This window comes from Penicillium antarcticum (assembly GCF_028974205.1).
Source record: "Penicillium antarcticum strain IBT 31339 chromosome Unknown utg000007l_segment0_segment0, whole genome shotgun sequence".
Lineage (NCBI taxonomy): Eukaryota > Fungi > Ascomycota > Eurotiomycetes > Eurotiales > Aspergillaceae > Penicillium > Penicillium antarcticum.
Window position 1 is genome coordinate 122331 of NW_026695305.1, and position 68784 is coordinate 191114.

General features: G+C 47.7%; 17 protein-coding genes across 17 annotated transcripts; 4 read left to right on the plus strand and 13 right to left on the minus strand.

Annotated features, from left to right (window-relative positions):
- Positions 1-413: 413 nt before the first annotated feature.
- On the minus strand, positions 414-1727 carry N7508_007319 (uncharacterized protein). The gene is made up of 3 exons (XM_058465383.1): positions 1412-1727; positions 714-1355; positions 414-661 (listed from the first exon to the last, which is right to left on the minus strand). The coding sequence occupies exons 1-3, from the start codon at positions 1642-1644 to the stop codon at positions 496-498; spliced, it is 1041 nt and encodes a 346-aa protein (XP_058317785.1). The 5' UTR covers positions 1645-1727; the 3' UTR covers positions 414-495.
- Positions 1728-2752: 1025 nt separating this feature from the next.
- On the minus strand, positions 2753-3581 carry N7508_007320 (uncharacterized protein; the record flags this gene model as incomplete). Its single annotated transcript, XM_058465384.1, is given in 3 exon segments — positions 2753-3118; positions 3211-3501; positions 3513-3581. 3 exon segments carry the CDS (start codon positions 3579-3581, stop codon positions 2753-2755), a joined length of 726 nt encoding a protein of 241 aa, XP_058317786.1.
- Positions 3582-14849: 11268 nt separating this feature from the next.
- N7508_007321 (uncharacterized protein) lies at positions 14850-15460 on the minus strand (the record flags this gene model as incomplete). The annotated part of the gene is given in 3 exon segments (XM_058465385.1): positions 14850-15071; positions 15109-15298; positions 15318-15460. The coding sequence occupies 3 exon segments, from the start codon at positions 15458-15460 to the stop codon at positions 14850-14852; spliced, it is 555 nt and encodes a 184-aa protein (XP_058317787.1).
- Positions 15461-16169: 709 nt separating this feature from the next.
- N7508_007322 (uncharacterized protein) lies at positions 16170-16785 on the minus strand (the record flags this gene model as incomplete). Its single annotated transcript, XM_058465386.1, has 2 exons — positions 16170-16625; positions 16672-16785. The coding sequence occupies 2 exons, from the start codon at positions 16783-16785 to the stop codon at positions 16170-16172; spliced, it is 570 nt and encodes a 189-aa protein (XP_058317788.1).
- Positions 16786-17502: 717 nt separating this feature from the next.
- Positions 17503-19903, minus strand: N7508_007323 (uncharacterized protein; the record flags this gene model as incomplete). The annotated part of the gene is made up of 5 exons (XM_058465387.1): positions 17503-18089; positions 18142-18907; positions 18966-19682; positions 19743-19787; positions 19850-19903. The coding sequence occupies 5 exons, from the start codon at positions 19901-19903 to the stop codon at positions 17503-17505; spliced, it is 2169 nt and encodes a 722-aa protein (XP_058317789.1).
- Positions 19904-21476: 1573 nt separating this feature from the next.
- On the plus strand, positions 21477-23323 carry N7508_007324 (uncharacterized protein; the record flags this gene model as incomplete). The annotated part of the gene is made up of 2 exons (XM_058465388.1): positions 21477-22371; positions 22833-23323. The coding sequence occupies 2 exons, from the start codon at positions 21477-21479 to the stop codon at positions 23321-23323; spliced, it is 1386 nt and encodes a 461-aa protein (XP_058317790.1).
- A 3426-nt stretch (positions 23324-26749) lies between these two features.
- Positions 26750-29338, minus strand: N7508_007325 (uncharacterized protein; the record flags this gene model as incomplete). Its single annotated transcript, XM_058465389.1, has 4 exons — positions 26750-27366; positions 27421-28198; positions 28249-28968; positions 29177-29338. The coding sequence occupies 4 exons, from the start codon at positions 29336-29338 to the stop codon at positions 26750-26752; spliced, it is 2277 nt and encodes a 758-aa protein (XP_058317791.1).
- A 1205-nt stretch (positions 29339-30543) lies between these two features.
- Positions 30544-30921, minus strand: N7508_007326 (uncharacterized protein; the record flags this gene model as incomplete). Its single annotated transcript, XM_058465390.1, has 1 exon — positions 30544-30921. The coding sequence occupies one exon, from the start codon at positions 30919-30921 to the stop codon at positions 30544-30546; it is 378 nt and encodes a 125-aa protein (XP_058317792.1).
- Positions 30922-32222: 1301 nt separating this feature from the next.
- On the plus strand, positions 32223-32498 carry N7508_007327 (uncharacterized protein; the record flags this gene model as incomplete). Its single annotated transcript, XM_058465391.1, has 1 exon — positions 32223-32498. One exon carries the CDS (start codon positions 32223-32225, stop codon positions 32496-32498), a length of 276 nt encoding a protein of 91 aa, XP_058317793.1.
- A 4279-nt stretch (positions 32499-36777) lies between these two features.
- Positions 36778-37485, minus strand: N7508_007328 (cyclin family protein; the record flags this gene model as incomplete). The annotated part of the gene is made up of 1 exon (XM_058465392.1): positions 36778-37485. One exon carries the CDS (start codon positions 37483-37485, stop codon positions 36778-36780), a length of 708 nt encoding a protein of 235 aa, XP_058317794.1.
- Positions 37486-41972: 4487 nt separating this feature from the next.
- On the minus strand, positions 41973-48656 carry N7508_007329 (uncharacterized protein; the record flags this gene model as incomplete). Its single annotated transcript, XM_058465393.1, has 3 exons — positions 41973-42909; positions 42971-43158; positions 44166-48656. The coding sequence occupies 3 exons, from the start codon at positions 48654-48656 to the stop codon at positions 41973-41975; spliced, it is 5616 nt and encodes a 1871-aa protein (XP_058317795.1).
- Positions 48657-49691: 1035 nt separating this feature from the next.
- On the minus strand, positions 49692-50491 carry N7508_007330 (Ankyrin repeat protein; the record flags this gene model as incomplete). Its single annotated transcript, XM_058465394.1, has 2 exons — positions 49692-49909; positions 50065-50491. 2 exons carry the CDS (start codon positions 50489-50491, stop codon positions 49692-49694), a joined length of 645 nt encoding a protein of 214 aa, XP_058317796.1.
- A 2498-nt stretch (positions 50492-52989) lies between these two features.
- On the minus strand, positions 52990-55043 carry N7508_007331 (glycoside hydrolase family 71 protein; the record flags this gene model as incomplete). Its single annotated transcript, XM_058465395.1, has 4 exons — positions 52990-53551; positions 53606-53831; positions 53880-54322; positions 54637-55043. 4 exons carry the CDS (start codon positions 55041-55043, stop codon positions 52990-52992), a joined length of 1638 nt encoding a protein of 545 aa, XP_058317797.1.
- An 871-nt stretch (positions 55044-55914) lies between these two features.
- On the plus strand, positions 55915-57131 carry N7508_007332 (uncharacterized protein; the record flags this gene model as incomplete). Its single annotated transcript, XM_058465396.1, has 3 exons — positions 55915-56391; positions 56449-56992; positions 57043-57131. 3 exons carry the CDS (start codon positions 55915-55917, stop codon positions 57129-57131), a joined length of 1110 nt encoding a protein of 369 aa, XP_058317798.1.
- A 6434-nt stretch (positions 57132-63565) lies between these two features.
- On the minus strand, positions 63566-63862 carry N7508_007333 (uncharacterized protein; the record flags this gene model as incomplete). The annotated part of the gene is made up of 2 exons (XM_058465397.1): positions 63566-63810; positions 63850-63862. 2 exons carry the CDS (start codon positions 63860-63862, stop codon positions 63566-63568), a joined length of 258 nt encoding a protein of 85 aa, XP_058317799.1.
- Positions 63863-64236: 374 nt separating this feature from the next.
- Positions 64237-64662, plus strand: N7508_007334 (response regulator; the record flags this gene model as incomplete). The annotated part of the gene is made up of 1 exon (XM_058465398.1): positions 64237-64662. The coding sequence occupies one exon, from the start codon at positions 64237-64239 to the stop codon at positions 64660-64662; it is 426 nt and encodes a 141-aa protein (XP_058317800.1).
- Positions 64663-65689: 1027 nt separating this feature from the next.
- Positions 65690-67085, minus strand: N7508_007335 (heat shock factor family protein; the record flags this gene model as incomplete). The annotated part of the gene is made up of 3 exons (XM_058465399.1): positions 65690-66047; positions 66102-66501; positions 66563-67085. The coding sequence occupies 3 exons, from the start codon at positions 67083-67085 to the stop codon at positions 65690-65692; spliced, it is 1281 nt and encodes a 426-aa protein (XP_058317801.1).
- Between the last annotated feature and the right edge of the window lie 1699 nt (positions 67086-68784).

Here is a 68784-nt window from a genome sequence, read left to right on the forward strand (position 1 = left end):
ACCTAATTGCCAGAGTCCTTACAAGTACAGTACACGTGCCCTCTATTGCAGATCGGTGGTCTCCCAACTAATACATGTATAGTCCCCGCCTCCATCATGACTTCCGAATCCGACATAACCCATCCCGTGGACGCGATCAAATGTTGCACCTGCGGACAGGAGAAGGGCATGGTCCATGGAGATTGTGGGGCTTGTCCTTCTTGCTGCAATTGCTCCAAGAAAAAGGACTGAATGGTCGGAGGCGGGAGGGTGAATAGCTGCAATTTTTGAACTGTCACTGAAGCTGCTTGACCGACAACCAGTCGTAAAAATTCTCCTGAATAATGACTCCGCGGGCTCTCCTGAAACGGTTTACGAAATCTACCGCAGCGCATAAGAGATGGGAGAGACCAAGTAGCAGGAATTATACATATACATAAGATTGCCGTTCTGAAATTCATCTCATATTTGCGATCGTTTGTGATCCACCGTCACTAGATATAAAATTACGTGAACTTAGGCTCCTTGCGAATCCAGAGGTTGCTGGCGTCTACAATACAAATGTAGTCCTTTCAGTGCAGAGCATATTTCAACGTCATCAGAATGGCTTGGAAGGCTATAGGCATCATAATCCAGCCACATTTGCCTTGTTCTCGGAGATTCAGCATCTGCCAATGGTTTTCTGTGAAGTGCAATGGTTAGACAAATCCGAGGATCGATAAAAGCGAACTTACTCATTGCCATTGAAGACTTCAAAGCCGGTGGAAACAATGAGCACAGGCCGAGCAAGGTCGGCGATAATCTGCTTCACTGGGGCGGCAGCAAAGGGTGATATTATGATCGATTCCTCGTCAATTTCCGCGAATCCTCCTGCACCGTGAGTTCCAACAATTTTGAATTCCTTCTTGGTCAGGATCTCTTCCGCGACCTCTGTATAATCTGGGTCCTGAGCAAGTAATGGCAATGTTTTATTGCCACGACAAAGTTGAGCGATAGTGAGAGCCATCGAATGCTGGATCATGCAACCCATAACATTTTTCACCTCAGAGTTCTCATCCCAAGAGCCGTGCTGCCTTTTTAGCCATTCAGGCGCGGAGCGGCAAAAATCACCGAGCCCGAAGCAGAGAACTTTCTTCACAGTGTTTTTACCGAGTATATCTTGGACCAAGGCTGCCAAGTGCTTGCAGGTCTTGCTATTCTGCCACAACAAGTGTTTCTCGTCAAAGACTTGCATAGGCTGTGCTATAAGCTCTCGGAAGTTTCGTGCAGTCTGATTGCTCCAATCCACAATGTAAGAGCACAGGTAAGTTTCATGTGGGCCGTTGGGTTGTGCTTTCACAAGTTGCCAATATTCTTGGTACTTGACATGGGGTTTCCTAAGGAAAACTTAGATTTCAGGCTCAAATTGGGTCAGAAGACCATACCCACGTACCAGATAGGATTCTGTACTTGGAACATGGGATTGGAAATTTGGATTATGCTTCCATCGATTCGACGGACTGAAAATCGCTCCATTGCATAGGATTGGCGCAATTGTTGTTCTATGTCTTCGAGATCTTCTTTCGTCCAAAGCCTGGTACCAGAACTGTACAGATCTGCGACTCTTTGGCTACTGATCCGCCAATCCGTGCACCCGTAGTCGAGCGGTCTTAGAGTTTGTGGCATGGTCTCGTAGCTGCTGATCGAGCAAAGGTGAGGAACAAACAATACGATGAGTTGCCGGGAGGAAAAAACCCAAGATTGTTTGGAAAGGGGAGAAATTTATTCGTGTACAAGGATCAGAAAAGAAAAGGCTAGGACTGAGCTGTGATACTCAATGATTGTCTGCTTTTGTGTATGGGTACCAGTGTCGATACGGTGACAACGTTTGCTTTGAGGGATCAAGAAAAATTCGACCACTCTTCTGCTGACTACTTACCTAACTACTTAAGTACTAGTTAGTTAGGTAGGTAAGGGGGTCAAGAAAAATTCCCAGGCAAGAGGAAGCGGTGATCGGTCTGGGGCCACATCCAATGTCATGCCACCAAATTCTATACCGCCTTATACTCTACTGCCAATCGGAACGAGCCCCTCATCCCGATTCCCGACATCTTGAATTGCTGATGGGGGCGTGCCCCCGTATTTCGTCGTGCAACGCTCTGCAGCACGGTTTGACCTATCATATTTCCGAGCAACCCAGGAAGAATGGATGAACGAATAATGTTTTGTCTTCTCGGGAGAACGGGCTCAGAACATAAGTTCTATGCGCGTTGCCTGTATAGCCTGACGAAGGTTTACAACTATGTTCGCGTAGTAACATCTAGTAAAGTATTTCACATACGGCCCGGCCACTCGAAACACATATTGAATGCGATAAATTACAACTTGGTATCTCAACAGCGGTAGCCTATAGTTATAGAGTTGTCGTTATATCGGGCGAGTTACTACCGATTTGCTAAAGCTAGTTCCCTTTCGCTCACTAGATTGACTAAGTATCAATATGTATGTCCAGAGTTTACTGTCAATACATATAGAAATACCTACATCTGCACACGACAACTTACCTCTCTCTGCCTGGTTTGTAACGCATCATAAGCAGGCTTACAAAAGAGGAGTCTACTTACCGGCAGTACAGAAAGCATCGAGATATGCGAGCGAACCATCCGGCTGGCCCATCCGCACACGTCGCACCACGCCTTTCGCGTCAAATATTAGTTCCATTATGGCAGAAAAATCCAGCCATCCTCGCAGCGCGGATCACATACAAATCAGCGTCAGAGAAATTATGAGCCTCCTATCGAAAGGTTTGCCAGAATAGGCTCTCGAGTGCGCAGTAGCGATCGTAGTAGTGCCACACTTCTGAATCCGTCCGGCCCAAAAGATTCTCGAGCCCATATAGCGCGAATCCGAATGGCAGAATCCTTGATTCAGCCCAGTCGATAATCCCTGTGATATTTCCGGTTTTCGGATTGACGTCACCGTGGCTAAGGACAAAAGGGAAGGCTTTTGAGATGAGTGACGGGAGCTCCTTGCGGACCCTTTCCAGGTTTGGTGCAAAGCGATACGGCAGCTTTCGAGCAAGAAGGTCATAATTTGATTGGAACTCCATAAGCAAGGTCGCGGTTTCATCTGAGCATGGCCGTAGATCGTTGTTCCATGACTGTGAAGAACAAGTTCTAAAATGTTAGTTCTTTTAAAATGAAGCAAAAACTTTGCTAGGCGTACCTTGCGAAGCCCTTGATAGTGTTACACCGTCGGGACAGATCGAGGAACTCGTGCCATTATGCGCGCAGTCCCAGGAAGATGCTCCATCTTGTAGATATAGAATGGCCGCGAATCGCCCATGGTGCAGCTAGCCACAAATTCGGGATGAATTCCTTTGGCAAGGGTAATGTTACCCATATCAATGATAGAGTTCTCACCTCGGAACTGGAAGAGCTTGGACTCGTTGGGCCCCGCTGTCACAGTATAACTGCACACTCCTTGCATCTGCAAAGCAGTGGACACACCACCAGCGCGAGAAATGGCCAATTCATCGCATTGCTGTCTGTTACAGTAGTGTTCGAGTTGAAGAATCCATCAATTGCGCCGTCAGGATTGCAAAGAACATAAGTCGTCAACATAAGTCGTCATTGTAGTGAAGGGAAGTAGGACGGGGAGGGAACTGGGAGATAATGTAAAGAGAAGTGAGAACGGAGTGGACTGCTACAATCAGCCTTAAGACTCACCGCCATTTAATACTGTCCGCGAGCCTACCACGAAAAACCCCCCGTTGCTGTACCAAACGTCCCAACCATATTAGGTATAACTCATTGATATGGAATCCCAATGGATCCCGCCTGTTGAGTATCCCATACTCGACGAACTGGAACTGTTGCGAGACTAGAGGCAGCGAGAACAACTGCACCGGGCAACCACGAAGGTGACTAGAATAGCGGTTGAACGTTCCAGCTAGCTGAGGAATGGAAATCAAATGATTGGCTTGCCCATAGATAACGACAATCTTTCTGCACTCCAGCGCCGCTCGCACGATTCTCGTGTCTCCAGAGATGATATACGGGAAAGCATCCACTAGTCATAATCGTTCGGGAATGGGGGAATTGCGGGATGGATCATTTCATTGCCTGGAAGGTTTCCAGTCTGGATGTGATTTCCAGAATCGGCACCTTGAGGACGCTGGCCAGCCATAACAGTAGACGGTGACGGAGGCGCGGGAGGTGGAATTATTCTTCTATTAAGCGTAGACAATCTCAACCAGAACCTGCAATCCAACCCATTGCAACCAAGGACGCCAGTGTGGGGCAGAGGCTGAAAACAAGACAGGTCCATACCGAGAAGTAAGATCTGAGGTGCAATGCATCTTCCAGGCAACAATTCCCGCTACGCTCGCTGATGGCCCTCGCAGCGCATGCCCATGATAGTCATCTGCCCGTTCTTAGCTGTTTCTCCGTTCGGAAGGTGACCATGATATGGTTTCCGCAGTTGCAGTCTGGCATTGACCATAAGATGCAGCATCGATCAAGGCCCAGGGCGTGTGCGGCATTTTCGCTATTGGCCCACATGACCGAGCTGTCATTTCGAGTTTTCACCGACAGGGTGGAGAGGAACCGGAGAGACTGACAACTGGGTGCTTGGCCAGGCAACCGGGAGCCATTCTGCGAAGCCGGGCTGTGCAATGCAACCTCAGGTGGGGCTACCGGAGAGGGATATTCAGCTTCGAGGGTATACCGGCACTTTGCAGATGTGAAGGAGGTCCGCGGTCATCAGAGACGGAAAGGCGCACTGGCAGAGGGAGACCTAGATATCTTCGTAGCATGGTGCTCAATCACTACCCTAGGGAAGGAGTAGGATTACCGATACGAAAGAACAGGATGCCGTATCATCCCAGGGGTTACGGTCCCGGGTGACAGGCATTGCAAGCTGGGTGTCGGGTCGAGCGGCTTCTCCGGTAAAAAAGAAAGGGGCAGTGCGTCGGGCTGAAAGCAAATGCGCAGTAGTCGGTGGGGGCAGAGTAAAAGAAAGGGGGCGGCGATGAGTGCAAGATAGAGGGCTTGGAGGGAGGGGAAGAAGGGAAGCAGAGGGCGAAAGTGCGCGATCGCGTCTTTATGTCAAGGCGGCACAGGGAGAAGGTTACAAAACAGCGTATTGGGGTGCTAAGCCGGAAACGGCAAAACTAACCGGATCTAGTAATTCACAGGTCCCCATATTACTGGAAGACGCGCGCGTGGCACGCATCGGCCCTGAAACGAAAAGGCAGGGGAGTGGTAAGAGATAGAATTGAAAAGCGACGTTAAAATGTATCATATAAAGTTCGAAATCAAATGCAAGACTGGCATAAAATCCACAGGAGCCAATGAAGAAGCTCCCGGATGATTAATATCCGCAACACGAACTGACATAAACCTCGTTTCCTCGGCCGTATTCTCATTTAGACTGTGCAAGTATATCGGCGTATGAAGTCTTTCTTGGTCTCTGTGAACGCCTTTCAGGAGTTGGTGTACTTGTCTGTCGAGCACTTTCGGTTCCATCCAGCGTGTCAGCCCACGTAATCTGAGTACTTTCCTTATCCTCGTCAACCGGCGTATTCGCTCTGATAGATTCTGCAAACTGACGATCATGAGATTGGGAAGCGGATTTGGACGGGGTTGTTGGCTCAGCTCTTTGGGACCATCGGTCAACGCGCTTCCTTTTCCCGGTTGCAAAAGAAGGGGTTGGCGGAAGACTATTCGTTGACGTTGGCAGGAAATGGATGTCATCTGTTACAACAGCCAACTGTCGATTTTCTTTTGTGAGGCCAAAGATACGACCGGTAAAGAACACATGGGAATTCACACTGAGCGGCGGAAAATTTGCCCAACGCTGCCCATTCTTGAAAAAAGCCGTGACGGGAAAAGTATGAGAGGTGCGGGTTGATGGGTTGTAAACTGTTGTTTGAAGACGATAGTGAAGTAAATTCCGTCCGTCGTTCAACTGTCCTCTCCGTTCAAGGACAACCCCGAGAAAGGTGACTATAGGCTGTGCAGCACCGGGACAGTGCATAAAATAGACATCTGTATCTTCTTGATTACCCGGGTGGCTGTATGGAATCAGTGAACTACTCGGATTAGTATGTTACACAGGTACCGACCGGTCCAAATTATGAGCATGGAGTATAATGTGGAAATCATCATCTTCGGACGATGTAGTCAAAAAGGCTCCAGATGAATAAACAAAAGTATTGGGTTGGTAAATGTCGGATCGATTACCCTCGTTGAAAAATCTAATCAAAGTAGGGATTTCACTCGATTCAACCTCATCTGATTCGATATCTTTGAATGGGATGTTTAGGGAGACACGTAGTTGCATCGAGAGTGCTTTACCCGGGCGCGTTGGATCCGGCTCAACGTGTTCGACGAAATCACGCACATGAAGAATAGCGGGCGAGGGTTTATTCGACGACATATCAAAAGAAGACAATCAAGCGCGACGGAATAGAAAGGGGACTATGCAATAAACGAGAAAGTCATACAGAAGGAAGAGCGGGGTAGCAACAAAAAAATCCGTGACGGTCGAGACAGTTAAAGCAAGCCTGCAGATACGAGCGAAAATGTGATGAGTCCTAAAGGCGAGCCAATCGTGCGAAGCGGCGGTGTATGATGATGATGATGATGATGTATTCATTTGCCCGATGTAGCTCGCTCTATATATATGCTGCTATGCGGGAGTGCTGTCAGGCCTGCCGACAGCTGGAAGGTGGTCACCAGCCCACTGGGCGACCGTCAGGGAACTCGCCTTGCGAATTTCTGATCAATCGTCCTCGAATCGAAAGATGTAAACCAAACAAAAGAAATGCACAGATGCAAACATGATAAACACAAAGCCGACTTGTACGTCATTTACCCCTGGTCGCGGGTAGGACCAGGGCCCCGCTTCAACACACCATTCCCACGCCCTCTTCTCTTCACCTGTCCAGTCTTGTTGGCTGCCGCTTGCGCGCTCGCTTGGATCAAGGGAGTACAGTGGACCTGGCACTGTACTCCTAATGGGCGCCATCCTTCTTCTTCCGTCACACTGTCTAAGGGATCATTATCTCCGCTCCTTGGTCGTCCCCTTCCTCGCCCAGAGCCGTAGGGTCGACTGTCTGAAATTGGCCTAGGAGGCCAGTCTTGACCATGAATTCGGCCACAGCCGTGCGAGCCTCCGGTCGTGTCAGGAGTTCGTCTCGACTAAGAGTAATTCCCTTGTCGGAAAGAGCGCTTCTCATCCAGTCTCGCTCGTCCTGGTGCGAGGGGCATTCCAGCAGGACGTGTGTTACTGTTTGGCTGCCAAGATCGCAGTCACACCGCGCTGTTTCGCGTCGGTTGATACGATTCAGGTAAGCCCCTAGGCCAATTCGCCCAGTTCTAAGCTGCATCAGAATCGAGCCCGTTGCTTTTCGCAGGCCCGACCAGTATTCTAGCGTCTTCTTGGTTGGTGCTTCAATCAAGCGTTTTGTCGGTCGACTGGTCGTTTCCTTGGCCCACGTCCTGCCCCACTCCAGCTTCGCTTCTCTGCGGATTCGCCGTTTCGCTGCGGCTGCGAGGCATATACCTCGGTTGCGAGGGTTCTGTGGGCCGTCCGGTTTTTGGGCTGCTTCTTTTGCGTGTTGGTCCACAATCTCATTGCCAATGACCCCTTGGTGCGCAGGAATCCATCTGAGCTCAACTCGGACGCATCTGCCAGCAAGCCGCTGGATCAGGCCGAGGCATCCTGCTAGATAGATCTGTCCTGACGGCATCCCCGGTCGCCTCAGCGCCTTCAGCGCTGCTTGGCTGTCTACAAAGATGACTATCCCGTTCTTCGCCTGCTTAGCCCATGGCTCTGTGCTTTCCAGAACCATTTCAAGAGCCATCTCAATGGCTCGAAGTTCTGCCGCATATACGGTGGACGTATTATCGTCTCCCATCTGGCTGTGAACATGTTGATCCTCAAGGCCCACGACCGCTGCCGCTCCGATCTTTCCATCAATTCCGCTCCCATCAGTGTACAGAATCAAGGGTCTTGCTCCTGGGTCTTTCGTCAGGATTTGGTTGTGATTGTTAACCGCAGCTTCTCTGTCCTCGATGATCACCTCTGGTGGCGCTTGCCATGGTGCCAGGACGAATGCCTTTCGACTCTCCCATCCTCTTGTCAAAGTATTCGGGGGAGCCGTAAGACATCCGCCCGCCTTCCAAGCTTGCGCCTCCATTGGTGTCCATCCAGCCCAGTCTCTCTCATCTGCCGGTCGGCGACGTAACATCGTTGGTGGGACAGCGGACTCTGGTCCTGTTCGTAGTCGAAGGGCCGTTTCTTTCACCAGTCGGTTCATGTGAACAGAGATAGGCGGTAGGTGAAGCTCGGTATTCAGTGCTTCGGCTGCCGTACTTTTGAAAGCCCCACTGATCAGGCATGCTGCCTGTTTTTGTATTGCCGCGAAAGGCTGACTGATTGTGCGTGCTTTGTAATTACTGATGAGCGTAGGTTGATACCACGCGGAAACCCCAAAGAGCATCTGCGGGATGATCACCGCTTGGTAGATCTTCCGCATTGCATAGAGTGAGGCTCCCCACGTTGAACCCGCCAAGCTTCGTAGTGCGTGGAGAGAGACGCCGGCCTTGGTCACCGCTTTCTCGCGGTGATGGTGGAATTCTAGACCCGGATCCAGCCAATAGCCTAGGTACCGCTCAGCTGTCCTCGTCGCTGTCACGGTGTGCCCTCGTAGAGACAGCGATGTGTATTGTGGGTCGACTTCCCTGGTGTTTACAAAATGCACGAGTGCATACTTCTTCGGGTCAAAAACTGATGCATGCTTCTCGGCCCATTGGTCGGCTTTGCGGCATGCCGCTCTGAGTTTCTTGATGGTTTCGCGTTCGCTGTCTCCCTTTGTCATGAAGCAAACATCGTCGACCCACCCGTTGCTATTCACACCGTTAGCGCAGTTCTCAACGAGGTCTGCGTTGTAGATGAGATATAGAATGGGTGAGATCGGTGATCCTTGAGGGATGCCTGTTGGCGTCGGGATTCGGCCGGATGTGCCCTCGGGCATACGGATTCTTGTGCTTCTATTGGTCAAGAAGGCCCTCACCCAGGGAACGAAATGTCCCAAGCGACGTTTTTTGAGGTTGTGTAGTAGACGTTCATGGGAGACGTTGTCGTACGCTCCGGACACGTCCAGCATCAGCAGAGATACCACTGGCTTGCCCTTTCCCCATGCGGTTTTGATTCGGTCGATGATGATGTGGATAGCATGATCGGTGGATATGCCCTTTCGTCCGCCTAGATGGCTACGTGGGAGCAAGCCATTGGTTTCTGCTGCGTAGCTGATCCGTCGCGCGACAACTGCCTCCAAAAACTTCCCGAGCGTGTTCAGCAACGCGACGGGTCTGAAAGATTTTGCGAGCTGGTAGTCGCTTTTGCCTTGCTTCCGGAGCACCACCGTGATTGAGCGCTGGAAATGTGACGGGTTGTAGCCCGTTTTTATGCATGCGTTGAATAACTGGACCACTGTTTCTAGAACCACCGGTATCTCGATAAGCTTGTGCCAGAGAGAGTTTGGTATACCGTCTTCTCCGGGTGCTTTCCCTGCTTTCGCTCCTCGCACCGCCTCCTGTATCTCCTGAGCGGTGACTGCTGGAAATTCGATCTGCTGTGGGTACTGGAATGAGTCTGTGTCGGATAGATCGGCTGGCGGCGGTTCGGGGAAGAAGGCAACCCGGAATGCCTCTGCTTTTCGTTCCACTGTTTCCGCGAGAGTTCCAGGTATTTGGGGATCTTGCATTTTCAGCGAAGGGGTGATACCCTTCTCGTAGGCCCCGTCTCGGTTCCTTGCCCATTTAGCCAATCGCCACATACCCTGTGGGCCATCTTCAACGACCTGCTGGACTCGGTGCCGGTGCGCTCTTGACAAGGTTTTCTTGACGAGTCGCGTTTTCTTGTTGCGTGCTTCCGAGTAGCACATCCAGTCGTAGGGGTCTTTGGTTTTCGTATGTCTGCGACGGAGGCGACGAACTTCTTTGACCGCAACTTTACACTCGTCGCCAAAGTCGGGGTTCGACCATGCGGATGGTTTTGCCCATGGGGTTGAATCCTCGATTGCTGACTGTATCACTCCCATCAGCTCCTGGCATGTGGCTTCTATCTTTTGCGGATCTGCCTGGTATAAGCCTCCTGTCTGTAGACCTCCTTCGATCTTCTGGATAAGTTTCTGATCATCAGTTGCGCTCCAGTTTCTTCTCTTCTGCTGTACGGCGACTGGTGTAATAATATCCAGCACAGTTCTGATCGGGAAATGGTCGGATGCATGTTCGATGTCATCCGCTCTCTCGCAATTGATAAGCCTGCTGACAAGGTTGGATGTGATGAAGGTGAGGTCAATCACTGACGACTGATCGTTTCGAGACCAGGTTGGTCTGCCTTGTTGGGTCGTCAACTCGAGTCCCCATTCATTGGCGATCTCTAGGAGTTGCTTGGCCTCTTGATCGGCCCTGGTCCCTGATCCTCCCCATCTCGGGTGATGCGCGTTCATATCCCCAAGGATGATGTGTTCTCCATGAGGACGCTTTGACAGCTCCTTTTTTAGGTGTCTAAGGGTATTGCTGCCCGGCCTGTTGTAGATGTTGTGTATGAAGAGATCTGTCCAGTCTCTGCCCTGGTGAGCCTTTCTGAGTTTCAGTAACTGGTAGTCCTGAGAGACGAGTTGACACGACCAAGTGCTCGGGTCAAGCCTTTTAGACACAAACAGGCATACTCCCGGTTGGGGGAGATCCGAGGCTTGGGCCTGATCGTCCTGGCCTTGGGTTGTTCCGTCGGCAGCTGCTTTTGGTGGGTAAATTAGCTGGAATGTTGCCGTCGCTGGTTGGTGCGTTGTATGTTGTAGTTCGTTCTTCCATGGCTCCTGCACCGCGACGACGTCCGCCGCGAGGATATTTATGTCTCTGAGAAACGTTGCCATCACTGACCACGATTTGTGTACGTTATATTGAAGAATCTCAAACGGCTTCATTGGTGAGTTTGTTCGTCATCGCTTCGTTCGCTGGCCTCGTGCCATACTTCATCATTTGGGTCTTCGATTGTCGGTGCATCCGTCGTAAAAACCGGCGGAGACGATCCGATTGTTATCGCTTGCCGCTGCTTGTATTTCAGAATCACCAATTTGTGATATTCGGGGCTCTCCGGGTCCAGCTCCTCCTCGTCATCGGGCTCGGACGTGTTACCGGCCTCGTTGACAGTGGTGAACTCGTTGATGAATTGGGTAAGCTGGTGTTCTAGGCTAACCTGCTGAGTGTCAGGCTGAGGGAGATCGGCCGGAGTGGGTTGAATGCTGAGCCATTCATTGTCGTCTGGTTGCTCGTCCATGGTGTCGTCTGGCTCGCCTGTGCGGCGCCTTTTCGAGGCCGCTTGGAGCCTTGTTGACCCTTGGCATGCCAGCGGTACCACTGTTGGTTTGGAATTCTTTGGCCTCGTTCTTGAGCCTTTTGGGCGGCCAGGGCCTCTTTTGAGCTGAGTAGGCTGGATAGGCTCAGTGTTCTCCTCTGGTGATGTTTCTACTTCTATTGCTGCAGCCTCCCCGTCGATTACAGCATCTTCGAGGTTCTGCGCGGGTTCTTCCCCCCGCTGCCCCTCCGAGGCGTGTATCGACGCTTCGAGACCGTTCGACGCCATGGGGTCTGCCCTGGTCGAGGTTGCTTCTTTGCCGGTGCTTGCTGCCACTCGGAAGTGCATAGGAATGCGGTGATATGCAGGGCAGTTGGCCAGCGCTTGTTTAGCTTCATTCATCGCCGCAGTCTTCACTGGACATTCTCGACTTGTAGGACGGTGTCCCTCGCCACAGTTGGCGCACTTCACAGGTATCGCTTGCCCCTTTGTCGACGGACACTCCCAGGTCGGGTGTGCGTCGGCGCAGTGGCCGCATTTGAGAACGTTGGGACAGTGTGACTGGATATGCCCCGGCTTTTGGCATTTTCTGCATAGCTTCATCCGCCCCTCGCGGCAGAATCGTGATGCATTATGAATTTGCTTCCCCCACACAACCCCGGTGATGATAGCACGATTAGCCACAACTGGACTGGTGAACTCGATCAGAATCGAACCCTCCGCCCTTTCACCCGGACGCGTCAGCCATCCCAGATACTGGATCTTGGAGTCTTCGCCCCAGTTGTTCTGTCTGAGCAGTTCCGCTGCGACGTCGGCCATCGTCTCCGGTGTAAGCTTCATCGATTTCACGGGGATGTGGTATGCCACGATGCCTCACGACGGCTCCTGGATCACCGACCCAGGCCCAAAAGCCCTCAACCATGCCGGGTGCTTGCGAAGGACCTCTGCCCCTGCAGCACTGTTAGCTATCATCGCCACGTCACCCGAGGGCAGTTTGCGGGCTGCGACAAATGAGGCCTGCTTAGCCAGTACCCCAGAATTCTTCTGTCGGGCATTTGTCGTCCTTTGTCGTTCGGCCCGTTCAACCAGATCCTTCGGCGTCAATCCTCGGATCTGCTCCCGGTTTGGCCCTACTTTGACGATGACCTCCCGATCCTCGCGAAGTTCGATTTCCGGCACACCTGGAGACGACGTGCCGTTGCTCCGGGTGTTGGGTGCCACAGCCTTGGTTAGGTCGCGTTGCCATTCTCCGGCTCGGAAGCTACGCCACGCTGCAGCAGAGTTCGCCGCGGGTGTGGATAAAGTTGTCGATAAGGTGCTTGTTGTCTTTTCGATGGTGTCGATTCGCTGGTTCAGACGTTCGGTGTCGAGGTTGATTTTGGTCAGCGCCTCGAGCACCTTGGCCATCCCCTGGCCGTCGCCCCGTTGGGCGTTAAGTGCGTACTGGCGGACGGAGCGAATATATCCAGTGACATATCGGTCTTCCGTGCCACTGTTTTCGATGTGGTTAAGCACCCTGCGGGCCCCTTCCGCGATCTCGTCCATGGATCGGGGCGGGTCCGCGAGGGCCGTGATTTTTGGTGTTCCTCTCCTGACAGGGGGCAAATTCTGTGCATTCGCACCAGTCGCAATCGCCGCTGCCATCTTCCCTATGAAACAGGTATCAGATGGTAGCGCTTGAAGTTACGACTACGGTGAACTAATTCTTGAGGTCCTGCGACCTCTGGTTGGCTAGATATTCCAAGAAAACGTTTTTGCCAAGAAAGAGTTGTTCTGTTTCAGGTCATGCCACTTATATATTGCCACTCATGTCTCTTCCAACTCGCAATTTGATCGATATATGATATTAGGTACCATTAACCCTAGAACTTGACTCGTCCGTCTCTCGGACAAAATCATCTCGCTTCCAAAGGGACCTAACTACATCGAGAACTACCCATTAATAATGAGAAGTAGGCTGACACCTTTGCCGCCTGACAAGTAATACATGAACCAAGAATCATAGATTTGCCCACGAAACATCGGCCATGCAATGCGAAGCATTTCCTTTCCCCTTATACGCTTTGCTTGCGCTTTGTTTTCCAACAAAATTCCAATTTACCAATTTTTCTTCCCTTGTGGAGTCGGAACTATCTCGCACATTCTGGTCACCTATGTACCCACTATTCACAGCGAATCATGTCCTTCATGGTATATCACCTGGAAGAGCATGCCTGAGTTATTGACATATTCTGGTGGTAAATCATGCTACAGAAGTGCCGGGACTATTTCACCTCAGTCAATAGGGGATATCGGAGACTTAGATATCAAGAAGCCATTAAAAATTAACGCATCTGAGAATAAAGTGAAATGAGAGGGGATGTACTGGAAGCTCAGTAAACTGACTAAGACTAAGCATCATATTCAAGGATGATCTTTTTTCCAATGTGTGATTGACCATTTAAGAAATCGGTGTATCTCGCTCGCTATCAATAATCCTGCCGTTGACAAGTCGAATGTTTGGAGGGATGTAAGGGAGCACAATGATGTTGCTATCTGTGTTGCCGTCTGATTGTATAGAGTCCGTTTGAGGTCTGCTTTCTGAAGGTTGCAGAGTGAGGAGGCATTATCAAAGGTTTCTCGCTTTGTAGGAAAAACTCACTATAACAGTCTCTAACTAGACTAATTTGCGACGCTTCTCCCTTCTCCGTTTGCTTTGGATTGCAGACTGGTAGAGGCCTTTTGAGGCTAGATGTAGATTTGGTATTTTCCGGCTCATATATCACAGGTTCAGTCAACCTATAGAGATTGGCAGCATTTGGGATTGCTTGCTCTAGGTCCTCGTCTATTTCCTGCTCGATTTTCGGTCCCAAAAATGCCTGCATGCAGCTCGGTAGAAGCAATCGAAGCGAGATTGAAGACAAACACTCCATAGGGCCGATTTGTAAAACAGATTCAAATAATATAGACGAGTATATGGTAAAAGTATCAATATATAGGTTTCAAACTTAGGTTGGTGCTATTTTATTCAAACCAGGAGGATACGAAGTGGCCCATTTATACTGTCCAAGGTGGCGATCGATCTCGATCGCATCTTGTCATTACACCAAATAAGTATCAGCACCTCACGCTGGTGATGATGATATACTTGTCGCAGTCTAGGTGCATGGTCTTCGGGATCGTCTCGTAGAATAGTATGGCCGAGATAGCGAACTTTCTATATTAAGCAAGATCGATTTATCTAGACTGGACAACGACATTGGTATCCAGTCCTAGGGTGCCCTCATGCCACATGCCAGGCTGTATGGCCATGGGACAAGGCCCTGTACTCCTTGGGGGGGGACGCGGGCGGTTGTCAAGTGTATGGGAGTGTAGGTCTAAGATATGGCTGATTGGCGAAGCCAGGGGTTAAATGGCTATCAGCACAAAGTGGAGGCTGTACATTTGTGGGGAAGACATCGAAATGTATAATTCTGATTCTTGATGTTGACAAAGCTAAGACTGAAGAAAGCAATGTAATCGGAAGAACACCAAGACCCTTGCTAGCACTTTTTACCTAGGGCAGATCGTGTAAGATGATATGCCGTACGCGTTCCGGCAGGGTTACATGGTTCGAGATAGGTAAAGCACTGAGCTGCGAAGCTCCCATTCTGATCGAGAACGCCCTGCAATGTTAGCTGATTTCGGATGTATGAGTGGACAGTCTCTGTGCTTACAGAAAAGAACGGCCGCTCGATATATTCTGGGTTCTGCTTGATAAACCACTATGTCAGTAGTCAAGCCTATGAAAAAAGGATAGACGACCCACTCATATACGACAAGTTTCAGTCCTCCAATGCGCGGGTCATTCTGGATATTACGGATAACCAGCGGGTTCTGCAATATAGCAGGAATGAAACCACCTAGGGGAGTGAGTGACCCTTCTCGAAATTCCACCCCAGTGGTAGTCTCTTCGTCTCTTACGCTTTCGTCAGCTAAATAGGCCGTGGTGCTAGCGGGGTGAGACTTACAGTGGTATGCCTTCTGTAGAGTATTCTTGCCAACAAATGAAGAAGGCACAGCTTAGGTTGGCCATTGGAACGTTAGAAAGGAATAGGTTAAATTCTGGATTAATGTCGATAATTCCAATGCTAAAGAATGAAGGTGAAGACATTCCGGCAGGCTTGTGTTGAGAAGAGGTGCTAAATCATAGAGCTCGAGGAAGAGGCCTTATAGAGTAAAATGAAAGAGGATATAAAGGGACCTACTTATACTGTCCGAGGTAGCCATCGATCGCACCTTGTCATTACCAAAGATCTAGCCATGGTGAGTACCTGCACTTCTCGCTTGCGACGATGATATGCTCACATTAGAAGCCCGCCCCGATTCCCGTCCAATTCCTGTATGGGCCGGCAGGAATTGCTTTGAAAGCAATGCTCTCTTTGAGGATTGAATCTCCGTCAGTCTGGGAATGGACGTCCTCGGAAAACCCCAGCCAAGATGCTAGGTTGCTGCTAGATGCCTGCAAGGCTTTGAGAAGCAGAAGATCCCAGGAATCATATCTCGATGAAGGCTTTTCTCTCGAAAATGACTTATGCGTCCACGTGGGGAATATTTTACAGCATCTTAGTTATGGTGCTGTCCTAGTGTTGGCACTGATGACTTGGCATTTTGACGCTTCATCTTCTGAAGCATCACAGGGCTTGATTACTTTCTTGAGACGGCCTCATAATAGTGAAGTGAGGAGAATACTTCAAGAACGATACCGAAGCATTATGTGTGAAACGGTCCCCTCGAGCTTCAACTTTTTATTTGTCCTAGATTGAGGCTTTTCTAGTGATCAGTGCAAGATCAAACCATAAATCAAATTATATTTACTTTAATCAACAATAACCGAGCTTTCTAAGGCGGTTACCAATTTCTCTAAGAGAGTCATCATACCAGTCCGTCCAAAGCTTGTTCATCTTAAAATCCAAAACTTTGGTGAGGCGCTGCCTTTTCACATACTCCTGTGAGTATTTTGAATGTAGGCGTTGGTAGCAAAGAGCTTTCTTTGAGTCGAGATCTTCTGCTGGTTGTTGCAAAATAATCGGATCATCGCTGCTCAGAGGGACGAAATTTAGAATCCCATATTTGCCCAAAACCCGTACAATACCAGTCTCAAGCACCGCAAGATCCACTAGGAATGCTTCATGCGTGATACCATGGTCATCCTGAGCTTGATGCTGATCGCCAAGCTCTCGAAGAGCAATGGCATCAAAAACCACATCATTGAGACCGTTTCTTTTGATGTCTTCCATAAGTGTGAGTCCATTGGGAGGGAACCAAATTCGTACGGCCTTGTTTGGTTAGAGCTTGTGTTAATGTGGAGAAAGGGTAACTTACATGTAAACGAATCGGTACTGAGTTTTTGGCAGAAAGACTAGAGTCTGAAGGGGGAGAAAAGGCCGGCTGTTCTTCCAACATCATAGGCATGGCGCCTTTCGCAAGTTCATGCATACTACTTCGATTGGGGTCTGGGCCCCCGAATAGAATTGTCTCGCGCGAGCTGTTTGGGGAGAAGAGGCGGGAAATGCAGTTTGAAACCACACAATAAACTCTCTGTAGGCTCAAGCAGATCATAGCCCGCTACCGTGAATTCTCAAATGAGATTTCGAATGAGCGGTGGCCCAGAGATACAGAGGTCTCTTTATGTCATGATATACAGAGAAGAATCGGCATCTCTTGTTCAGATGTTGCTGTGCCAAAATCGCATTCAAGTCGCTGAGCGGGAGAGAACTGATAACCCCATCTTGTCCAACAACGTCCTCTACTAGAGTGAAAAAGAACTTATCTCTTAGTGAACAACAGCTTAGCTGCAGTTAGACCTGGCTAGGACCCGCGGGTACCCTCCACGACCCTGACCCTCACCTCCCCATGCGGAGGGTTAGGGTCCGAGACCTGGACCCGCGGGGACCCTGAGGGTCGTCAAACATGACAAAAAGGTAAAAAACGTGACTGGACGTCAATTGCATAAATTATGTAAGAACAGGCTGTATTTCATTGTAATTGTAAACTAAAAATCCATCACTGTATGGCCTTACAGAAGGATACTACAGTACATATCCACTCCTTAGTGCATACCATAGGTTCATCCTCGAATAGAGGTTTAAATTTTGAATGGTTTACATTACATCTATAGCACAGTGTCTAGTCATGGTTCTAACAAGTCAAGGGTCAAACTATATACCCATCCAGTAGTCTCGACTTCTTCCGTATCCTACCTGATACACGATGCTGCGTATCAGGGAAGGATAATGATAGGTTCTCCTCCGCAAATCCATCAGCATCAGAATCTTCCTCACCACTAGAAGTGACCGCAGACCGCTTTCCAGCGGCGACTGCTGACAGTGGCGGTGCGTTCGGGGTTGTTTGCATAATTGATATAGCAGCCGGTGTGTCAAGACGCAACTCAACATCCTCCTCCTCGTCATCACTGATAGCCTCGAAGGTATGTGTCTGGACATCAAGTGCTTCTGCCGAAGCTGCTCTCTCATGGTCTAAAAGATACTCTTGGAGAATCAGCCGCTGCTCCTCCTTGATATCAAATCTTGTTGTACACATATACAACATGATATCACGAATAGTCTCTGGATTCAACGACCCCCGGCGGTAGTGGCATACATCCCGGGCAGAGTTAAATAGACGCTCAACTCCGGCACCAGTCGCTGGAATTGACATAATATCACGGGCAATGCTTGCAAGAACAGGGAATTCTCTCTGATGATCTTTCCAAAAGATCCGAACGGATCCTTTAATAGTATCTAATCAGGTGAGGTTAGTTATATGATTCATAAAATAGGCTTACTTACTTACCACTCTGGAGATATTTGGTGAGCTCGTCGTACTGCGGAGCAATTGATCGTGGTGAAGAATCGCCGTCAAGGGCCCTCTCTAGCTCCGATTCAGTTATTAATAACTGGCTATTAGGCTGTATCATATCTGATGGTACACGTTGGCTATATCTTTCGAAGAGAGACTGAAGACTCTCGCGGTATACTTTTCTATAGTCCTTTCCTATCTCAGGATCTAGGTCCCAATCACTTGTTGAAAAGAACTCCATCTTACTCGACGGCGCTAGGATCATCCCAATTGCATAGAGATTACCTTCGATATTATCGGTCTCGCCGTAGTATTTCTTCAGTTTCTCCTTCGCAGCCTCAAGGGAGGAAAGCATCAGCTGTTTCCAGTGAACTTTCTTTCGACGTAGCTGACGTATTGATCTTTCAAGATGATCAAAAAGCTTGTTATAAATCCTAAAGACAAGGTGGATACTCGAGTCTTTAGTACGACAAACTAGCGTAGTAAGCGTAAAAAAGGGCTGGAGAATGCAAAGTAGATAGTCAATCTGTCGCCACCCCTCGATACTCAATGCAAAATGGGTTTGGGTAAAGTCCTTGCAGTACTTGTCGAATGTGTTATGAAGCCTTGTCGCCCGCCGGAGCATCAGAAATGTCGAATTCCATCGTGTACGGACATCCTGGATTGGGAGAAGCCTTATACCAGCGTTATTAGATTGAAGATTCAAGAAGGCTTCTTTGCGTTGAGGGCTTCCGTTGATATAAACTGCAAGACCGCGGACCTATAAGGATGCTTAGCGTTATTGGATCATGCTTCGTAAATAGAAGCTTTAAGCTGACCTTATTTAGAGTATCGGCGATCTCATGTTTCTGCTGGCGCGCACGAAGTGAACGTACACGATCTTCAGACCATTCTGTCTCGGCATTGTCATTCTTCGGTGAGGCCTTGATTTTACCAAGTAAATCAATTAGACTTAATTGAATAACATGTGCAAGGCAAGGCACTTGGACAATCGTAGAATCTGTCTCAGATTGTAGCGTCTTAGTCGAATCATTCACCGCTGCGATAAGTGTCTTATTATTAGACGCATTATCAGTTGTCACCGCCAGTATACGGTCAGCGATCTGGTGCTTCTCTAGGATCTGGAGAACAATCCTACCGAGGTTCACTCCGGTATGAGATCCAGAAATTGGCTCGAACCCAAGGAGAACCTCGTGATAGTCCCATTCCTGGTCTAGGAAGTATCCTGTGATAGCCATGAATGCTTGCTGGAATGGAGAAGTCCAACAGTCAAGCGCAATCGACATTGTTGCACTAGATGGAAGCTGTTGTAGTGTCTCCTGTTGTTGTTCTATAACGAAACCCCGAAGGCGGTCGCGAATCACCTTTCTTGATGGAACGCTTGGTGGTGTGGGTGCTAGCCGTGCGTAGGAAAGGAGGTCCTGGAATTCTTGATGCTCGACGAATAGGAAGGGTAAATGCGATACAGTGATCAGGTTCAGAATCTTCTGCTCCCATATTTGCTGGGTAAAGGTAGGCGCCGGTCTTCTCTCGGCCTAAATGATAATGAATTCAGTATTAGTATTGACATTGAATGTAGGCTAGTTTAAACATACCGCGTCACTAAGTAGTTGCTGGATATTACCCCTCTTCGGTATTCGCTGTCGGCACCTTAGCCCATCGAGATGTTTCTGCATCGATGAGGTTCCAGTATGGTTGGTACTTGGATGCTCAAGAATTGTACGGCACCGTTTGCATATAACGCCTGGCTTCCCATCTTTGGCATTTGCAACCTGTTCAAACCCTTTTCAGCACTCTGCACGACGGTTCATATCCCAGTTGATCCGCTTCTTCTTACCGAAGTCGGTTTCAAGCCACCACTGAATAAATTCTGCGGTCATTGTAGTTGTGAAGACGACGTACTCGTTGATACGGTCTGGTTTGGTTCGCGGAAGAATGTCTGGGGCCTGAGGTGCCACGCGCGATCGATGGGTTGGAAGGTCTGGAAGGTCTGGAACTGATCCAAACTGGCTTTCGGATAGTAGTTGGCTCTGGCTTTCACGTTGGGATAGGGAATCGTTAGGAACAAGGTATTGTAGCGCGTCTAATTGCACCCCGTCGAAGCTGGATGATGCGTAGACGTCGGAGAGCTGAGACATAATAGATTTAGTAACCAGAAGACAGTACTATGACTGAGGAGAAAATAACGAGGAACTTACTAATTATTTTGTACGAAAAAATGCGCGATATTCTTGGGGCATCCGTTCGTCCCTGTTCTATATGCCAGAATTGATCTATCGTCTTTTGTATCCACATAGCTAGATCTGATTGGATAGCATAGTGGATAACCTAATAAATGAACCTCAACGAACCTCCAATAGACCCTCACTTACCCGCAGCGACCCTCAAAGAGACCCTCAAGTTAAGAAAATAGTCTTAATCGGAACGGCCAAGTCTAATAATTGCAACCGTTGAACCGGAGTTACGACATACCTAGATAATTTGTTCTAAATTCTTAAAGACAAAGTAATAGAAGAAGATATAACAGTTCAAATGATGTAAAAATGAGGGGATTTGAACTACGTCTTTATAGTTTTCTTAAAAAATAGTGGTTCTACAAATGAAGGTACACATGGGTTACAGTACCTACAATATATATATCTACAACTTTACACGCTGTTTTGTCGACAACCGGCACTGACCACTCACCATATCGATATCATCGAATATTACTTGTAATTTGTAGGTGACCATGCCTACGGTTTACTTTTACATGAATATTTGTTTATAATTTATTATATTGATGGTGTATTCAGTGAAATATCTACAAATTAACGGAACCGCTGTAAAAAACAGAGATGAATCATCAATTTTGTCCAACCAAAAGAGGTAAGGCGTGGAAAATTTATGCAAATGCGGGTCGTTGAGGGTCGCCGAGGGTCCGCATAGTGAACCTCAACGACCCTCAGGGTAGGTTGAGGGTCGGAAGGCTGGAACCTCCCCTCAAGAGGGGAGGTTCGAGGGTCCGGGGTAGGGACCCATGCGGAGGGTCGTAGCCAGGTCTAGCTGCAGTCAATGGGCCAAGATTTCAAAGTTCGTATTGTCCAACGATTGCAGTCAGGCAGCCTCTCGAGAAGACTCAGCCGATGAGCTGAGGGGTAAAGGCGCCACAGGCAGGAGATCTCCTTACTAGTGCGCCCGAAATATGATTTGGGGCGCACTAGCAGGGATCCCATACGCACATACTCGCTGTATCTGCGAGTTCGTGAGCGGTGAACAATTCCCGCTGTTTCGGCCTTGATCGTTCTTCTCGGCCGTGACATTCTCCATTTTTCAACTTCTTCCCCATAATGATCAACATATCTGCGATTGTTGAGGCGATTCAAATTTTGTCGAGACTGGGTGCAATTAGCACTCAAGACCTTATACCATACCGAACCACGTTGGAACAAACCTTGCGAATTATAGAGAAAACACTAGACACTATTCCGAGCGAGGCTCCACGGTCGGAAACCAGTCTCCAACATTCTTCCCAGCAGCCTACACCAACAACTTCCATTACTTGCTCGGAAACACCTCCTAGCAGTGGGACGTCCTGCGCTACCCAATCGTCTGTGGAAGAGACCGGTGAAAACAATGACACGACCGAGGAAGCATCAGAAGCCTTGGATGCTCAAAGGCTTATGGATGCGCTTCACGGTGCCCGTCGATCTGAAAAGGTTTTCAAGTATTTATCATCTCATCGCGATCCACATGCGCAGAACGGTGACGATTGGGTGCAAGAGGACCCTCGTGTGGTCGATATCCGACTTTGTAACCGGGGCTGCTCATTGGATGCGTGTTTCCGACGCGGACTTGGACAAAGGTCCCTCGCAATAGAGTTCGATAAATGGGAACGTGAAGTCTTCGGAACATCACCAGTGTCAGGGCGTTCTCTAGATCCGGAGGCAATTGACGATAACAGTGGGCTAATCAACAGGTTCCTGGCACAAAACGCTATTTCATTCAAAAACAAAGAATCGGCATCTCATGGTATTAGAGACGGCATTCGTTTGCTCGTTTTCGAACGGATATATGGTCACGTTGGGGTGTCAGCCATTCTGATATTATTGTTCACCTTGTTTCGCGACGTCAAATATGGAAGTTTCGTGGCTCTGAAACATCTGCTTCGGAAATCTGGTGCCTGGCATGATCTGGCAAAGGACAAATCTTCATGGTTGACTGCCTGTCAAATTCGATATGATGGTAAGTTTGTCGCACATTCATAAGAGCACCTCTAATTTCGATGGTAGCAAGGCACACTATGTGGCGAAAGGTTCAAAGAACTTGGGGTTGCGAAATTAGCGGAAGTTTGCTCCATACAATTCCAAGTCAACTTACTACATTGGGTGATCCACAAAATTATGAGCAAACGCGCAGTTATCTACTCACCTCGGGACCCACAATATCAAGCAATCGCTTCAATCTTCACCAGCCGGACTCATATTCACATGATAGACGGCAGCCTCCTCTGATTGAACACAATACAATATCAACCATTCAAGCGCCACGGGAAAGAAGCGTTCCGCTGGCTATCTCTGAATTGATCAATCAGGATTCGGAGCCTCGACCTCTGACTCACTCGAGGAATACCGAAACAGATATGAGCTCTGCCAGGAGTCACAGTACGGAAGCGGCTGCATATCTGACAAGACAGATACAACCAGTTTTTGAGCATGAAAGTGGAGTCTTGGAACTCCGCACCAGATATGACATGGATCAAGTTCCACCAAATTTCAATCAATGTGACTATGAAACGATCCGGGGACTCAGCCAAGATGAGACCTTGGATATGAATCTCGGCGCCCAGTTTGACACTGGCCGCATTCCTCCTGCATTCAACCAATTTGACTACGGGACGATCCCCTCGGTCAGCCAGGATGAGACGGTGGATATGGATCTCGGCGCCCAGTTTGACACTGGCCGCATTCCTCCTGCATTCAACCAATTTGACTACGGGACGATCCCCTCGGTCAGCCAGGATGAGACGGTGGATATGGAGCTCGGCGCCCAGTTTGATACTGGCCACCCTCCAGTGTTCAATCCCAGCTATGGAACTACTTCATCGACTACCCAGAACGAAGGCCAATCTGAGGGCCTCCGCAATTACGACAATAATTTTCCATATCGCGAACGCCCTATGCTTTCCGTGTTTTGAAATTGAAGAGCTAGATATGATCATAATATATATCGTTGTTGTACACATTGCAATTTGCTTTCCACCAACTAATCGTGTTCTGACAACTAACCATTCACGCATCTAATTTTTTCCACTCCCGTCAAGTGTTACTATTAGAATGTCCGAGCCGGTGAAGCGGTCTGGCGTGAGAACTCGATCGATGTCTGTAATGTCCCAGTATGAGCCCGGCAGTAAGGTTTCCGCACGTGTCAAGTTTGATTTTCCTTGTATGGGCGCGAGCCACAGCCGTTTCGTGGGGTTCTCAAGCCTAGCGGCTAATGCGAAGTGAAAAACTGTGCAATCGAGTACCTAGACGAGGACTGTAAGATAAATGTTACAAAAATGGCTGTGGCAAGATGATACAGACTTTATGACCCCGAGCTTCTATATCTGCTTTCATTGCGATGCATTCCTCCAAAAGTCGGTATTGCCAGCCTAATTCACTCTCTTTGACCCGTTCCATGCTTCCGCTCTGGATAAGACCCCTCATATTCGACAATATCGTTTTCGCGCTTTCCCACAGAGGCTCACCCGCCATTTCTTCGCAAAGCCTAAAAGTTGACTGTAGTAAAGTCAGCTTGGTGGTTTCACCCGACCTGGTTTGATACTTACCGACTATAGAGAGAAATGCTTGGGGAAGCGCGGGGTCTTGTCGACATTGCGTCCGACGCAGGAATAGGCGGGGCTGTTACGGCCTAACGTCACATGACAGGAGCCCAAGTCGGAATAATAAGGCAGTAATAATGTGTCAGTGCTGCATTCATGAATACGGATTGAGAACCGGAATTATAGTAACTCCGAATGAGCGGATTACTAAGGATGAGCATAGCATAAATAGCAAGAAATAGCAAGTAATAAATGACAGAGATTTCAATGCCCTCATTGGCTGAGCAAGTTACGGAAGACAGCAAGTTCCGACATAATGAACAATCTTGAGGCATGTTAGTCCTCAGTTCCGGAATTTCATTGTACGGAGACGCATGCAAAATGGAAAGTGATGTTGTGGTTGCACTTTGTTGTGTAACAAAGGATGAATCATTGGCGTGTCTGGAGAGGATGCATGATCAGTAGCAATTCGCGTAGCAATTTTCGTAGTCCTCATTTGCCCCATCTTGTGCACACATATTTTACGTACTCTACGGCACTGTAACTGCTAGCTTGTATCCCAAGCACTTTCAAAGTTAGCTCGTTTCAGACGGCCGAGAGATTTAGATATAACCCGCAGGCATATATTTAGCTACCAGTTACTTTTTCTCATAATTGAATCCATAGGCAGAGTAAATATATTTTAGTGCCGGGAAGACCAATCGAGACGTAGCCTTCTGGATGGTCATCCGAAGGGACGTGATACAATTGGTCGTGTTCGAGGACTTTTCAGCTGATCTGCTCAGCACGGCCCCTGATCAATATTGATGTACAGGTGCATTAGGACGGTCTGACATCGGCCCCATTCAGCCTTTACTAGATTTTTATCTTTCAGTTGCTCATTTCGGAAGGTTGCGTGCGTCTTACCGCTGACGCCTTTTTGTACGTAGTTTGGATTTAGTACGCGCGATTAAAACAACAACAGCGTAATACAGTATGTAGCTACATCCTATGCTATTTGCCAACTACCTGATACAGTGGTGTAACATTAGTATTTGACCTCCGGTACTTCGGCCTAGGACCCACTTTGTTATACTGCCTGGCAGAAACCTCGGAATTCAATTCAATTTAATAGCTAGTATGCCACCCGCCATACTTAATGACATCAGCTACCCTATGAGGCATTGTCTCCGATAGATGCTTAAAGAGATCGATATCTAGCGCTTCCCATGCTTCCTGCGCAGCTTCTAGTAGTAATTCTAGCGTAGGTTCATTATTAGGAAGCTGCATGAGCTCTGGGTGACGCTTCAGGATTTCCGCTTTAAGCAGCGCCCAGAGGTTCTCGATCGGGTTCAAATCAGGCGAATAGGGAGGCCATTCCATGATATCGCATTGGAGCTCATTTAAAGCGTCCCGTACAATATATGCCGTGTGAACAGGCGCGTTATCTTGCTGAAAAATAGCATTAGAATCAATGCTATTAAGGAGCGTAGGTAAGACGCGCCGATAGAGCTCTTCGATCGTACGTGAAGAGACGCCACCTCTTCGAGATAGAGGATCTCCGAATAGGGGAATAAGGCCTGATCGACGTGGAAGTCCGGAAAAAGCAGCCCAAAACATCTGCTTAATTTGCTTCCCCCGCGCTAGAACCATTTGAACCTGATGGCCTTCTTCCGAATGCTGAAAAAGCTGATCTTTCGGACGCGTAAAAGTCCATTTTTGACGCTGGCCAATGCCACGTTCAACCGTACATTCGTCAGACCAATAGACGCGGGCCCAATCCTCTGATATAAAATGTTGATATTGAAGAGCCCAGCGAAGACGTTTCTCGGCGTGTATAGGCGTCAATGCCGGCCGCTGCATCTTCCTCCATTTTCGAAGGCCCATTTCGTGGGTTAAACTCCAAATTGACATACGGTGGACTTTAAAATCAACCTCTCCAAGTAGATCCTCGATCAAAATTGAAGGCTTTTCTTGTATAATATCGTAGATATGGTCACGATCCTCTTCAGTAATCTTCCTCGGCTGGCCTGAGCGTGGAAGGCTTTCATGCTTTTGACGCTTTGCTTCTTGGGTGAGCGTATATTGGATGGTTGAGCGTGGAATGTCGGGAAAGCGCTGCTTCTTAATAGTCGTAGCACCCCAGCCATTTGCAGCATGTAATTCGCAGATCTTAGCCCGGGTAAGGCAGTCAAGCTCTGGACCTCTTTTTCCGCGTATAGGTGGCATTGTTATAGAGAGAAATAGTGAGAAACGCGTAAAATTATAGCGTATATACTGGCGTGTTGAAAACGCGAGTGTTGACGTACTAATAAAGTAGGCGGTCCAAAAAGCGGTCAGGGTCCCGAAGTACCGGAGGTCAAATACTAATGTTACACCACTGTACCTTCAGGTATCAAACCGCCCCACTGTGTAAATCGCCTCACATGATTGGTGGTTGGTTTTCCCGAACCAGTCGAGATCCTACATAGGCTGCGGCAATATCCAAATTATCGGAAGATAATCGATTATCGTATCCATAAATTGCGGATAACGATATAAATTCATTATCGAATTATCCGCAACGATACGATACGATAATTATATTTTCATTTGCGGATATCCGCGGATTATCGTACGATAACAAATATTGCAAACATGCTAAGACTCGTGACCTGAACGAGTATGCATAAATTATGCATTTTCCCAGTATTTTTTGGAGTATTCAATGTGTAATTGATTGTATATTTGTCACGCGAATGAGTGGCCTACGGTCTTTTCTCCAAATTAACCTACTTTGTCTCGCTTTATTGCAACAGCATTCAATTTTCCAAGATTACATTACAGGTTATCAAATTCAAATCCATCTGGCTGCTTTGGCTTCTTCCGAATCCTCCCCGATCTCCCCTGCGTGGACCCTTCAGCTGGCATTTCAGGAAGCGGGAGATCATTATCACCATCATCCTGGGGCTCAACGGCACTATGAGGCCGCTTGCGCCGTGGTTGCTTGCCCTGGGTTGTAACCGGTGTAGGAGTCGCCTGCTCAACTGTATGATTACCTCCCAAATCATTTTCTGAATCATCCGATCCATCCTCCGCTTGGTTACCATCTTCTTCGTTTTCACTGATTGGCTCGATATCGTTAAGCGACGGAGTTGGCTTCCATGTCTGATCGAGTATAGCAGCCTCTCCACTAGAGAGATACTCCTTGATCATCTCGAGCTCGGTTTGTTGAAGCTCGAACTTCGATGCGAACAAATGAAGCATTAGAGACCTGATTGTCTCTGGTTTAAGCTGCCCCCGGCGATAGTGACAGACATCACGAGCACAATTGAAAAGCCGCTCAACACCAGCGCCACTAGCAGGTGTTGCCAGATTATCCCGTGCCATCGCTGCAAGCACTGGATATTCATGCTCATGCTCCCTCCAGAACACCCTTGGCTTTCCTTTGGTAAGATCTATTGGACAAATTAGTTGGAAAGCCATATAATAAATTAGGGAAGTATACAAACCCTGTGCAAGATATCGTGTGATCTCATCCTCCGGGCGGTCAATTTCACTTTGTAAAGTAGCGTGCAAATCCATCATAAGATCAAGCTCCTCTTCGTCCGTTTCTTGAGAGACTTGGGCTTGAGAGGGCTCCTTGTGGCGGGTAATGCGTTGTTGATATTGGTCAAATTCCTTCTGTAGTTTATCCCGATAGGTTTCCATCCAATTAATATCTTCTCCCTTCTCGTTTTTCCCTTTCCAGTCATCGCCTTCAAAGAACCGAAGCTTCTTCGATGGACACAGAATAGTTGCAATTGCGTAAACTGTGCCAAATGATTCACTGTCGGTCGCTCTGTAGTACTTTGAGAGTTTCTGTTTCGCTGCCTGTAGTGCCTGAAGCATTCTCTTTTTCCAAGAGACAGTCTTGCGTTCTAGTAACTCCGTAACATCATCAAGATGACTAAAGAGCTCCTTATAGATGCTGAAGACCGAATGAACAGTAACATCTTGGGTCTTGGATAAGATCTTGGTGTAATGAAAGAAAGGCTTTGTGACCAAAAGGAGATACTCCACTTGGCGCCATTCCTCTTGACCGAGCTGAAACTGAACGTATTGGTGGGTTGAACAGTATTGGTTGAAGACTCGCTGTAGTTTCTTGGCACGTTCGAGCATTAAGAAAGTATAATTCCAGCGTGTACGAACATCTTGAATCGGTAGAAGCTTGGGCTCTGTTGTTTGAAGCGCCCGGAAAGCCTCTCGGCGCTGAGGACTGGCGGTAATGAATACAGCGAGCTCTCGAATCTATAGTATTTTAGCAATTATATCCTCGGAATATACCATGATACATTTACCTTCTTCAAAGTAGCCACGATATTTCCTGAAGCGTGACCCGGAGCGGACTGTAGCGACTTCGTACGTTCATCTGACCACTCTGACTCGGCCTCTGCATTCTTTGGGTTCGCTTTGATCTTTCCAAGGAGGTCTTTTAGACAAAGTTGTATAACGTGCACAATGCATGGTACTCGGAGAACAGAGGTATTGTGAAGAGCCTGGGACTGAACCATCTCTTGAACGCCTTGAACCATTGTGTTGTTGTTTGATGCATTATCAGTTGTGATTGATAATACTCGGTCGGTGATACCATGCTCTTGGAAGATTCGGATAACAGTCTCACTTAGCTGAGTCCCAGTATGTGACCCCTGGATATGCTCAAATCCAAGAAGAACTTCACAGTAATTCCAATCCTGGTCGAGGAAGTATCCAGTGATTGCCATAAATGCCTGGCCAAACAGAGAGGTCCAGCAATCAAGTGCAATAGAGAGAGAGCTTCCAGGTGGAAGCTTACTGAGCACGCTCTGTTGCTGTTCCTGGACTTCATTATCCAAAAGACGTCTCAAACTGCGGGCGGACGGGATATTGAGCTCTGATGTGGCGAGCCTGGTGTATTGCAGAAGCTCTTTGAACTCTGGGTGCTCAACAGTGCGGAATGGGAGACGGGTAGTCGTGATAAACTTGAGGATCTTCTTCTGGAGGGTTGTCTGGCTGAACTCCGTGCTTGTTGATTGACGCGGCTGGGTAGAGTTTAGGAAAATTAGTGTACATTATAGATTAGATCTAGGATAGACTTCCCATCTCTCGGAGAAGCTGGTCTATGCTTTGCTTTGTAGTCTTCCGCGGCTGAGTGCAGTACGCACTATTAAGATGGTTCTTCATGGGAGAGGGACCAGAACGATTGAACCTTGGGTGAACAACCACACTTTGACAGCGGTTGCACATAACCTTGGGCTCGCCAGTCCGCGCATTTGCAACCTGATCAAATGAGCTCCAAACATCAGACTTTTTCTGTATAGTATCCCATCTAATAGATTTCTGCAGTTCTTTCTTGCCGCCAAACTCAGTCATTAGCCACCATTTCACAAACTGTATCCGAGATGTCGCCATCATTGGATCGGTTTTGTCGCAGTTGTAGAGAATATAAGATGGTTGAAAGAGTTTGCCGATCTTCGGATTATCCAACAACTATCCGCGTTACCAACACCAAAAGAAAATGCCAAGTCCGCCAGTTCCAAACTTCAAATCTAAATTGCGCCTTACTTTTGTGTGTAAACATGCTGAGATAAATAAACATATAAATGAATTGCGAACTAACGAATCTATCCATACTATTTTCAAGGTCAAAACTATACTATTGATGGATCTGGATATTGAATTAAGACTTTATAGGAAAATGTACTACATTCCTTCAGCATCAAACATATATATCTGCCAAACCACCGCCCATTAATTAATATTATAAAATTACAGGCGACTACATCTCGCTGGCTATATACTTAAAACCAATTTTTTATGCGGAAGACATTTATTTAAGAATACAATACTGTTTCTTATTATTTCTCAGGAGAAGTGAAGGAAATAGGGAATGAGTACTGTCATGACCAAACATGTAAAGATTCAGATGTAAGATATTGTTTTGTCAGCTTCATAAGTATCACCTGATGGTCCAGAATAGGATATATTAGCGAATTTTATGCTAGTGCGGATAGTTTGCTGATATCCAAACTATCGTTAAGATATCCGCGGATATCTGCAACGACGATGATGATAATGATCCATTATCCGCAATCCGCAATTTGCGGATAACGATAACGTTATCGTACGATATGCCGCAGCCTAATCCTACATGCATCTCCTTGACAGCCGCAAACGAAAGAGACTCGTCCAATTGTCTCGTTCACAGGTTGCCGGGACGCTTGCCTCGGTTAGGGTCGACGAATAATTAAGCCCCACGAACATTATGATGGCTAATCTCAAATTGTAGTGCATCATGTATTGAATGAACATATACTCTTAGACATGTCTTCTAGCCTAGCGAAAGCCAAGTTACATGTCAGGTAGATCAATGCAACAGTCAAAGAGTTCAGCGCAAGTCACTGTGTCGCGTGCTAAGAAGGCTGGAGAGGCTCTAGGCAGGTCTGAACTCGCCTTCCCTGGCCTAGCAAAACCAGAAGGGCGCAACAAGCTCGACCCCAGTATGTTCTGCGTCATTTTTGCGAGCTGCGGGTTGGTTTGATGGTCGCCGCATCTTGCTTGCGCAAAGACTCCGTTTTTAAGCCGCCTGATTTCCTCTCTTAATTTGTTGACCTCAGCTAAGAGTGTTTCCGCTTTTTCGTCTCTTTGCATAAAATGTGTTGGATTTGCTCGTGCTGTTGCTTCTTCTTCAGGCGGCTTCTGTTTGCAGCAACGCGATTACGTTCCAGATACTGGGCCCTCTCTGGGGTGACGTCTTGGGGCAACTGAATCTTTGAGCCGCGCCGCTGCTTGTTGGGTTCCACAGGTGGCCCTGATTCAGGATTTGATGGGAGATTCACAGTCGTTTTGCTGCCTTGTCTTGTTTCCAAGGCTGCGGGGAGGAGACCGTCGTTATTGCGTGTGAGATGGGAAGCATTCGGCCAGACTGTAGCTGCCTGGTTCACGAATTGCGTGTCTGGTTCCAGAGACCTTATGGTGATCGGGAGCTCAAGCATTGTGGGCATCGTGCGCGACGTGGCTTTCGAAATGAAATGTCAAGTTATGTACTTGAAGAGGGAGAGGGCAGAAGCACTCAATCATGGGTCTTATAAGAACCGCGAACTAACGCTCCACAAGTCACGCCTTAGATTGAGGGGATAGATAACCAAAATCCGTATCATGATGTCGATAGCTCAGGATCTCCGCAGGGCGGGATCTGTAGCCACCGCAGATCTCCGCAGGGCGGGATCTGTAGCCACCGCAGATCACCGACCACAGGTCAAAGAACCGCCAAATACCTGCATTGGCGACCTTGACCAAGGCTCGCACCGAGATATCACCAATAAAGCAAATTTTTCCTGAACTTCACTTCTTGTACAAATTCTATTACTATTATCACTTCAAGGATGATGTATGAGACTTATAGCTATTAATCAAAACATCTAATAAGAGCTGCAGACAATGATATACCCATACGGCTCTGCCGGCAATTGAACTCGGTTCTGACCCGTGTCTTCAATATCATTTCTTTTTATATTGAAACAAGCCATCGGTGGTTGAGGATGGGGAAGCAACAGAATTAAAGTACACTAGATGACATCTTGTCCGTGCCTACCACAATGGTGGCACGTTTGGATTGCCGGAAGCCAAAGACGTCACTCGTGAGATTGCTGAATGGGAACGAAATCATGCTAATGACCTTTGGAAATTGGTTGTATTGGTTAAGGGAATCATGAGAGTGGTGAGAGAGAAGGTGGGAATGCTGTCGTAGTATATGACGGTCGAAGTGACAGCCTTGCGGTTTTGAAGAGAGAAGGGAGCAGGATGTTACCCGATGATCTTTATTCGAAACTCGGCGACGAAATGGGATCAACTGAAGCGGTTGAATCAAACCTTCGCAAAACAACACTCAAAATTGGGGATACTGTCCACAATGTGTACATCTCGACAATACCATATTTATCAGCCTTTGTCAGGTTTCAACGTCTTTCCCAGCCTCATAAAACTGAATTCATTCACGGCGACATTGCTTTGTTTAACGTTGCTCTCAGGGGCTTGGAATCAGGCTATCGGCAATGTTTCCGCTCTCTGCGAAGGAATATCCCTCAGTATCACACTCTCTGTGAAACATATGATTTCCTCGGGGTTGACGTACTTGCCGGACAGTCAATTGACAATATTTTTGCTGATTTGAGGGCCTGCAAAACCGACTATGAACTCGAGTATAAGCGTTATCGAGCTGTAAGGGGAGATGAATCTCGAGCACGGGACGGGGCATTTCGATTTCTATTTCTGATAGTAAGTGGCGAATTTAGCGATGAAAAAAAAGACTGACAAGGTTTACAACGCCGTGCTATTCATTGTCTCTCATCCAGGCACCTTCAAACAGGGCACGAGAATTGCAGTGCGGTCGGTCTTTGAGGAGCGTTTTGTCGTGTCTACGAAGCAACGAAGCCAATTGGATCGTTGGAAAAAGGGGAATACTACCAACTCGTCAGGCGACGAGGACACAACCGAGGATGAATCTGATGAGCCATATCTTTCTGACGAGTCTAAGACGAACACAATTCATGGGAATGGTTTATTTGGCTAGCTTTCTAGATATATTAGGATGCCGTAGTAGCGTAACTAAATTTTATTTTCAAGACCTCAAGTTTAAATAGCGAGAGGTCAAACGTACCTTCAAGTATCGATTCTTCTGCAGAGTTCTCTTATTTTTTTTCCGATAACCACCAAGGCCAACAAGCGCAATCCTCGACCCTAGGACCAAGCTTTTATCGCGAATCCGGTCAAGCAGTGTGTCGCGACTGACAAAGTCTGAATCGCGCGGGAATGGGACAGTGGCCAAAGCACTAGCAGTGGTTATTTAGTCAATCCCGACCTTGTTCGGTTCCGTTCCTGACTTGCCCGGGGGCAGATGGAAGTTTGCCATGCCATAATTGATTATCACCTGGGCTCCATATTTAACACCAGAATGATTTATCGACGCATAAAAGTGATTAAAGCCATGATTGTATAAGCCTGCCTTTTTATAGTTCATTACAAGCTCTTGTCTGGCTCTCAGCTGAAGGAGGGGCACGCCGTTCAGGTGACTCGGCTCCGCGACGCCAAGACAAGAAACCAAATTGACAGGCACCCACCTCGAGTGGGGTGTGGAAGTAAATTAGAAGTATGGGACAAAAGATAAGATGTAATTACGCGTGAATTTGTCACTGGCTGGACAATTTTGCTCGTATTTCCTTGTTTGGAAGGGAACGCATCTAAGATTCCTTGAAAAAGCAAAGGCAGACCACTAGTTAGTAGCAGATTCGAGAAAGCCTCTTTTGGCATTTCCAGGTGACGAATGCAAATGGTATTGTTCCTGTTGAGCAGCTGCGCGAACGATAGGATCAAATGGCATGATGTGCTTGGTTGCTTTGACAGAGACTCGCCATGTGATGCATGGCTCCGTCGCATTGTCACCATGGAATGCCTCCCAGCGAAGGCACACGTTTGCCTTACCGCCTGGTTCAGATACCTGCATTTGATCTAAGGTGTGGTGGGTCCTCTAAGATTCCTTTCTCCACCTTGGAGTACCTTCGATGATGTCACGATAAGGATCCGTATCGAAAACCCACAGAGCAGATATTCATAAATGAAAGCAGTCACTCCTGTAGTTTGATATAGGTCAAATTCTACTGCCCAATGAAGGGGGCGGCAATTGAATAGACCTAGTGGATATGCCCCTCGAGAGCTGACGCGCAACTGGCTGATAATCGGATCCTAGATCCTGACGGTTTTACTAAATGACGCTGATACGAGTCGGCTTCTATCTTACGACCAGGCAAACGAAAGGACTCAATTCTTATGCCCCTCGCTGACCATAAATTATTACAAATTTGTTAGCCTTCACTCTACACAGAAGTATTCCGCCGAAAGCTTGTGAGGTGGCTTGTATTTGATCCAGCACACCCTCTCCCCTCCCAAGTCTCACCCAGACAAACTGGTGGCGCGCGCTTCGCACGCTGATGCTCTGAAACGTCAAAGCGGAAAAACCAAACACATCCCAAGTCCACGTCCCCAATGGGAGCGAGGCTTGGCGCAGCAGGTAATAGTGGAGTGACCGAGTGTATAAATCGGACACCTGAACAAGAAATTGTGGGTCCTTACAAAAGGATCAGATACTTGCAGACGTTTCATTGATATAAGAGGCCTTGTAGGTGAATTAAAACCTGCATAGATGCTTGATCGGGCCGATTTACTGACTCCAAGGGGCTGGCCAAACTCGTTAGTGTCCCCGAAATGGCCAGTTTTTCTTGTAACAAGATACTGCTCTTTTGCTTAGACACATGCAAATCGCAGGTGATTATGTAGCTCTTTTCCGTTATGTAGAACATCTTGGGGGATGGATAGCTTATGTGGATCTAAGTACAGGGACACCTGACCTAGAAGGCCAGGTGTCAATATCAGGCCTACATTACTGGCTGCAAAGCCATTCATGACTGCGATCACATGATTGGCGTCTGTGGAGATTATAGCTCAAGGGGCCTATGTCTATTGTCGAGGAGCTGTGGCGGGAGGACTGCAGCCTTAGGCAGAAGGTCTTAGAGCATGTGATCTGGGCCCTAATCCTCCTGGCTGTGGACGTAGGTCCAATGCAGACCTACGTCCACAGCCAGAAGTCAAGTGGGGCTTTCGATCTGCCAATTGGCGTTCAAGGTAGTCTCGCAGCCATGGCTGCCTGAGGTCTTTGGATCTAATTCTGTATATGTTATAAATCTTTTGTTCTATCTCTCATTATACCCACTTTCGACGTTTCGCTGGTCGATCACGGTTGCTGTTATCTTGAAGCGCCCGCGTGATTGAATCCCAAGCATTTGGTTACCAAAGCTTTCCAATATTCAACTAGTGTATGATGCAACTAAACAGACTAGGCGTCCTTTCATGTTTTGTTTGGGAGGGGTTTGAATCTTAATCAACCATAGCCGACGCTTAGCAGGCCGCTCATCTTCGTTGGAGTTGCTTCCGTAAGCACTTGATGTATGATGGATAGATGGATGGTTTTATTTACCCCATATCCTCGCCAAAGCGATAACCTGATGCATATGAAACCATCTGGGCCAGCAAGGCGACCTGGTCGTGAGTCAATGGATACTGAGCGTTGCGGGCCCACGTTCCACGACCCGCGAGCTAATTGATGCTATGGGCCACGGGTCTAGGAACAGTTAATTGGTGTACATCCAATGTGATTGGTTCATTGCTTCTCCTTTCCCCACCTTGGAGTAGTCATCTTGGCGAATAAATACAAACACTGTATGACTGGGCTATTGTACTGCCCTTTTTATTTCTTACCAGCTTTAAACCTAACTTGATGGTACCGGTTATTGTATGTTACAAGGACCGTGATTAATGTGAGAGATGAGCCAACATCGCCACCATGATGCATCTCAGTTTTCGGAGCACGAGCAATGGGAACAAAACGTGAATTTCCGAAAGACCAAACTTCGAATATACACCGCCCCTGAGGGTGGTTGCCAGCAAGATACACCGCTCCCAGCTACATAGACCCATGCAGCGTACCCCGCGTTTGGGCCGCGTTGCATGGCTGCCTTTTTGCCTCATCTCTGTCCATAGTGTCTACCTCTCAGGTACTTGAATAAAAAAAAACCAATCTTTTCTGGTCCTTTAACAATTGACACTGACACAGTTGGACGCTTCTGGATCACCTTCATTGACCAACAAGCTTATACTCTGCAAGTCAACTATTCTTCTACCTCCCAAGCGTTGTACAGATACACCATTACCGAAGATGAACGGCCAAGCCTTGAACTTCGCCAATCCTGAACAGAATCATATCGCAATCCAAAGACCACCTCGCTGCCTCCACTGTGCTGAAAGTACTGTAATAGATCATGTCCTTCCATGGAATGAGAATGGCAACGGTTATCGTCCATACTACACTTGCTCCAACTGTGGAGAATTCTCCTGCTTCGGAGATATGCGAGGTGTATTGGCAGAAAACCCCACATGCCGTTGCAACGACGGGATGCAATTCTGCAGACGTGCCATATCAGGTCCAGACGGCGGAAGAGCTGGAATCCCGCGGTCAATTTTTTATCAATGTGCCACAGGGGGATGTTACTTCTGGAGGAATATGACGAACGACCGGGGCGGAGTTTTGATTTTCCCTGGTCCAGTCACCAGACGCGATTTGATATCCGAGGGGTTCTGAGGGACTCACCCCTTATATGAGGTACGTTTTGGTGCCCTTTCACCTCACATAAAACAGCACTGACAAATGGCTTTGTTGAACTAAGATCTTGATCAATAAGATGCCGATCATTGATGCGCATTTCGAAAGCAGCTGTTTCGCAGAGAGGCGCGCTGATTCTTGATTGAAGGTTACAGACTCACCCAGGTGCACCTTCCATATTAGAGACACAGTGAGACTTTTTCAAACCCTAGTCACGTGATATTGGAATATAACATGTTTTGTTCCTACACGTAATAATACCAATCCCTAATTATAGCTTGTAAGACAGATACAAGAGCCTATAATTAGAAGCCTGTAACTCCTAGAAGATTCCACGCAAACGCAACAAACAGCAATCTTGAGCAGGTCTACAAGGATCAAGACCTAGGATTCTTCATCGGCAAGGGAATTAAAATGGGTATCGCTCGACGTTTTGCAGCAGATATTTGGGGTTGGGTCGAGAATGTGAAGAAGGCAATACAGTTTAATGAAATAATATAGAGAGAACTAGGCTGGCGTTAGGGCGTTGCGATATTAGAAACATTTCTTATTAAATGACTGATTCAAGTTTGTTTCAATTAAGTTCAGCCTCCCGTCCAAGTCCAAGTCGATGGAGATATAGCGTCGTTGGGTAACTAGGTCACAGCGCCGGGTGTTCAATCTCGAAGTCGCCGCAGCGTTCAACCAGAGAATGGTAGTAATTAATTAGGCTTTCCGGGTTGGGAACGATTTGCCATTTCACCCGAAAAAGAAATTCAAGCTCTAGCATGGCAAGTTCCGTTGGACTAACTCCGCCTATCCGAGCGTACGTCTGGTTGGTCCAAAAGGTGTCATTCAAGGCTTTGCTAGCGACCATTGCGCTGGCAATCAAAAAGCGGTGGACTGTCAAACTGGTAATGGCAAATCCAGGATACATATCACAGAGCAGGTCAATGTAATACACTATGCTGAGGAGAATTGAAGGCGGAAGATTAGCGTGCTCGACCAATCGTCGGAGGTAGTCGTGCACAGAAATATGCGGTGGAGATCGCGAGTGAAACCGAGTCAGCCGATGCTGATGAAGTGGAATTTTGTCATTGATACTGATTAACTCCATGATCAGGTTGGTGATCAATACGACCAAGTCGCGCGAGTCAACCAACTCGTAAGAAGCAGGCAATATTTTGGTTCCGGAATCGGGAGAGCCCAGTTGCGTCGACTCCGAGATCTTCAAACTATCGATCGCAGGCAAGACTAAGCTTTTATTTATTGACCTCACATCGCGTTGCTGGCCACGCATGGAAGGTGCTGGATTGCAGAGAGGTGTCGAGGAGGAAGCATACGAGGCTGGAGAAGAGCTCAGAGGCATGAATGCTACAGTATTTAGACAGCGTTGTCGCTGTTGATTCAACGCCCCTCCGGCCCTTCCGAACCCTCCAACGAGGGTCGAACCGCTAAAGCAGATAACTGCCTTGCATAATCTGGCGGAAATTCAGCTGAGGGGGTTGATGGGTTTATGCTCATCCCAGACTAAAGGTCGCAAGACTAATAGTAAGGATGGTGACCCTATGCTATGTAGGCACGGATATCGACTGTGAAGGCGAAGAAAGTGAGGGCGAGAATGATGAACGCGGTCCGGAGGGGAAGTGCTGCCGTAGTCACTAAACGGAACATTGCTGATCCGGGCATATTTGCTAGGTTTGCAGAAGACTCCGCGGTGAATGTCAACATAGCCATCAGATTATTGCAGGCAGGATCTGAGCTAGTTACGACTATCTTACAGCACCTAAGCAGTTTTCTGCATCTACGGATAAGATTTGTCAAGTCTCGATGATATACCGCATTCCAATATTTTGATCTATCTTGGCGACTTTCACAGATGTGAGCTTAAATGGGAATTGATACGATTCGGTTGCTGCCATACTCGCCAGAGCTGATTTTACTTAAGAAATCTTTTTTCTAAGCCTTTCTAAGGCATAATCAGACCTACGGTGCAGATGACCCTGGTTGGGGATTTTTCTCTTTCCTAGAGCGGTGTATTAATCAAAGTATGGCAAGAGGAGGTCATTTTCGGCATGCCGGCCTAACTTTTGAAGAATGGGATGTTTGAAACCAGGCTTATACTATAGCAACGCCATATTACTGATCGAATAAATTTGCATTGTACCTGCATGCTACTCACGTCCGTAATTAGAATCATGTTCAACATCACCTTTCGCTCATACTTCACGTTGCATTGTTCACTGTATGATATACAGCCACCGTACATGGGCTGTTCAACAAGAATAGCAAAAGCCACTACCCCGGCACATGGTACTGTATAGGTTGAAGGAACTAGGCTCACCATTCGTTTGTAAATAGTGGATAAGAGTGGTTACGTCATCGCTCGTAGATCATGGCCAATGAGCATACAGGCACGCTTATTTCCGCACAGATTGCCACCTAGTCACTAGATTTCAGCGTATCCTTCACGCTCACTGATGGCTTTACAAACTAACATTAGATAAACTTGATGGAGAATTGAAAAATTGCCGACAGGTGACACACATGTTGTGCTCTGCTGTATCGTGCTGAGCCAGCTTGTTCGCTGTTTCAAATTGAATGTCGCAGGAGATACAGAAGTTGTGTTCGATGCCAAGGTGCTCATCAAGCTCAACCATTTTGACGAAATCTTGTGGTGGGTAACAGATATAGCAGACATTATGACATCGAGAGTCGTAGACGTGCTGCAGCCTGGCGAAGAAGCTTCTAAAGCTGATTTTGCAGCGTGTGCAGTAAAAGTGTTTCAGAAGCATGATCCAGTGTTGTTTGGCTTTTTTCTTTTAAGTGTTGAGAGTATCACGAAACAAGGGGTGGTTTACTGAGTCAGTGCGGGGACTCACTCTTGATCTTTGTGACCCGTAGGCCCACCAGATTATCCCCACCAAATTATCAAATCACCCCTCAGCACGTGATCAACCGTTTGGCAGCCTAGGCGAAAAAGCTGACTAGTAGATCCTATCAAGACTTAAGTCAACACAAAGAGTCTGTTTGCACCAGGAGATTCTCGAGCAGTAGTCCCAAAAAAGTGGCTTCTACCGCGCACGGTAACATGAGCGAACTATCTATTGTGAGATACTGATAATCCGCAATTACTCCGAAGAAATTGAGAGTATAATGTCGAACTGAGGGGTGGTATTTTACCACTAAGAACAGGGATATTCATCAAGTACCAATTCTGTCTCTGTCTCTGTATGGTAAACGGGATACGCTCGGCATACCAGCGTCGTAACACGCTAGGAACGACTCCTGAGATCTGTGAACGCTTCAACAGCAAGATCCAGATAGAACATCAATGCATCTCAATGGGACACCTCAATACTAGCACATACCAGTATCTGTCAATCCGACACTATATGTCGTGAATATATATCAATACATATCTACACCATAATTTCTGACAGCTGTCAAAAGATCAGTGCTATAATGAAATGAACCTCAATTTAATAATTTCTGACAGCCGTTAAGACTTAAAAGGCTAATTATCTGGCTAAAAAGCCTATAATTCTGACGGCCGTCAGAAAACCCATGGCGTCGCCTACAGAACTCATCCACGTATATCTAACATGAGGTCCATAAAAGAGGCCACAAGTCAAACACTGTGAAAACCACAGTAAAGTCTAACCTTTATAAGCCCAAAGGACCATAACTATTTATTTAAGGCTAATTTTACGCGTTTATAGTCTTCAACACACTCCAGTTATACTAGAAAAGTATGGTAGTTCAAGGTATAGACCAAAACCGATGTAAAAAACAGTAAGTTATCTTGATGACTGAGCAGCTTTATGATTGAAATTATGCAAAAGTTGGGTCGAGTTGGGTCCAAACTGGGTTTACTGGGGGCCCAGTGCTGGGCCCGGGTTGGGTTCTGGGTCGGAACCTTCGGCCCAAAATGGGTTCTGCGGAAGTCTAGGTAAGTGTTCAATTTTATGTTGGGGATCTCTTTTTACAATATAGATAATGATGTTACAACTGATTACGAATATTGACAGTCATCCCGTCCGCGGCGGCTCCTCCTGGTCCCCATGTCAGCCCAAGTATAGCTGTCCATTCTAAGTGTCTCTATAGGCTCTAGCCTTGGCCACGACGCATTCCATAGCACACTTCCACGTCGGATATTGTGATATACCTCCCATGTCGTGCTAGTTCCCAGCAATGCTGGCTGCTGATAATTGTGGATTGCTTTTAGAAAATGAAGTACTCGACCAATAGGTAGCGTGGCGTATCAGAAGTAAGGGGCTTTTGGCGGTAGACTGAGCCGCGAAGCTCGGCGAGTACTGTATGGATGGGCTTTAGAAAATTCTTTTGTACAAATTTTCGCATTGTTTGGCAATGTTTTCAGTCGTGCTAAAGAAGCTTCAAACTTCATTAAGGTGATAGTGATGAGAGTGGTAAGTGCCAGGGTCCACAAGCTAATTTCATCGGAAAAATTAATTACTTCCAATGCACCAGGTGTATAATATATGAATTGTGTTATTGAACATGAGCCAGTAATGAGTCCAAATCTCCATAGATAACAATGGTGTGTCTTGCAAGCATGAGAGATGATTAGTAAAGGATAATTTTGACTCATTGTTATTCTCCTTTTGGAGACTTTTGATGATTTATCTTATATAGCTTATTACAACACTCTACTATCTAATGTAGTAACCTTGTATAATCTTTTGAATCGATTGTGTGACTTCCAAAATAAAAATTTCAAACAGTTTCCGGGCAACTCTCTAGAGCAAGCGCTTGAAGCCTGGATCAAAAGGGTAGGCAGAAGGCAAGCACAATGAGGTACAGAAACTGCAAGAAGGACACATTTGCCAATGGACAACAGTGACCTATGTAAGCGGTTCAGCAAAGCCAGTTTCATGCAGCAGACCGCCTGACGGCCGATGAAGTAATCCCCTAAAACAATACGTAATACCCATTCTGCTTTTCAAATCTGCCCCTGTTCATCATCAAGTCAGTAAATGGTAACCTCATGTAGAAGTGTGTGGAAAACTACATCTGCTGGGTCATTCACATCAGACGGCTAAATTGCATTCCCAGTCAAGGTAATATTGCGACCTACATAGACAATCTTTTATGTGCCAATGTATCAAGTGCAAGCAATAGTGATGTCTTCATCTCGGAAGAGTAACAAAATCCACAATTTTTGTACTGAGGCATAGCTAAGCTGGAATCGTTAAGACCACGTGAAGCTCATGAGTCTGCGCATAACGCTGGGAAATTCTAGGGGAGATAGCTACTTTATCAACATTTTTGTCCAGTCTCAACTTGGCCATACTTGCTTTTTTGTTATTTTTTTTTATTACACGCTATGGATGCTCCTATTAAATCCCCATTGAGACCTAACGTTAAACCACACAATTTTAGGGTAAACTCTGGTCCCTTTCGGCGACACGCCACATTTGGCCCTCTTGCGTAGGCAGCCCCGTTGCAAATTTAAGTCACATGGCTCAGCCATGGGTTAGTAGTGATAGAAAGCAAGCGTCATGATATCTAAATCGAGGAATATCAGGCTGCTTTGTCACTATCACACCGGACATAAATGTTTACCTCTGAGATTTTCGCTGGACACGTCTTGTCCTCCAAGAGATGATTGATATTGCTTCGAAATATTTCTAAAAAACAAGATATAGAACACGTTCACACTTGACGCATGCCCAATCCCACCCAAAGTCTCCTCTGCACTCGCCGTTCCATTTCGTCATTGAGTTGATTTCCCAACTGGACTAAAATACGAATCCGCACTCAGCCTAGTGTGTTATATGGTTTAGGATCCAACTCATTGAGGTATAATCATGCATGATGCATTGACATGGCCCTCTAGGCTTTTACGCAGTATCTATATCCACACCAAAGATTCGTGCAAGCCTCGTCCAAGCCTGGATTCCAGTCTCTGAGCTGAACTGCTGAGATGCCATACGCTGTCTCAATCTTCTGACAGTAGTCGTCGGAGCCAACAGTAGCATACTGAAGGCAGGTCGCGATGGTATATGGGTAGACCGCGGCTGTAGTGATGGAACTGGGCCACGAGCACGATGTAGAGAAGTGCTTGCCCGTTGACGCTGTGGATGGCTCCCATTGGGCAATATTAGAGAAGTACTGAGTGGTAACTAAGGAAGACAAAGTAGAGTGAGTAAATTTCTTGGCGGGGACAGAAGTAGGTTTGAACAAAGATGTTACGTCGATAGATGAGCTACCAGCTGACTGGGTATCACTGAGACTGCCAACCGTGGCCTCATTGCATGTACTCGGTCCTGATGACCATCCCAGAAGGCGGTTCGCTACATCCGAGGCATAACAGTGCGTCGAACCACCCTGTCCCAAGTTTCCAGATGTGGCAACCGAACCCGAATTGTAGCAGCGAGCGGCCCGATAGTAGGCGGTCGCTCCACTTCCACCATTCTTGACCAAGCATTGTTTAAGGCCATCTCCTGAGGATGTGCCTTCCGTGCCGTCTTTAATCATCTGTAGAATTATGCTTTTGGGGCAAGGGGACTTTTTGTTGTTACCGCAAGAGCCAATGCCGCCATGGCTCTGCATGAGACCTGGGTTGCTCACGCCATTGTTGGTGGTTCCTACTCGAACACAGCCGTTACTTTCCTGTAATACAATCGCAAGAATTAAGCGCGCGTCCACGCCGCTAGACGTAGCTACGGACTGAATACTTGATAAAAGATCAGACATTTCCTCATCCGAGACTTTATTGGCGCCAAATTGCACACAGCCAGCCTTTATGATGGCCTTATTATTCTGGGACCTATCCAATCTCAGCCATTTGCATTCAGACAATTGTTCTAAAAAATAAATTTTCCACCTACATCTCCATAAACGGAATCCATTGGCTCACCGAAGGCCATCCTTCCCCGCTGCCCCCCAGCGTAGCAATATATGAGTCGCTGCTTCGACCAGCAAAATCTCGAGGGAGAGCTCCATCTGTCCGGGGACGTTCGAGGGAGTGCGCAATTGTAAATGCAACCAAGAGGAATATACTGCCTGCGCGTCTAAGCTATCGACTTGTCAGCCCTTTTGGTTTGTGGGGAGGATACCGGGATTGGTATTAGTGACCAAGATCAAAAGCGACTATTTGAGCGCTTTAACCAAGCGACACCCAGAACTGAAAGCGTTTATGGTGGCTCTGGTCTTGGCCTAAATGTGAGCAGAAAAATTTGCCACCTTCATGGTGGAGAAATCGGCGCAAGCTCAAAGGAAGCTGAGGGAAGCACGTTTGGTTTCTTCTTCAAAGTCCGGCGGGATGATGAGCCATATAATCCCGTTCTACCTAATTACGACAAATCCGAAATTGATCAGTTATGTGGTGGGATCCAAGCGCTGAGCAACAAGGTTATCGGGGACAATGACCGGACGAAGTCTCCTGAAATACCAGAGAATCCCGTTGTCACTCACATTGCGGAAATAGCACCAGGGGCTGCGAGTGACGACAAATACATGCATACGTTGGAGATAGCTCACCAAGCCAAGACTAATGAGCCTTCTGCGAGCGAGCACGAAGTCCTGCACGATGATCCCAATGTGGACAGAACTTCGAAAAGCCCAAAAGGGTCCGCCGCAATTGGCGGGAAAGCTAATACGAATCTTCGACGTGTCCTCGTGGTGGAAGATAATATGTCGGATTGACAGATACTGGTATGTGCTAGTATTGAGGTGTCCCATTGAGATGCATTGATGTTGTTCTATCTGGATCTTGCTGTTGAAGCGTTAACAGATCTCAGGAGTCGTTCCTAGCGTGTTACGACGCTGGTATGCCGAGCGTACCCCGTTTACCATACAGAGACAGAGACAGAATGGGTACTTGATGAATATCCCTGTTCTTAGTGGTAAAATACCACCCCTCAGTTCGACACACCCCCTCAGCGAGTGCCCTTTCTGCTCTTGCAGATGTGTGCGTTAGACCTCGCCCACCACCAGATGTTGCCGTATATCTTCCATACCCATCGATTGCATGAATTCGAGATGCTTTTGGCAGGGTAGTAGCTTTGTGAGACCATCAGCTACCATATCGGCGGTTTTCACCCAGTGTACGGTGATGCGCTTGCTCTGAACCTCCTGCCGGAGCCAGTGCTGGTGTATGTCAACATGACGGAGCTTCGTGCGCAGTTGAGGTGTTTCTTTTTCGAGGATCCCGATAGTCTGCTGATTGTCGCATTTGATGTTTAGCTCATGCTCAGGATCGAAGCGTATTGCTTTGAATAGCCGTTTCCACATGGCCACGGTCCTGGCAGCTTCTGAAACCGCAAGGAGCTCAGCTTCGGTTGTACTGGTAGTCACCGTACGCTGCTTGCTAGCTTTCCAATCGACAGGTCCTCCAAACATCATACATGTGTATCCTTCAGAGCTTTTTCGATCGGGATTATCAGCGAATGAGGCGTCACTAAAGAACTGAACGGCCTCCGGTATCTGACAATTTTTCTGTGATCGATCACGCGCTCTGTACGCGATCGCCGATGTCCGAGTGCTGTCAAGGTACGAGATGACTCTATTGATTGCATCAAGGTGCTGAGGACCGGGGTTTGTGAGGAATTGAGCCAGTGTAGCCGTCGCTTTCGCTGAGTCCGGTCTAGTGATCGTCGTTGCATATTGAGCTGAGCCAACCTTCTCCTGGTACTCGTGAATCTGTTGAGGCGTCGCCTGGCCGTCAAATGGCTTGAGTGGGGTACTAGGGAGTGGTGTATCATATCTGCGAGATCCAGTAAGATGGTAACGGTGAGCCATCGAGGATATATATGAATCCTGACAGAGCCATAGGGCCATCTGTTGTCTGTCACGGATAATGCGTATCCCGAGGAACCACTGCGCCTCTCCCATATCTCGAAGCTCCCAGTGTCTGTTGAGCTCTTCTCTCAGATGTTTGGCTGCTGCATGCTTTGAAGAATGATTTACAATGATGATATCGTCAACATAGAAGAACACCATGATGCCGTCCGCTGCGAAGAGGCAAATATCTTCCTGCACTACCTGCAAGCCTAGAGATGTGAAGATCTTAGACGCTTCTCGTTGCCATAGGCGTGGAGATTTTCGTAGGCCGTATAGAGCTCTAAGAAGCTTCCAGCACTTGGCCTTACCATCTTTCTCAAACCCTGGTGGTAATGAGACGTATACAACCTCATCTAGTAGGCTATTGAGGAATGCGTTGACAGCATCATATTGATATGTGTCCAGATCGAATGCAGCAACTAGGGCGAATACAGCACGCGCGGTTCGCGCTGCGAGAGTCGCTGAGTACTTTTCTTCTGCCGTCATCCGCTGGAGATCTCCTCGCACGCATAGTCTCGCTTTCAGCTTGCTCAGGAACCCATTGCTATCAAACTTGTAGGTGAAGACCCATTTGAGAGGTAGGATCTGAATACTGCGGTCCGTTGGACGCTGTACTACCTCGAAGGTGTTTTTACGAGTGAGTGTGTCAATTTCAAGGCCTGCAGCAGCAAGAAATCCCTTGTGATATTGATGATTGATCATTTCCTTCCAGTTCTGAGGCTCTGAAGGCAGATCATCGCGGTGCACGAGGTTATGAAGGTGAGGAGCGTTTAGTCCTGTTGCGAACGCTGCTAACACACCTTCATGATAGTCCTCTGGCTCTTCTAGCGCGGCGGTAAATGCCTGGTCCACTGGTTTCCTCTTCCGTGCTCCAGAGACGATGTTTTGGTCCGATACATCTCCCACAATATCTCTTGGTGCTCTTGGACGTGCTGTCGCATGTTGTGCGGGCCCTCGATCCCCGGGAAATGCTCCTTGAGATGGTTGCTGCGCCTGAGGCGCCGGCAGAAGCTGTGGCTCTGCCGAGGGTGTTAGAGACGGCGTGACCGTCTGCTGAGGTTGGCCTGGTGATTTCGGTGGTTCAAAGGCATTTTCTTGGCGTTGAACGTCCGGTATAGCTTCTGGTGACTGCTGAGTGCTTTCACTAGCTGGCTCGTTTGTTTCTGGCTGGCTGACACGCTGTGTGAGCTGCTCGATGTCCTCATGCTCATCTTCACCGATTTCCCATGGCATAGCTTCGATTACGTCGCTAATGGGTGGCTTTACTAGTTCTTTGGGGTCATATCGTAGATTCTCGTCGAATACTACGTCCCTGACTTCTCGCACGGCTCCTCTGTGCGGAAACCACACTCGCCAGATGTTCGAGGCTGTGTAGCCTACTAGATATCCGATATCCGCGCGCGGCTCCATCTTGTGGCTCTTTGGAATATCTTGGCGGCGCACGTAAGCGCGGCATCCGTATAACCGCAGATTTGAGAGGTTGATGCGTTGTTTTGGCTGCATGTGATCGATTCCTGTTGCCTCAGCGTACGGAATAATCCACTGACCGTTTGGAAGCTTAGTGGGCGATCTGTTGATGATGTATACAGCTGCTTTAACAGCTTCTGGCCAGAGAGCCTTCGGCAAGCCTGCTTCCAACAGTAAGGCTCGTGCCCTCGCAATTATCACCCCCCCAGATCGTTCACCGAAGCTGTTCATCTCTGGTGTGCCCACCACACTGTGTTCCACGATGAAGCCACATTCACGGAGGAAGTCTTCTACCGTGCGGCCGGCAGCGCGCTCGTTGTCATAGCGGAAGACTCGAATTGGCAACTTCAATTGTGTTATTGCAAACGCGACAAAATTCTTGACTGCATCCTGACAACCACTCTTCTTCTGGTGTGTTGAGGCGGCATGTAGGCGTATCCCTTCGAGGTAGAAGTGTGTCATCCACTTATCATCGTTGTATGCTGTCTCTATCTGCACAAGGTCAAAGTGAATTCGACCATATCTGCCGTACTTGGTTCCATGAGCTCTTCTCGAGATTTGGCGCTTTGCGCTAGTCATTTGACAGACTTCACATCTCTCAGGATTGCCGGCAGCATCATCGACATGCTGACCAATGATCTTGATTCCATCAACGAGTTCTGCAAGTTTCTCGATACGTTGATCATGACCTAGGCGTTGATGCCAACGCTCGGCGGTGGCTGAGGATATTAATGGTTTTTCTGAATGCTTGATTGTAGCGAATCCAGCCGGAATTGGCCGGTATTCGAGTACGTATAGCCCACATTTCTCCTCTAGCTTTGCAATAGGCTGACCGCGGCGAACGAGTGCCAGTAACTCGATATTCATGATGAATCCCTTGCTCTTCAGTCTCGACGCCGAAAGTAGGTTCGTGTGGAATCCTGGCGAATACCGTACGTCCGAGACCTCTCCGATAGAGATCTTTCCGGTCTTGGGGTCTGTGAGGTTCAGTCTGACCGTTCCAAAGCCCTGGATTCTTGTAGAAGCGTCTCCGGTGATGACAGTGTAGTCAGCAGGAGTGAATGAGATGAATCTGTCACGATCGTTGCTGATGTGAGTATTCGCGCCAGTATCGACGATCCAGCTATCCTTTAGCGGAAACTCATCACCCTCTTGCGCCGCTTGTACCGCAAGATTATGCGAAAACATAGAGATAATCTGTTCGGACGACTGCTGATCTTCTGAGGCTGCAAACTGAGCTGATTCGACCTTGGTAAGCTTTGCGATGGCTTCCTGGTCCTGGGGGCTCATCCTCTTGATGAATTCAGGGATCTTCTTCTCTATAGCTTCGTTCGGGTTCCAGCCTTCTGGCCTCTGCGATTTGTTGAGATAATAGCACTGCTGATACGTATGGGCACCATTACCACACAGGCACCGTGTACGGTACGTTTTCTCCGCTGGCTTTGACTTATTTTGACCAGGTTTAGCCTCATGCTGACCATCTAGCGTGGCAAGTGCAACCTTCGACGATCCCTTCTTCGCTGACTGTCCAAGAGCCTTACGGCGTGTTCGGTATGCGGAGATAACGTCGTGGAAGGATATATCGTGTATGAGGATTTTCTCCTGCCACGTGGTACAGAATACGTCATCTATAGGCTGAATAGCGCGCAGGAAGTCTCGGATAGCGTATTTGACACTGTATACCACATCAGGCACATCTGCACACTTTGCTTCCTCATATAGACTCGTCCACTGAGTGAGCCAGTGATCTGTATTGACGTTATTCGTTGGTTGTTTGATCATGGCCCTCCACGCAGCTCGAAGCTCTTCGGTCCGGGTCTCTGGCTTTGGCTTGAATTCACGAGCTAGCCTGACAAGCTTCTGATACGGCGAAACCTCATCGACTGTGAGATAGTGATACTCGGTTGCGAGAGAACGTGTGATTAGGCTGTTCATGCGTGCCATCACCTTCAGCAGGCGCACCCGTTGAGCCTCACGCCTATCATAGGCTTGAATGCGTCGAGTCCACTGGGTAAATTCCTTCTCTGTGAGTTCAAACTCATCCTCCACATCTTCGCGAATACTGCTAGGTTGAGGCTCTCGGGCGGCCTCGGGAACCTGTCGTACGCTCTCTTCTGCAAGATCTGGATTCAGATAGTCCCACACATCTTCAGAGATAGCTGCTGAGCGTATGTGGCCGATCCAGACTCTCCATTGACTTTCCGACCGTAGTCGCTGGTCCTGAGGCACTGCCCTCAGTTCTTCTGAGTAGAGGCCTTCTGACATCCTTATACTGCTTTCCCTTATTGTACTTTATCGTCCTGTTCGCAATCGGTCGTTGGCAACGCTCGCATGTGCCGTTCAGGGGTAACCGGGCGATTCAGAGGTATCCGAGCTATTCAGGGGTATCCGGCACTGCGGAATATTATACACGTCGCTAAGATACAGAGCAGAGAGGTCTGATATATCTTAATGGATATTGCAACGGGCAACCGGGCTCATAACTGTCGGATTGACAGATACTGGTATGTGCTAGTATTGAGGTGTCCCATTGAGATGCATTGATGTTGTTCTATCTGGATCTTGCTGACCAATCAATGCAAACCCGAGTGGAACAACGTACAGACTTGCATCTTCTGCCGACGCGTCTGATCAAAACAGCGCTCATATTCTTCCAGTTCATGGGATGCTTTCTCTGACAAGCTTGATACCTGGTTTGGAAGATCCCCGCCTAAGCTATTAGATTTGTCCGTTTCGAGCTTTTTATGTCTGGTTTTTGATAACCAGCTGTTGAAGTCAATTGCTTCTGGTAAAGAAAGCAACTGACAGAATTCAGACAACGTCCTGCTTAGGCCAATTGTTGGGGAACTGGGCTCCGAAGCGCTTCCTGTCCCGCTGATCGCGAGAGAACGACATTTTTCAAAGCAAAAGGCGAAGGGATGCGGGGCTTGCTGGTGTTCAAAGCCTTTGACTGATATGGACGGTGAGAGTCTGAAACCAACTCACCAGACAGGTTCGGTAACTGGGGTTTGTTCACGACCCACCTTGTTACCAGCGTGCGATCAATCCAGAGCCTGAATTCCCAGTCGCCATTTCCTGACTGCTGCGTATGATCGCCTCAATTTTTCAAACCCAACAACAACACCGTATCGATACATGATCATAAGCTACAATGCGTCAAGATGAATGGCAGAGCCGACCCCGCCTTGGTAAAGCTGGAAAGCAAGCGACCGCAGCATGCTATCCAATGTCTGTTTTGCAGAGTTGCTAAAGTCAAAGAAGAAGCTGATGATTAGACCGTTGGTTTCCTTCGCGACATGATCAAGCACAGTCGAACTGAGAACCGTCTTTCCACATCCCGCAAGCCCGTGCAGCCATAAATGTCGACGCGACCGCGAGTGCCACGACTTGAAGACGGGGTTTTCCAGGATCCACCGCGCCAGTCCCCTCATGGCGGAGTGTCCTCGCGTGGTTGGCATTTATAGACGGATCCGGGTGACAAAAGCCAGCGCCCGATCTCATCGGTGCGAAGATCAGACCTGATGGAATCAGTTACAGCTTTCGTTGCAACTGTCGTCTGCTGCACGCTATTAATCTGTCGTTTAACTACTCGCAGTCAGGACGTATGCCAATCTCAATGTAATGCGGTCTCGTGTACTTGCTAGTCTAGCTAGTGAATGAAACAAGATCTAACCTAGCTGAAGCACTTCCAGTGCCCTCTTGGTCTCTTTGACCTCTGCAGCCGGCACGTACGCCAGAAGCTCCTTTGTATACGCAGCGGCGGTCGCCGAGGCGTAGCGTTGCCATCGATCGTTCTTGTGAGAATCGGTGTAGTCGCAGATCCCTCGGACCGCAAGACAGGGAAAGTGGTTCATCAGCCCGGCTGCTTCCATCTCAAAGCAGATGCAATCCTCGTCGAGGTCGGCAACAATCCGATCGCGAGAAGCAGCGTCTTTGGCGAGTGTGTTGCCGGATACGATGGTCCCATAGTGGATATCGGGATCGATGGTGTCTCGAGTAATCGCGTTGCCTGGCCAGGGGTTTTGATAGCAGGTAGGCCAGAATTTATAACCCCCGGTCGACGGTAGAATACAAGAAGAGGGGATGTGATCTGCCACCATCAAAGGTCTTTCACACAGCAACCGCATCATTCCTCCGCCCTCAAGAATAGAATTTATTTTTGCTTTTAAACTTAACTTAAGAGCAGTTATTTTATTACAGTTTATTTGCCGAAATGGACGATACCCATGCCCTTAGAAAGTGTGACGTGCCTAAGTCCAGGATTGGAGCTCAACGCTTCCTTATCATACGCAGAATTCTGAATCGGGACTCATGTCATTCGATCCAGCTGCAGTTACGTACCAGCTATGGCATACTTCTGTCATTTCCTTGTTTACTTAGTACGACATGGAAAGAACTGCAATTGTGGAGTACGGAGAGCTACATGTAAACAGATGCTAGATACACAGACCAACAATACTCCTCCTCCCCGGGAACATTTTCCAATCGCCATACTATGAGAGCTAGCCGGTTAATTTCAATACCTTAGCTAGTGCATTTTGGGCAAAACAGCCATTGGTCTGTACAGCACCAGAGGACCCTGAACGTCATGTTGGCCGGTTGCGAACTCACCGGTTTAGCTTTAAAAAATTCGTACCAGTAACTTACTTCTTTGGATTGTGTGAGCCGTAAATTCCGTGCGTTAGGAAAGAGCTGATGATCCAAAGGGCGGCCCGTGGCTTATGTGCCAAGCACATAACTGCGGTCTTTCGAAAGTCAATCTGCACTGAAATGACCAGAATTGTAACATTTCAGTGATATATAAAGCTGTAGTAATCCATAGACTTTGGGAGTGAACAGTTTCTAAAATTCAAAAATAAGAGCTTCCAACAGGATTTTTTCCCCCTTGAAAAGCATCACTAAGACCTATGCATACCTCATGAAGACTCGCCCCTGACGATCAAGGCTAAAGCAAGCCACCTTAATCCCAAAAGCAGAGTATAGTAAGTTCGAACTTTGCTTGCATAGACCTTCGGGATTAATTCAAGTACAAAAGGATTCCGACAGCTCACTTCCGAGTCTGGAAATCTGCGATCGCCCAATGTACCTTTTCGGGCCCAAAACTATATTTTGAAAGCCTTGCAGTATCGGTTAGAGCAATGTGGTTTTGCATTTCTCCAGCGATTTTCAAAGCAAACGTGCCAACCACTTGGATGGGTGTGCCCGGAGGAGATGGAGTTGCCCAAATTCTTTCAAATACTGGAGAGGCGCCCAGGTGCCTTGGGCTCAAAAGGAATCATGAGGTGGAAGCGTAAGATCACCGGTATCCGGCATGCTGCAGTTCACCGAGTTGCGCAAAACCGGCAATACCTTCGCGAAAAACTTGACATCGCTATTGCCTTCGCAAGAGTTCTTGGAGATTCTCAATGTGCCCAAGATATGGAAAATTTCAAAACATGTTTTGGAACCCTTTTAGATGACTTGGATGAGTACTCCCAACAATTGGATTGTCGACCCAAGGCACAGGTTTATCTTTGCAGATGCTATCCACTGAAAATGAGAAGAAGACTGCTGTTGTTACCGGAAGCCGTCAAGAGATTGAACGAGCAAAATGAGCGCCGCTTCAGCTCACTCGTGCAAGGAGCTCTCAGAAAATGTCTTTTCGACGGGAGATGTCATCTTTGATTAATCACGACAAGGTACAACCGAGCAATATGCGTCACACCAGGATATATCTATATCATAGCTGCTGTGGTTCACATAGGTTCAGATCATTACTTGCGGTTTCGCCAATCATATAACAAAATCATGCCCGAATGTGGCAGGTGGACCTCAAACGATGGTCACAGCTTTTACCGAACTCCATATATTTCTTAATTTGAAGCGTATATACAAGCCTCATGGATAGCACGCACGGTTCCAGATACCTTTGCTGCACATACCGAGCAAGTTTTGGCAACAAGCGATTAAGAGCTGGATGACACGTATTCCTAGTTTATAAGGCATAGCTCCAGTGGTAGCTACGCAAATAACCACCCTCGTGCTTGGGGCTGGTGGCATTTGTTTTGGGGGCGTGTGAGGGGATAGAAAGCAGATTTGTTGCCTTTTAGGATCAATCTGTTACATTGAACGGTAGATGAATAGTTCGTGAAAGTGAGGTAGCATCCTACGCTGATAACATTGAGCCATGTCATTTTCTCATGAAAAGACACTTTAATACGAGCCATTGCTAAAGCTGAAACTGCGGTATTTAGAATCGGGGTCATAAGGATCAAATGTTCTTATCGTGAATGGCCTGCTGATTAAACCGGGCAGAACTACAAAAGGACTTCATATGTTCCCAACAATCCAAACGGTAAAGGGGTAACAAAGTAAGGGTGGGTGAGACGATAGAGGCATTGAAGGGTCCCCTTCCCAATTTTCAATAAGAGGTGGAACATACAAGACAATAACACGAAGTTAAGTCAATTGCATATGCTGAATGCTAGAATCTATAGAATTGCCCATGTTCACCCCATAGGTCTACTTCCGGCATATACCATGCCTCAACACGTACGACACCCACTCGGACACGGACAGGGAGAAGCATTACAAGAAAGACTAGGTGGATGGCGATCCCTCAGTGTATTAGTGGGCAAGGCACCCTCAATCCCTGCTTTAAAAGCGCCCTCCCATCCGGCGCTAGCCCATCAATCTCCCCATCAGCAGGCAGCGTCCCAACATAAGCATTGAAATTGTATATACCACAGACACACTCGTCGGCAATATCCCTTAGACTAGTCCCAGACAGCTCATCGACCATCCGCCCGTCCCTCTTGACATGGAACGTCTGGGCACCCACGCCCATTGGCACTGTCCACGCTCGTATCCCTGCCGGTGCATGAAATGTCTGCATGTTCATGCCCGAGGTCACTTCCACCAGTGCTGGCTGCTTTAGCTGCGTGACCACGAAGATGGAGTCTTGCATTGTGTTTGCCCCATCTGGGCGGCCGAAGGCGGCGAAGAAGCTATCACTGGCCTTGTTGGCGCTTTGTATGGTTGCATCGCAGTTTGTTGATTTGGGGGTTGGCCAATACCAGTATATTAGTTTTTCTTCCTCGAGGTAGTTTGATGGGAGCGTTGAGCCAGCTTTGTAGGCTGATATGAAGGGTTTAGCCATGTCTAACCAGCCATTGTGTGGCCTATTCCTTGTCAGTGCTTTGCCTGAATAGCCTTGTCTGGGATTAGTTCTTTACATGTCCGTCACCCATTTTGATGAGCCGTCGTCGGTGTGAGGTGATGAGAGCGGTCCGATGTAGTGCGACTCGCCATAGTCGTTCCAGGTGATAATTTCCACGAAACGGGGCTTGGTTGTGAGGATTTCTCTCCATCGACTGTACCAGAGGAGGTTGGAAGGGAAGACCCGGTTCTTGTTGTAGGAGACGTCGTCGCCAAAATGCGTCGAGAACCAGGGGGAGATGGCTGTTAGTCAGTAAACATCTCTAAAGTGTGATATGAACAGTCACTTACGCGCAATGTAAGGCTTCCCGCCTAGCGCCACCTTGTACGCCGTATCACCATCGATAACAGACACCTTCCGCTCAGCAGTCGGGGCCCTGTTGTACCCGTCACTTTCCCACCCCATCCAGTTCAAGGCACCATCAATATCATTAAAATTACCCTGACCAGGATGGTAATTAGGCGCTAAAAAAATATCGCCGCCTGCAGCGGATCTCATTTCGCTGCAATAGATCCTGTCGCCAGAAAAGGATGATACAAATACTTTGCCATCGACCCTGAGCTGTGCAGAGTGACTTGAAAACTGCCTATTCTTGGCACCAATCTCACTAGTTTGGTTGGTATTGTACCAGTTGAAGTCGAAGGAGATGAACACCTTCATATTATGGTCGGTGGCAGATTGATAGGCAAAGTTCAGCTGGGTATCAGTGTAGGGATCATTGCCAATATTGAGGCTGGTCACTGTCTCTAGTGTCTACTCTAAACCCAGTCCAACCCTTACGTTTGCTGTTCGGCGTGATGTTTGTTTCTGCCTGGCTGGGCAGTTTTTAAGCAAATCTCGCCAGTTCCTAGGAGTAAGCAGATTATTTACAGGCTGACAAAGTGAAGCAGGACCCCCATTTAAGGAATCGTCATATATACTAATAGCAAACGCCCACTAATCAAATGTTGCAAAATCGCAAGCGCTAAACAATCCAGATCTAATCATCTGATATGGAGTAGTAACCAGATCCCCCCAAAATCACTCTATATACGAATCCAAGCATACCCATACCGACACCCATCATGAAGTCTTTCGTCCGTGTTGCCATCCGGATCATCATACAGCCCATCATTAATGCCGTCCACATCCAAAGGGATCTCCCATCTTTTGAAACCGATCAGCGGACGACGTACTCGAACTGATTTTCCCATCTCATCTAATCTCATCCGCTCGGTGTGGATCGATGGGTGTATGGCGATTATTAATCCGCATGTTATGGCGAACCCGGTCCAAAGACATATTTTGCCGATTGTTGGGAGATAATCGGCTATCCAGGCAAGACTGAATGATCCAAAGAAGACGTAAGAGTAGTAGAATAATTTGAAATGTGGGATTGTGTAGTATATATTAAATGGTATTCGGGGGCGCTCATCATCCTTGGGGATATTTGGGAGGCGAGTGTTGACTGGCATTGTGAATATATGGGAAGATAGATGGATGATAAGAGGGAGGTAAGAGAAGAGAGACGAACTGGAGGCTGACTTAAGGAACGAGGTGGGTCGTTAAAGGGTCATTTCGACCAATCAGATGTGGTCCAAAGTTTGTGGAGAAAACCGGTGCTATGTAGCCCTCTCACTACGGATCAAATTCTCCGCCAACCTGTTATAATCCCTGTACTCCGTATGCTAGAAAAAATCGCGCACCTCATAGCTTTTCCTGTCCCCATAATTTCAACTCCTAGTGCCCTTGGTTATCTAAGACATACAGTAGTTGGGGGCGGTGGCATCATATTATATGTGTTGTTGTTCAGAGGTTTTAATTGTCTTATTATTTCAGAGGGATACATGAGCCTATATATACAACAATTAGCCAAGTTGATTTCCAATCAACTTGGTCATCTGTATAGATACTTCGGTGTTAATTCCGACGGTGCGGCTTGGTTCCTGATCTGCACCAGCCTCATATCACAACAATATGCAACGCAACGATTCTCAAGTAGTCCAGACTAGACAAGCCATAAACTAGGCTCTATCAGGAAATTGTTCCTGTCTGGACGATCATCTCATTGGCGCTTCAGAGAAGGCTGATTCAAGCCCGTGCGCTTTATCCATGGACCAAGTCCGTAAGCCTGCAGTACAGTATATGGAAAGTGTATGAGCAACCAATGGGACAAATTTTGAGCCCCCGTCACAAATCAGACTCTAGGAGGACTACTCGATTGAGGATCATAGAATATATAGACAATATAGATGGGGGCCAAAGTAAACTTATAAAAAGGTCCCCTCGGTTGCGTCTCTTCACTCAAAGAGCAATTATATCCTCTCTATCTTTACCTTAGCAACAATGGTCCGCATCTTCCCAGTCTGGATTGCTCTCTCGGGTTTGAGTTTCGTCGTGGCCGGTACTAAATGGACTCCAGAAAACTTTGACTGGGACAGTCTTACTTGCAACGACACCATCCCAAGTGGCCTTTGGATGAACAGACATGAGGCTCCTCCGACCACAGACCTTTCACTGCTCCCAGATCATCATCCCACCAATATCAATTCTGTCGGAATCTCACAGGTTGCTGTCCTGGCTGTACTTGGATGGGCCTGGAGAGGAGCTAGTCTTGCTGCTGCCACTATCGGCTTGAAGAATTCTGTCCATTCCTGCAAGCAGACTGCTAACGGTGATGCTGGCTGGGGTCCCTGTATTGAAGGCCTCTTCACTACCGTTGTTGGCTTCGGTGGTGTTGCTTCTGCCGAGAGGAAGCTTCTCCATAGGGGTGGTCGGTTGATCATGCCTAATCGGTTCCTTGCGGATGGTACTGTGGATTTGGTGAGCTTTTCTCTTCTAACGAGTACAGTATGAATATGAAAACCTAATTGATAACAGGAAATGAACACCCTCACCAGACGTGATGTCGACGCCCAGAACAACCACGATGATTTCGTCTACATTCAGCTTCGGAGCCTTTCCTCGCGTGATCCTGAATTCCTCGGATACGCAAAAAGCGATCATCGTCTCGCGAAGAAGGACTTTGGTAACCACCCTCTTGTGTCCATGTTTCGATTCGATCACTTCAAGCATGGCAGCATGGAAATGACTACCCGGGACACTATGAACGGTATCTTCATCACTGCTGCCTATACGGGCCATCCTACTCATCTGCTGGGCCGTCACCAGATTGAAGATCTCAAGACCAATATGAAGCGCCAGGAAGTTTATGATAAGGAGGCGCTGAATACTGGAGTTCTTGAGGCTCGATTCGACGCTGATGCCTCTAGATCTGACCCTGCCTCTATAAGCGCTGATGCTAAAACCCTTTTTAACACCTTCGAGCCCGAAGTTAGCTGCTTTATGGGCGGTAATGTGAAGGATCACAGTGTCCTAGATGTCCAGATGTATGACAAGACAAACAAAGCTACATTTGGCTTCGGTATGTTTTTAATCTTGTCCATTCCTCTTGAGACTTGTTGACGCATTTAGGCACGATTGGAGTGTTCAGCAACGACGATGATGCGCATTCCATTGAAGAAATGGAACCCGCAGGAATGCCTTTAAGCCAATGCAAGTAAGCATGCGTTGAGAGTAGGGTATCTGATATATCGAAAAGATATCTCTGTACATACTCGTTCAGAATAGTGAGAGAAATCAATTTCCGATGCGGGCACGTAACTCGGGACTATATACGAAATTCCGCGTAATCTAGCGTACTCGAACCCTAATAGCATTTTCCCATCTTCATACGACAAATATAGTGGAAAAGTCTACAACCCCGCCCAAAACGCACACGACGTAATCGAAAAAGGCGAGATATACGATGCGATTCCGGCTAATATAATGAACTGCCTTTAGAACCATATAGTCTAGTGAGGTTTCAAGAAGCGCTTAGCGAAGCCATAAAAACACATTGTCAGTATTTGCTAACTAGTTGGCTGTACGAACTCTGGAGGAGGTTGATTTATCCGCAGATCCACATAAAGTGGGGTACCATAGTCTAATAGCAATAAAGAAGTTTTGTAAGAGAGCTTATAACCTTATGGGGAGATGATAATGATATAGTTTACGAGCAGAATGAAAGAAAACTGTGTATTCAGTATCAAAACAGACAGGAAAAAAAAAGAAAGAGAGAGAATCAAAGATCGAGGATCTATCTAATGGCAAGATCCTGTAGGAACTGCGAATATCAGCGGTAAACAACAATCCGGTATTTGGTAAAGAGAGGATAGTTCATATACGGCTAAAATTATGGTCAGAACCCCCCCCCCCAAAATCATGGCAAAATGACCGAGGCAAGTGGTACATGCATCAAAGGCATGAGTTAGAATGCTAGGCTGATCTTGTATGCCGCTCTAGACAATTCTCATCGAAGGCTAGACATTTTGCCCCAGATTCCTTTCTCCATAACATGTAACTCACCCTATTGTCCTCTTCCTCCTCGGTAGCTCTTGGTTAGAGAAGACATAGTCAAGTTGGTTAATCCAAGCCTAGCAAATGTATAAAACCATACTTTACCAGGCTCAGGAGAAGTAGACATGGTCTTTTTCTTTTCGAATCAACGGATATGACGATTTACTCATAAAATCAGGAAAATATGGATTCTGAGGTGATTTTTCAACTGGCTACGTCCGCAATAGCATCTTTCTGCTGTGGAAGAAGTCTTATTTTCTGGCTGCTGTCTATCAAGGCTTTTAGCCTACCAAGATTGAGCAGAGAATTTCTCATCTCAAGCCAACTTATAATAGGCGGTGCCGCCCTTTTGGGGCTGATCGCATCTATTCCGCTCGTATTGTTTGAATCGAAGTGGAAGAAAGGTAAAAATTCAATATCTCTCTCCTAGTCTTTATCGTACCTAATTCTATTCCAGGCCAGCCTTGGCCAATACTACAGCAGGAAATTGGCAGTGTATTTCTTTTACTCAATTTAAATGAGGCAAGGACATTGAAATAGAGGGAGCGACGTGAAAATGACCTCTCTAGTACCTATGTGTTTCTACTTTGCAATCCTCAACCCATATGATATCTGTCCTATTATTGATGGGGGCAATTACTATTCTATCACTTTCCTTGTATTTTTCGGTGAGGTTCAACTGACGATTCTGCCTACCATACGTACTTAATTGACCAAAAATGCAGGAATACCACAATGCTTTGTTTTCTTCATATATGATCATCACCTTGGCTGGTCTCAGCTTCGTTCATGCCCAAATTACTCGAGCCTGGGTCATTTACATGAGGCCATGGCATATGGAAACAAGTACTTTCAAATTGTTCTGGCAAAATCCGGACCTCACAGTTGCCAGGCATCAACGAGCCTTGTGGGCAGCTTCATTGGCTCATTGGGGTTATTTCTTGTTTTATTGGGCCTGACAATCCTTGCCTGTATATAGACCTCGAAATGGTGCGGTTCTGGTTCCAAGGTCTGGAATCGCGCACCAGAACCTCCGGTTCTGCGGTTCTAATATATGAGGGCCGCACCGCACCGCGGATCTACGCGGTTCTGTCGCGGTTCGAACCTCATAGAGCCGCGATTGCATAATTTTGCCAAGGTTTTCCTTTTTCGGATGGATAAATTGATGACTCACCTTAATTCTTCGTTGTTATTAAACACTGTTCTGGGCGATACATGACTGAATGTTGCAATGGAGCAACAATACTCACGAAATTTGATGTAATTTACCTTCATATAGAAAGTCCAGCATTGAAAATTGTCGATTTCCCTAAATTGAGTAAGTTCCAGGCTCTTGGTGGTTGATTCTGGTCGGAGTGATCGTTAATGTACTGTGTGGAATGAGAAATATATATTTTGATCTAGCGACTATACCAGCACCTCCCCAGTCATTTTTCTGTTCATCCCCGCGGTGGCAACTTAGAAGTTGCTTTGGGTAGTCTACACTGTTGAAAGTACTTATTGTTCTTTTTGCTACAGTACAATCTAGCTGAGAACTTGATCGGGCAATTGGAAAATTGTATGGAAGAGTGGGGTGGAGATTCGACGGGTAGACAATCTGGTCAATTAGTTTCCAGGCCAACAAGCACCGATTTGGCCTGACAATTCGATTTATGCTCATCTGTAAGATCCTTGGAGCATTAGGTGTCTGAATTGAGAAAAAACAGGAAACTTTTGACTTCAAACCCCGTTGAGCAGATTGTTCATATTGTCGAATCTACACACCCTTCCCTGCCATTGATTAATTGCCTGTTTATTACTATAGTGCCCTCAACCAGTCTCTGTCATCCTATATAAACTTAGACGTCCGAATTCCCATCAAATATCGCTGTTAGATAACCTAAATGGCCATTCGATCCGATCTAATCCACTATGGAAAGGTAAGCCCCGGCCCGCAGCATTAATATTCATAACTTGCTATACTAACCCTGTATACCTCTGAACGGTCCTCTGTAGCAACCCTGTTCCCAGTAGTACTCTCAAAGCTACTGAAAAACCTCTCCGCACATACGAGAGTAGCAATCACCGCGGCTCTTCCATCTGGTTGAAGACGTTCTTTTGTAAAATGAGTGGAGAACCACAGGATGAACTCTTTGATCATGGGAATACCGGGCGCAGAACATCCTTTCTCCAGCTTACAGCCAACTGGAACACTCCCAATGTCAACAAGAAAGCTGAGGAATTAGTAAATAAGGAAATTGAGGAAGCATATCGTGGCTACTCACTTAACCAAAGCTCAACGTACCAAGAGGGCGTTTCGACAGCTCACATCTCAGTTGCTCTAGTGTTTCGCTGCCTGGCCTGTTGTAGATATTGTGTATGAAGAGATCCGACCAGTCTCCATCTCGACGGGCCTTCCTGAGCTTCAAGAATTGGTGGTCCTGTGAGATGAGCTGGCATGACCAGGTGCTCGGATTAAGCTTCTTGGACACAAGCAGGCATACTCCTGGTTGCGGGGGAGCGAGGGTCTGATTCTGGCTCTCGTGCTGGGCTTGATTGGTTTCGTGCACTGTTTCTTTTGCCGGATATACCAGCTGAAATGATGCAGTCGCTGGTTGATGGGTTGTGTGCTGTAGCTCATTCTTCCACGGCTCCTGCACGGCGATGATATCCGCTGCGAGAGCTCTCTTGTCTCGAAGAAAGGTGGCCATCACTGGCCACGACTTGTGTACGTTGTATTGGAGGATTTCGAAAGTCTTCATTGGAGGTGCTGTTCGTCATCGCTTCGCTCGCTAGCTTCGTGCCATACCTCGTTGTTTGGGTCGTCGATTGTCACTGCATCGGTTGTAATCACGGGAGGAGATGATCTAACCGATACCATTTGCTGATGTCTATATTTCAAGACCACCAGTTTGCGGTATTCCGGGCTCTCCGGATCCAGCTCTTCACCATTGGGCTCCAGCGTGCTATTCACATCGTTGAGGGTCGTGACCTCATCGAAGAACTGGGAAAGTCGGTTTTCGTGGCTATCTTGTTGGGTGTTGGTCTGGGAGAAATCAGCTGGGTTGAGTCGGATGTTGAACCACTCGTTGTCATCAGGCGGTTCATCCATGGCGTCTTCTGGCTCGCCCGTGCGGCGCCTTTTGGAATTGGCGTCTTTCTGGGTCGTTATTTGGGAGGCCAGTTGATACCTCGTTGATCGCTGGCATGCAAGTGGTATCAATGGTGGTTTGGAAACTTTTGATCTGGTCTTTGAGCCCTTTGGGCGACCAGGGCCTCGTTTGGATTGTGTGGTTTCAGTGGGCTCCTCTAGTGCCGTCTCTGTTTCCACGAATGCGGTGACCGGATCAATCACAGTTTCCAGGCTGACCGTCGAAGGCTCTTCCTCCTGTTGTCTCCTGGGGGCATGTATCGACGCTTCCATTCCGTCTCCTGTGGTAGTGTTTGAGCTGGTCGAGTTTGTTGATTTGTCGGACCTTGTTGCAATTCGGAAGTGAATAGGGATGCGGTGATATGTAGGGCACTCCGCCAACGCTTGTTTGGCTTCATTCATCGCTGCGATCTTCACCGGACACTCCCGGCTTGTCGGACGATGTCCTTCGCCACAGTTGGCGCACTTGGCTGGTGTCGCTTGCCCCTTTGTCGACGGACACTCCCAGGTCGGGTGTCCGCCGGCGCAGTGGCCGTATTTGAAAACGTTGGAACAGTGTGACTGGATATGCCCCGGTTTTTGGCATTTCCTGCAAAGCTTTATCCGCCCTTCGCGGCAGAATCGTGATGCGTTATGGATTTGCTTCCCCCAAACGACCCCGGTAATGATAGCGCGATTAGCCACGACTGGGCTGGTGAACTCGATCGGAATCGAGCCCTCCGCCCTTTCACCCGGACGCGTCAGCCATCCAAGATATTGGATCCCAGAGTCCTCGCCCCAGTTGTTCTGCCTGAGCAGTTCAGCTGCAAGGTCGGTCATCGTCTCCGGGGTAATCTTCATCGACCTCACAGGGATGTGGTAGGCCACGACTCCCCAGGATGGTTCCTGGATCACCGAGCCAGGTCCAAACGCCCTCAACCACGTGGGGTATTTGCGGAGGACCTCTGCGCCGGCGGCGCTATTGGCGATCATCGCCACGTCGCCCGAGGGCAATTTTCGGGCTGCGACGAATGATGCCTGTCCAGCCAGTACCCCTGAGCTCTGCCGAGCAGAGATCGTCTTTTGCCGTTCCGCCCGTTCAACCAAATCCTTCGGCGACAATCCGCGGATCTGTTCACGGTTTGGCCCAACTTTGACGATGACCTCGCGGTCTTCGCGGAGCTCGATTTCCGGTACTCCTGGAGACGATGTGCCGTTGCTCCGGGTGTTGGGTGCCGCAGCCTTGGCTAGGTCGCGCTGCCATTCTCTGGCTCGGAAAGTGCGCCATGCCGCCGCAGAGTTCGCTGCGGGGGTGGACAAAGTCGATAAGGCGCTCGTGGTCTTTTCAATGGTGTCGATTCGCTGGTTCAGACGGTCGGTGTCGAGGTTGATCTTGGTCAGCGCCTCCAGCACCTTGGCCATTCCCTGGCCGTCGCCCCGTTGGGCGTTGAGTGCGTACTGGCGGACAGCTCGAATATATCCAGTGACATATCGATCCTCTGAGCCATTGTTTTCGATGTGGTTTAGCACCCTGCGGGCCCCTCCGCGATGCCGTCCATGGATCGGGGCGGGTCCGCGAGGGCCGTGTTTTTTGATGTTCCTCTCCTGATCGGGGGCAAATTCTGTGCATTCGCGCCAGTCGCCATCACCGCTGCCATCACCCTTACAAAGCGGGGATCAGATGGAAGCGCTTGAAGTTACGACTACGGTGAACTAATTCTCGAGGCCTCGCGACCTCCGGTTGGCTAGATATTCCCAGAAAACGTTTTTGCCAAGAAAGAGTTGTTTTGCCGAATATGGTACATCACAGCTTCTCAAGATGTGTCGATCGTTATTATTTTGCAAAAAAACAACATCGACTGTAGAATTTCGTTTTTTGGATTCCCGGTCAAATGATGATGAACCCAGAATTTACAAAACTGGGGATGAAATCCGTGGCGAAATTATTTTTACACCCAAGTGCCGGATGAAAATCGATGGCATCGGCATCATCTTCGAGGGTAAGGGTTCTATTTCAACCTCTACACATTGCATCTTTAACATCGGTAGGATATGTTGGAACAAGTGTTGAGAAACCTCAAACGATGAGCCGAATGGGACAAATTAACGCCAGAAAACGTTTTCTTCGACTTGGTATGCCCATTCATAAGCCAGACGTCTTCGACACTAGCATTTTGGAACCGGAGGAAATATATCGATTTCCGTTTTTATTTGTGGTTCCATCGCAATTACTACCTCAATCATGCCATCACCCAGTTGCACATTCTGATGTACGATTACAGCATTTACATCTGCCCCCCACCTTTGGAAGACATCATTTAGCGACGAAGCAAAAGACTGACGTGAATGCCATGCGCCGGAATTCGTATCAGTCAATTATGAAGTTAGATTTCGCGTCGTGAAATCTCCATCATCAACTAAGGACTTTATGTCTCTTGTTGATGCCGGTCACCGCATTCATATAATGCCGCTCCTGTGCGAGATGCCTCCTCACATTGTGCTTCCGAACAGCCAGATATATCGACTGCTAGATGAAAGATACGTTGCCAGAGGAATCTGTAGGACAAGGATCGGGCATATACGAGCAACGGCCAACGAGCCGAGACCCATACAATTGGTCTCAACCGAGACCAGAAAGACTTCGTCGACAACAACAACAGTTAATTTCACATACTGGCCAGATGGAAGTACCTCCGGACCTCCAAGATTCAAATGTTCTCGTGTCGAACTGATCGCTATTTCATGTTAAGGAGTTGACCCCTTGCAAAACTTACCTGACCGAGTCATGGTGGATGGAAATACTCGCTACCGATCAGTTACAAAGAATATCTCTTGCATGTCTCGTGATATTACGTCAGTTCAATGGTGTGACAATCCACCATACATGTATCATATAATCGTTGGTGTCATCGATAATTTCCATACCACAACTGCCCACTCACGTTGTTATCTCCACAATCCGTTTCCGGCTCTTTTTCTACTTCTGTATTTTGAATTTAGTACCATGATGGTTCGATGTCATCACGTAGTTCTAATATAATGCCTCAGCCCTAACTGCGTCACCGCAAGTAAAGACACACACTCCCCCAACGCCAGCCGAATCTCCCCGCTCTCTCCGAACAAAGGAGAGCTGTTCGACGGGAGGTGCGGCCTTTGGCAGGATGATTGATGGCACAGTGCCACCAACCAGTGTCCTTGTCGTGGAAGACAATATAATCAACCAGAAACTGCTGGGAGCATTTATGAAACGGCTGAACGTGCGTTGGAAATGTGCAGCGGACGGCGAACAGGCAATACGGAAATGGCGACAAGGTGGTTTCCACCTAGTGTTGATGGACATCCAGTTGCCGAACATGAACGGGTTGGACGCTACCAGAGAGATCCGGCGGCTCGAGCGGCTGAATAAAATCGGCGTCTTCTCCAAGACAACTTCCAGTCGCTCTAGTATCTCAAGCCCTAACGCTAAGTCTCCATTCCGCAATGAAACGGGATTTCAGCGCTCTCCTAGCGAAGTCGATACTCTGGCCAATATTTCTGTATTTCGCAGTCCGGTGGTCATTGTCGCACTAACGGCCAACAGCTTGTAAAGCGACTGCCACGATGCACTGGCTGCTGGCTGCAACGATTTTTTGACTAAGGCATGTTCTAATCACTCTAAACTCTACCTCCCCCAGGGTGTGTACTAACGATAGAGATAGCCCGTGAGATTCCCAGGACTTGGGCAGAAAGTGACAGAATGGGGCGGCATGCAGGGTCTGATTGACTTTGAGGGCTGGCGGAGATGGCGCGGATTCATAGGATCCCCCCGATCCGCTTCTATCACCAAAGAAAAGGGTACTGGTATCGACAGTGATGCCAGCCCGATGCATGGAGACATATACTTGAGAGGAGATCTCCAGGACCGTGTTGAGGTGTCGCAGATGGGTACTATCTCGGAATAGGTCGTGCCGGACTGTTGACGTGTAGTCCACGACCGACGTGGCAAATACCCGTGGAGCTGTCGCATCTGTTCTGGACGTATAGTTCGCAGCCTTCCTAGTGCGATAATCGCTTTGGGCGCGCGTTTGACAGCTTGTTGGACGCGTTCTTTCCACCGTAGTTAGGGCTCCGAAAGGAATGAAGGAATGCGAATATGAATAAAGGAATATTGTTGTTGTAATAGGTAGTTGTTGTTCTTTCTTGGTGAGATTTTAATCAGAAGTGGGGAATCCCATCTATTTAAACGTCCATCGCTAGTCCCGCCATAAGCTTTGACCACCGCGATACTCAACAAATATGTCGAGATGTACGATTAGACTAGCTGAATTGCTGCTAACAAGCATCCGATTCACGAGATCGTTTAAGTCTGAACCCCCAATATCAAGTACTTCTCCGCCTACTTATAGTGATAAAATACAATAACCGAGGGTTTAGTGGAGTATGGAAGTCTCGTTTCCAAGGGCCAATTATCTCTTCCAATTCATTACTTGGGGAATAGCGCGCACAAAGGGGTAAGAATAGACGGTACTCCTGTTATAGTATTCACCACGGACCTGAGCCAGCGAAATTTTACTGAGCGTTCTGAGAGCATTTGCTTGGATTGAAGTAGAGAAACAGCTATTGACATGACCCATCTTACTCCTTGGGTGAATTGTAACCACTATCTCTTGTCCGCTTTCTTTTGATCACTTTATACCGAGGCCCAACTTGAGATGTACTTTTGTGTAAAGGCGAAGGAAGTGAAGGGCTGTAACTCATCTCCCGAATTGGTCGTATGGAGCTAGGCTGACCACGTATAAAGAAATCGTGATGGTAGGCGCCTCCGGTTTTGTGAAATCCAAAGTAATAAAGACGCCGAATAAGAGATTGGTAGCTTTTGGTGGACATTTTTGCAAGTATGTGTGCAGGAAATTTGCTTTCTTGGGCAATCAAGACAGACTTCCCATCTTCTGACCAGCGCATTACTTCCGAATTATTTCGATCATCAAGAATTCTTTGACGCGTTAGTCGTAAAGAACATCGATATTTCAGTGATTACTTCACTTACTCGCTCAGACCTTGAATGAAGTCACATGTGTGTAATCTGGATTCTGGCCTTGCGCCGGTTGCAGGTCGTAAATCATGGCATCGAGTAGAATCCCCCGCAATAGCATCTTCTGATAGAGTGCGATCATTCGGATCTTCATGAACTGGCTGAGCCGATCGGGTTTCGCTAGCATAATAGATAGGTGTGGGGATGGAGGGTGAATCTTGATGAATTGAGCTTTCTTCTTCTGCAAACGGTGCGGAACCCAAAGCTCCTTGATTTGGAACAGATAACTGAGCACCGTCAAGGGTTGAGCAATCTCCATTTTGGTGGGTAGAGTGGTCTCTACTTCCAGAGAGTTGAGACACCAAATCGTGATGATTCTGGAGACGTTGCTCAACAAGGGAAATTTGTCCCAAGACTATATTGATCGGTTTAGCTTCCCATCCAACATTATTGAGCCACATTTACAGCACACTCACCTTCGCCTATCATTTCCCGAACATCAGTAAGCTCTTGCAGTGCTGTCTCGCTTGATTGAAGCTCTTTCGCGCAATCGTCTCTATCTGGCCAAGGGGAGAGAAATCTCCAAGGCCTACCAGAGCGTAAGAGTTTGAGGTCGTCTCCTGACAGCTCAACGCTAGAGTCTTCAACTTTGAGCGGCGTTGAGCCCTCAAACCTAGGACCTGCAAAAAGAACAAGCCTCGTCCACGTCAACGGCGGCCCTTCGATTACGCGTGGTTTTGAGGTCGAGAAAAGGCTCTCGAGGCTCTTGCTTAGACTAATGCTGGCCAAATTTTCTCCACGGCCAAGGGCAATACTACCACCTTCATTTAGTGTGGACAAATGGTTCGCCAATTCGGCCGAGAATTCGGAAACGGAAACACCAGCAAGTCTGAGAGCATTCAGATTTTTCTCGGAACGTTGAGAGAGGAAATTGTTTACTATTTTATCAATAGTTTGACAATTTTCATCGTTGGTCATTTCGGTAAAAGGGGTAGTCATACTGTCACGGCCAGGGTTTTGAGCATACAGTATCTTAGTTTCGATCGCGTGAAAAAAAGGAGAATCTGCAATATTGTACTCGGCTGGTCATCTCGGAATAACTCTTTTCCGTAACTCTAGTGGCTAGGCATCAGCATCGGATTGGCCCCCACCAATATCTCAACAACAGGTTCTACATTCGTGTATTCGTTCAGAATTTTGGTTTTGTGACAAGCTATGCTGGGGAAAAATGGAGCAGTGGTATCAAGGCTTGGCAAGCTACGCCCAAGCAAACCTTGTCTTTCATGGTCATTTAGTTCACTGTACGTAAGCACAACTCCGAACAACTCTTTCCCCTCTCGTGGTCATGTAGAATGGACACTTTGTGCCAGATGAATCAACAACAGGGAATAGAAAAAGTGGCATGCCGTCCGACAATCGCCAGTTGTCCTTTCTTCCCTCATACATACCCTTCACCCTGCAATTTCCGTATACAATCAAATTCGTCGAACAAGAATTCCTTGTTAGATACAAGGTGCACGAACACAGCATACCTCAGTGTAAATGTATACGGTAACAACTTACCAACACTCTAATTATGACAAAACAAAGAGGCGATTCTTTGCCCTTTTCACTGTAGACACTTAATCCCAACCATCCAAGTTGCTTTCCATGCGGGCCGCGATGATTTCAATGCCTGCTCGAAATGGCTCAGCTGGGATAATTTGACGAACTGAGAGAGTGGTCAAATACCACTAGGGCCCTTTGGGACAGGCTTATTCATCGTTCACCCAATTCCCCCTAGTATTTGTACGGTATTCCGGACACATTCGGAAGTACGGTGTGGTAACACGCCGAAGCTTATTTGTATAGACCCCTGAGATCGTTCAACCGATCTTGAACACCTACAATCAATCACCTGATTCTATTGGACATGTTCAGTACCAGCCAGTACATCAATTCCTCATCCTGACATAATTTGATAGACCTTGACACAGCCCGCCAAGACAGCCCGTTTGGCCCCCAAAACGGGCAGGTAATTTCATAAAAAGCCCGCCAAGAAATATATTACTACAATACATACATTCAATACTAGATAATCTACCAGATAATACATTGTCGGATTGAGAGATACTGGTATGTGCTAGTATTGACCGTCTATGGAAACTCTTTCTTGGCAAAAACGTTTTCTTGGAAGATCTAGCCAAGCAGAGGTCGCAGGACCTCAAGAATTAGTTTACCGTAGTCGTAACTTCAAGCGCTACCATCTGATACCTGTTTCATAGGGAAGATGGCAGCGGCGATTGCGACTGGTGCGAATGCACAGAATTTGCCCCCTGTCAGGAGAGGAACACCAAAAATCACGGCCCTCGCGGACCCGCCCCGATCCATGGACGAGATCGCGGAAGGGGCCCGCAGGGTGCTTAACCACATCGAAAACAGTGGCACGGAAGACCGATATGTCACTGGATATATTCGCTCCGTCCGCCAGTACGCACTTAACGCCCAACGGGGCGACGGCCAGGGGATGGCCAAGGTGCTCGAGGCGCTGACCAAAATCAACCTCGACACCGAACGTCTGAACCAGCGAATCGACACCATCGAAAAGACAACAAGCACCTTATCGACAACTTTATCCACACCCGCGGCGAACTCTGCTGCAGCGTGGCGTAGCTTCCGAGCCGGAGAATGGCAACGCGACCTAACCAAGGCTGTGGCA

Bases quoted from the DNA above. Each gene is read 5' to 3' on its own strand.
- N7508_007319 (XM_058465383.1), bottom strand. From the start codon at position 1,644: ATGCCACAAACTCTAAGACCGCTCGACTACGGGTGCACGGATTGGCGG. The intron at 1,356-1,411 runs GTACGTGGGTAT...AGTTTTCCTTAG, and splicing joins CAAGTACAGAATCCTATCTG to GAAACCCCATGTCAAGTACC. The intron at 662-713 runs GTAAGTTCGCTT...TGCACTTCACAG, and splicing joins GAAGTCTTCAATGGCAATGA to AAAACCATTGGCAGATGCTG.